General features: G+C 47.7%; 2 protein-coding genes across 2 annotated transcripts; one reads left to right on the top strand and one right to left on the bottom strand.

Annotated features, from left to right (window-relative positions):
* The first annotated feature begins 38,347 nt into the window (after positions 1 to 38,347).
* Positions 38,348 to 43,593, top strand: LOC146685390 (uncharacterized). The gene is made up of 12 exons (XM_085442399.1): positions 38,348 to 38,364; positions 38,465 to 38,687; positions 38,868 to 38,940; positions 39,033 to 39,310; positions 39,612 to 39,691; positions 40,169 to 40,374; positions 40,490 to 40,589; positions 40,665 to 40,827; positions 41,821 to 41,918; positions 42,048 to 42,201; positions 42,404 to 42,530; positions 42,802 to 43,593. The coding sequence occupies exons 1-12, from the start codon at positions 38,357 to 38,359 to the stop codon at positions 43,167 to 43,169; spliced, it is 1,878 nt and encodes a 625-aa protein (XP_085298525.1). The 5' UTR covers positions 38,348 to 38,356; the 3' UTR covers positions 43,170 to 43,593.
* A 231-nt stretch (positions 43,594 to 43,824) lies between these two features.
* Positions 43,825 to 46,785, bottom strand: LOC146685389 (uncharacterized). The gene is made up of 7 exons (XM_085441452.1): positions 46,686 to 46,785; positions 45,608 to 46,284; positions 45,318 to 45,363; positions 44,991 to 45,082; positions 44,802 to 44,912; positions 44,278 to 44,554; positions 43,825 to 44,094 (listed from the first exon to the last, which is right to left on the bottom strand). The coding sequence occupies exons 1-7, from the start codon at positions 46,707 to 46,709 to the stop codon at positions 43,870 to 43,872; spliced, it is 1,452 nt and encodes a 483-aa protein (XP_085297578.1). The 5' UTR covers positions 46,710 to 46,785; the 3' UTR covers positions 43,825 to 43,869.
* Between the last annotated feature and the right edge of the window lie 25,304 nt (positions 46,786 to 72,089).

Here is a 72,089-nt window from a genome sequence, read left to right as displayed (position 1 = left end):
TCGGAATTCCGGAATACACCAAGGTTCGGAATTCCGGAATGTTCAGAGTTCCGGAATGCACCAAGGTTCCGGAATATTCGGAATTCCGGAATGTACCAAGGTTCCGGAATGTTCAGAGTTCCGGAATGCACCAAGGTTCCGGAATGTTCGGAATTCCGGAATGTTCAGAGTTCCGGAATGCACCAAGGTTCCGGAATGTTCGGAATTCCGGAATGCACCAAGGTTCCGGAATGTTCGGAATTCCGGAATGCACCAAGGTTCGGAATTCCGGAATGTTCAGAGTTCCGGAATGCACCAAGGTTCCGGAATGTTCAGAGTTCCGGAATGCACCAAGGTTCCGGAATGTTCGGAATTCCGGAATGTTCAGAGTTCCGGAATGCACCAAGGTTCCGGAATGTTCGGAATTCCGGAATGCACCAAGGTTCCGGAATGTTCGGAATTCCGGAATGTTCAGAGTTCCAGAATGCACCAAGGTTCCGGAATGTTCAGAGTCGTCATCATACACGGGCAAGCGCGGCAAACAGGCGTCATCTTACACAGGCAGGCGCGGGAAACAGTGGTAATCTTACACGGGCAGGCGCAGGAAACAGGCATTATCTTACACGGGCAGGCGCAGGAAACAGGCGTTTTCTTACACGGAAACAGGCGTTATCTTACACGGGCAGGCGCAGCAAACAGGCGTTATCTTACACGGGCAGGCGCGGGAAACAGGCGCTGTCTTGCACGGGCAGGCGCGGGAAACAGGCGTTGTCGTACACGGGCAGGCGCACCAAAAAGGCGTTATCTGACACCGGCAGGAGCGGGAAACAGTCGTTATCTTACACGGAAACAATCGTTATGTTACACGGGCAGGCGCGGGAAACAGGCGTTATCTTACATGGCCAGGCACGGGAAACAGGCGTTAACTTGCACGGAAACAGGCGTTATCTTACACGGAAACAGGCGTTATCTTACACGGGCAGGCACGGGAAACAGGCGTTATCGTACACGGGCAGTCGCAGCAAAAGAGCGTTATCTGAAAAGGGCAGGCGCGGGAAACAGGCGTTATCTTATAAGGGCAGGCGCGGGAAACAGCCGTTATCTTACACGGAAACAGGCGTTATCTTACACGGAAACAGTCGTCATCATACACGGGCAGGCGCGGGAAACAGGCGTTATCTTGCACGGGCAGGCGCGGCAAACAGGCGTTATCTGACACAGGCAGGCGCGGGAAACAGTCGTTATCTTACACGGAAAAAGGCGTCATCTTACACGGGCAGGCGCGGGAAACAGTCGTTAACTTACACGGGCAGGCGCGTCAAACAGGCGTTAACTTACACGGCTAGGCGCGGGAAACAGGCTTTATCTTACACGGGCAGGCGCGGGAAACAGGCGTTATCTTACACGGAAACAGGCGTTATCTTTCACGGGCAGGCGCGGGAAGCAGGCGTTATCTTACAAGGCCAGGCGCCGGAAACAGGCGTTATCTTACACGGAAACAGTTGTTATCTTACACGGGCAGGCGCAGCAAAAAGGCGTTATCCGACAAGGGCAGGCGCGGGAAGCAGGCTTTATCTTACACGGAAACAGGCTTTATCTTACACTGGCAGGCGCGGGAAACAGTAATGTGGATGGCATGAGCCAGCAACGCAGGGCCTGGTGAAATGAGGATGGTATCAGCCAGCAGCACAGGCCCTGTTGTGGTGAATATGGCCTCACAGGGAGCTGAAACTGGAAACCTAAACTGGGTAAACTAATAAGACAAACCAGAAACGAGGATGCAGGGAGGTCCGGGGAAATACATACGGTGAGACGCAGGGAGACCGAGGGCAAACAACACAGACGAACCAGCAACTACCATGACAGAAGACACAACTTAAATACACTCAGAGAACACAGGGAGATTACACACAGGTGGGGAACACAGCTGGGAATGATTACGTGACGAGAGTAGGGAGACAAACTGAAAACACTCACATAAGACGCAGACCTTCACAATAAAACAGGAAAGACATACACGCATTGACACAACACACCAACTTAACACAGACTGGGGGACACAGAACATAGGAACATGAACCATGAAACAGAAGAGTACAAACACCCAAGGTAACCAAAACCACAGAATACTAATAAACTAAACATAAACACGGAGTCGCAGACTCCGGATCATGACAGGACCCCCCCCCCCCCCCCACCTCAAATGCTGGCTCCAGACAGCACAACAAGAAACAAAACAGCAAGAAAAAAACAGAAAACAACCCGACCAGGGCGGGCGGCGGGGGTCCAGGACGGAGGGCTCGAGGCAAAACAAAACAGGAGCACCAGAAGGTCAAAAGACAAAAAGAAAAACAAAACACGAGTCCAAAACCAAAAAAACCAATGAAACGAAACACACCATAGCCCAAGAGTCCAAAACAGAAGAGTTCAGGGGGCCGGCCAGGGGGCCGATAGCACAGGAGTCCAAGACAGAAGAGCTCAACGGCGGCGACGTGGACACAGTTCGGGAGGCCGACCGTGCGGAAGGCAACGGCGACAGCGCTGGTCCGGGGGCTGGCCGTGCGGAAGGCAACGGCGGCTGCTCAGGCGAAGAGGGTCCGGGGGCCGCCCACGACGGCGATGGCGCCCGGCCAGTGGCCTAGCCAGCGGTCTAGAAAACGGCCGTTTAGCTCCAGACCCAAACGAAGCTGGGCCAGGCGAGGCTGAAGGCACGGAGGCTGGGCCAGATTCGGCGGAAGACTCTGCGGCTGGACCAGACTCGGTGGAAGACTCTGCGGCTGGACCAGACTCGGCGGAAGACTCTGCAGCTGGACCAGACAAGGCGGAAGACTCTGCGGCTGGACCAGACGAGGCGGAAGATTCTGCGGCTGGACCAGGCGAGGATGATGAAGCTGCAGCAGGCGAGGAGGATGATGAAGCTGCAGCAGGCGAGGATGATGATGAAGCTGCAGCAGGCGAGGTTGATGAAGCCGCAGCCGGCGGCTGGACGGGCTCCTCGGGCCCCCCAGCTGATGAGGCAGGAAGCTGGACGGACTCCTCGAGCCCTCCAGCTGACGAGGCAGGAAGCAAGGGCCGGAGCGGTCCCTCGGACCCTCCAGCGGAGACAGGAGACGAAGGCCGGAGCGGTCCCTCGGACCCTCCAGCGGAAACAGGAGACGAAGGCCGGAGTGGTCCCTCGGACCCTCCAGCGGAGACAGGAGACGAAGGCCGGAGCGGTCCCTCGGACCCTCCAGCGGAGACTAGAGACGAAGGCCGGAGCGGTCCCTCGGACCCTCCAGCGGAGACTAGAGACGAAGACCGGAGCGGTCCAACGGACCCTCCAGCAGAGGTCATCACTAAGCCAGCAGTCATGGAGGCCACTAGCTGACACAAAGGCGACTGGCGATGCACTGAGCACTGGCTCTGCCCAGGCAACGCTGACATGGTGCAGTTCTCAGGTGGCTGCTTAAACTTCAGGGGTCCAGAATTAGCTGGGGACTGAGACCTAGCCTCTGGGGAAGCCCTGGAGCAGCAAACTTTGCCAATGGTGGCTAAACTATGAAAAGCACCTTGAGTTGAAATTAGACTTTCTCCCTGCATGGAGTGAATGAGTGAAACTGGTAATACTGGAGCCAGAGCTACGGGTAGCGGGGGCACTGGAGCTACTGGGGCCTGAGCTACAGGCGGCACTGGAGCTACGGGGGCCTGAGCTACTGGCGGCACTGGAGCTACGGGGGCCTGCGCTACAGGCGGCACTGGAGCTACTGGAGACTGAACTGAAAGGGACACGGGTGGCTCTGGAGACTGAACTGAAAGGGACACGGGTGGCTCTGGAGACCGAACTGAAAGGGACACGGGTGGCTCTGGAGGCTGAACTGAGGGTGACTCTGGAGGCTGAGCTGAGGATGACTCTGGAGGCTGAGCTGAGGGTGACTCTGGAGGCTGAGCTGAGGGTGACACTGGAAACTGAACTGAGTTTCCAGTGTCACCTTCAGCTCAGGACAGCAAAAAAAAAAAAAAAGAAAAAAAAAAAAAGATGGCGCCGATTATGGCAGCCTCGTCACGAGCTCCCCCAAGCAACAGCTTTTTTCTGTGTTTAATTTTACTTTTCCTTCATTTTTTCGCGAGTAGCACATGTCTCCTTGTGTACGACCGACAAACCTTACTGGACATAAAAGACGGTCTTTCTTATATCTTTCCGGAGTTCAAGTTTTGCAACACAGACGCTCCGTTTGCAGACCCCCCATTCATATCACCTGAGACGCCTTTGTTCTCTGGCCCTGGAGGCCGCAAACGCCGATGCAGAGGGAGAAGATCTGGCGTTCTGGTTCGACTGAGACGGCGCACTAACAGACCACCATTACCCAGTTTATTACTGGCTAATGTGCAGTCTCTGGAGAACAAGCTGTGTGAGCTTCGGGCACGGATCTCATTCCAGCGAGAGATGCGGGACTGCTGCGTGATCTGCCTCACAGAAACCTGGCTATCGGACAAGGTACCAGACTCCGCAATACAACTACCGGGGTTCTCCGTGCATCGCGCGGACAGGTCACAGGATCTTACTGGGAAAAGCAGAGGCGGTGGTGTGTGTTTCATGATCAACAACAGCTGGTGTGATTATGCGAACGTGCACCCGGTCAAATCCTTCTGCTCACCGGACCTGGAGTACCTGATGATTAAGTGCCGGCCATTCTGGCTACCGAGGGAATTTACAGCAGTGATTATTACAGCTGTTTACATTCCCCCACAAGCCGACACTGACCGAGCACTCAGGGAACTGTACAGCGCGATCAGCAGCGAGGAAACCGCACACCCAGAGGCAGCATTTATCACAGCCGGAGACTTTAATAAGGGAAACCTGAAGAAAGTCTCACCCAAACTCCACCAACACATCCATTTTAACACTCGTGGAGATGTCGTCCCATCCAGAACAGTTAAATCCTTCCCAAATCAAAAACCCTGGATTAACAGAGATGTTCGCGCGGCACTGGCGGCACGGAGCACCGCCTTTGCCTCCGCGAACACATTGGACTACAAACACACACATTACCAACTCCGGAAGAGGATCAAAGCAGCCAAACGTGAGTACAGGGACAGGGTGGAGCAACAGTTTGACAACCCTCAGAGTATGTGGCAGGGACTAAACACGATCACAGACTTTAGAGGGAAAACCAGCACACCGCAGACCACGGCCTCTCTGTGTGAGGATCTAAATGTATTCTACGCTAGATTCGACACAGCGAACACCATGAGACCGGACAGTGTGCGCACCGCGGATGACGTCAGTGCGCACACTGTGTCTGAGGAGGATGTGCGGAAGTGCTTCAGGAAGGTGAACGCACGCAAAGCTACAGGTCCGGACGGGATTCCCGGCCGCGTCCTCAAGTCATGCGCGGCTCAGCTGGCTGGAGTGTTCACACACATCTTCAACCTTTCCCTCTCTCTGTCTGTAGTCCCAGCCTGCTTCAAAATGGCCACCGTCGTCCCTGTACCCAAATCCTCCACCATCTCCTCATTGAACGACTGGCGACCTGTAGCCCTGACTCCCATCATTAGCAAATGTTTCGAGAAGCTGGTCAGGGACTTCATCTGCTCTGCACTACCCGACTCACTGGACCCTCTACAGTTCGCATACTGCCACAACAGGTCCACTGATGATGCCAAAGCCCTGACACTACACACTGCCCTGTCACACCTGGAGAAGAGAGACACGTATGTGAGAATGCTGTTTGTAGATTACAGCTCAGCATTCAATACCATCGTTCCCTCGAAGCTGGACAGGAAACTGCAGGATCTAGGACTGAGTAGCTCCCTCTGCAGCTGGATCCTTAGCTTCCTCTCTGACAGATGCCAAGTGGTCAGACTGGGCAGTATCACCTCATCCCCCATCACACTGAACACTGGTGCTCCACAGGGGTGTGTACTGAGCCCTCTCCTATACTCACTCTACACCTACGACTGCACAGCCACTAACAACTCCAACATCATTGTGAAGTTTGCGGACGACACTACAGTGGTGGGTCTTATCACCAATGGTGATGAGACGGCTTACAGGGAGGAGGTCAGCGCCCTGACCCACTGGTGTCAAGACAACCATCTCACCCTCAACGTCGCAAAGACAAAGGAGTTGATAGTGGACTTCCGGAGGTGCAGAGAAGTACACACCCCCATCACCATCAACGGCGCTGCTGTGGAGAGAGTGAGCAGCTTCCGGTTCCTTGGTGTACATCTGGCTGAGGATCTTACGTGGTCAGTACACACAAACAAAGCAGTGAAGAAGGCGCAGCAGCGCCTCTTCTTTCTCAGGAGACTGAAAAGATTCGGCATGAGCCCCCGCATCCTCAGGACCTTCTATCACTGTGCCATTGAGAGCATCCTCACTGGATGCATCACCACCTGGTATGGCAACAGCACCGCCTACAACTGCAAAGCTCTCCAGAGAGTAGTGCGGTGCTCTGAACGGATAATTGGAGGTGAGCTTCCCTCCCTCCAAGACATCTACAGGAAGCGGTGCCTGAGGAAAGCGGGGAGGATCATCAAGGACTCCAGTCACCCCAGCCATAAACTGTTCAGACTACTTCCATCAGGAAGGAGGTTCTGCAGCATCCGGTCCCGTACCAGCAGACTGAGAGATAGCTTCTTCCACCAGGCCATCAGACTGCTGAACACGTCATAGACACCTCACCTTCACTACTGGAACTTTAACATTATGCACTCCATACTGTACAGTAATGCCACTGTTTTGCACATGTCTCAACTCTGTATATTTTTATATATTTTATTTATTGTTTACTCTATTTAATTTGTAAAATATGTGTACACACACACACACACGTAGAAAAATATTTAGTATACACATCCAGAAATGCATATACTATTATATATTATACATATATTTATTAGTTTCAGATGTAGCCATTCTTGTATTTTGCTTGTTTACATTATTGTATTCTACACAACTCTGTTGCTTGTGAAGCTCGCACACAAGAATTTCACTCACATGTGCTGTACCAATGTACCTGAGAGTGGCTGCGGGGGAGCTAACCGAGCTGAGAGTGGCTGCGGGGGAGCTAACCGAGCTGAGAGAACAGAGTGTGTCTGAGGGGCGGGTAACTGGGCTGCCGGTAGCTGCACAGGCGATAAGCAGGTCGCGTTGACATCCGCCACACAAAACACAGCACCTGAATGAACAGTCACAAAGTCTGGAAAAGACACAGAGTCCTCACTCACCACAGCCGTGGAAATTAGAAGTCCGAACATCCGGCTGTGGGGTGGCGCACCGGCGGCGTGATTTGCGTTTCCTCCCCGCAGACAGCTCCGACGGGCCGGGCAAGATCACATCCGGCGAGTCGGGCAGCGAGGCAGGAGCGGCTGAGAGAAGGTGGGGTGTGTGCCGGAGAAAAGCCTGAACGGTCGGAAGAAGAGAAGTTAGAAGCTTTTGCAGGCCGGAAAAGAGCCATTGTAGCCGACTTTCCACGGCGCGGCGAAGCTCCTCTGGAGGGTACTCAAGCCACAGCCCGAGGAGAATCTCCACGTTATATGTAACGTCGTCCCGGAGCTCCTCGGACGGATTTACTGCCGCTGGGTACATGGTGGCTGGTTCGTGAAGTAGGCATCACAGGCCCTGATGTAATGCGGATGGCCTCAGCCAAAAGCACAGTCCCTGGTTTGGTTAAGATGGCCTCACAGGAAGCACTGGCAGTGGTGTAAGCTGGATGGCCTCAGCCAACACCACTGGCCCCGGTGTAATGTGGATGGTTTCGGACAGCAAAACAGGCCCGGGTGTGGTGATTATGGTTTCACAGGGAGCACTAGCCGTGGTGTAATGTGGATGGCATCAGCCAGTAGCACAGGCCTTTGTATATTGTGGATGGGATCAGCCTCCAAGACAGGCACTGGTGAAATGTAGTTGGCCTCAGCCAGTAGAAAAGGCCCTGTTTTAATGTTGATGGCCTCATCTAATAACACTGTCCTTGGTGAAATATGGATGGTATTGGTCAGCATCACACACCCTGGTGTAGTGTGAATGGCCTTTGCCAACACCACTGGCACTGGTGAAATGTGCATGATATCCAGCACCACACGCCCAGGTTTAATGTGGTTGGCATCAACGAGAAGAAGAGGTCCTGGTGGCGTGAAGATTCTCTCAAGGGAAGCACTGTCCCTGGTGTAACTTATCCACATTACACCAGGCTTCTACCGGCCTGTGATACCGGTAGAAGCCGGCATCAAAGGCCCACGTGTAATGTGGATGGCATCAACGAGCAGCAGAGGCCAAGGTTGGGTGAAGATGGCCTCACCGGAAGCACTGTCCCTGGTGTAACTTATCCACATTACACCAGGATACATTACACCAGGCTTCTACCGGCCTGTGATACCGGTAGAAGCCAGCATCAAAGGCCCAGGTGTAATGTGGATTGCATCAACAAGCAGCAGAGGCCCTGGTTGGGTGAAGATGGCCTCACAGGATGCACTGTCCCTGGTGTAATGTGGATGGTAGAAGCCGTCATCACAAGCCCTGGTGTAATGTGTATGGCCTCAGCCCACAGCAAAAGCCCTGGTGTGGTGAAGATGGCCTCACTGTCCCTGGTGAAATGTGGATGTATAAGCCGGCATCACAGGCCCTTGTGTAATGTGGATGTCCTCGGCCAACACAACTATTGAATGGCCCTGGTGAAATGTGGATGGTATCAACAAGTAGAACAGGCACTGGTGTAATGTGGATGGCCTCATCCAGCACCACTGTTGGATGGCCCTGGTGAAATGTGGATGGTATCAACACGTAGCACAGACCCTGGTGTAATGTGGATTGCCTCATCCAGCACCACAGGCCCTGGTGTGTTGATGATGGCCTCAATGGAAGCACTGGCAGTGGTGTAATGTGGATGGCCTTATCCAGCACCACAGGCCCTGGTGTGTTGATGATGGCTTCAATGGAAGCACTGGCAGTGGTGTAATGTGGATGGCCTCATCCAACAACACTGGCCCTGGTGAAATGTGGATGGTTTTGGACAGCACCACTTGCGCTGGTATAATGTGGATGGCATCAACGACTAGCACAGGCCCTGGTGAAATGTAGTTGGCCACAGCCAGTAGCACAGGCCCTGTTGTTATGTGGATGTCATGAGCCAGCAATGCAGGCCCTTGTGAAATGTGGATGGCCTCATCTAACAACACTGTCCCTGGTGAAATATGGATGGTATATGCCAGCACCACTGGACCTGGTGTAATGTGGATGGCATCAGCCAGTAGCACATGATCTGGTGTAATGTGGATGGCATGAGCCAGCAACGCAGGCCCTAGTGAAATGAGGATGGTATCAGCAAGCAGCACAGGCCCTGGTGTTGTGAATATGGCCTCACAGGGAGCAGTGGCCCTGTTGCAATGTGGATGGCATCATCCAGTAGCACAGGCCTTTTTATATTGTGGATGGGATCAGCCATCAACACAGGCCCTGGTGAAATGTAAATGTCCTCACCCAGTAGGACAGGCCCTGGTGTAATGTGGATGGCCTCAGCGAACAGCAAAGAACCTTGTGTGGTAAAGATCGCCTGACAGGAAGACCAAAGGCCCTGGTGTAATGTGCATGGCCTCAGCCAATAGTACAGAAACCTTGTATATTGTGGATTGCATCAGAAGCAACACAAGCCCTGGTGTGGTGATGATGGCCTCACAGGAAGCACTGGCACTGGTGAAATGTGGATGGCGTAAGCCAACAATACTGGCACTGGTGAAATGTGGATGGTATTGGCCAGAACCAAAGGCCCAGATGTAATGTGAATGTCCTCAGCCAAAAGCACAGACCCTGGTGTGGTGAAGATGGCCTCAAAGGAAGCACTGTCCCTGGTGTAAAGTGTATGGCCTAAGCCAACAACAGTGGCCCTGGTGAAATGTGGATGGCATCAGCCAACACCACTGGCCCTGGTGTAGTGTGGATGGCATCAGCCAGTATCACAGCCCCTTTGTTTTTTGTGGATGTCATCAGCCAGCAACACAAGCCCTTGGGAAATGTGGATGGTATTGGCCAGCACCAAAGGCCCTGGTGTGATGTGGATGGCCTCAGCCAACAGTACAGGCCCTGGTGTGGTGAAGATGCCCTCACAGGAAGCACTGTCCCTGATGTAAAGTTTATGGCCTCAGCCAACAACAGTGGCCCTGGTGAAATATCGATGGTATTGGCCAGCACCACAGGTCCTGGTGTAATGTGAATGTCTTCAGCCAGTAGCAGAGGCCCTTGTGAATTGTGGATCGCATCAGCCAGCAACACAAGCCCTGGTGAAATGTGGATGGTAGCAACGAGCAGCACAGGCCCTGATGTGGTGATGATGGCAACACAGGATGCACTGGCAGTGGTGTAAGCTGGATGGCCTCAGCCAACACCACTGGCCCTGGTGAAATGTGGATGGTATTGGCCAGCACGACAGGCCCTGGTGTAATGTGAATGGAATCAACGAGTAGCACAGGCCCTGATGTGGTGATGATGGCAATACAGGAAGCACTGGCAGTGGTGTAAGCTGGATGGCCTCAGCCAACACCACTGGCCCCGGTGTAATGTGGATGGTTTCGGACAGCAAAACAGGCACGGGTGTGGTGATTATGGTCTCACAGGGAGCACTGGCCCAGGTGTAATGTGGATGGCATCAGCCAGTAGCACAGGCCTTTGTATATTGTGGATGGGATCAGCCACCAAGACAGGCACTGGTGAAATGTAGTTGGCCTCAGCCAGTAGAAAAGGCCCTGTTTTAATGTTGATGGCCTCATCTAATAACACTGTCCTTGGTGAAATATGGATGGTATTGGTCAGCATCACACACCCTGGTGTAGGGTGAATGGCCTTTGCCAACACCACTGGCCCTGGTGAAATGTGCATGATATCCAGCACCACACGCCCAGGTTTAATGTGGTTGGCATCAACGAGAAGAAGAGGCCCTGGTGGCGTGAAGACTCTCTCAAAGGAAGCACTGTTCCTGGTGTAACTTATCCACATTACACCAGGCTTCTACCGGCCTGTGATACCGGTAGAAGCCGGCATCAAAGGCCCACGTGTAATGTGGATGGCATCAACGAGCAGCAGAGGCCAAGGTTGGGTGAAGATGGCCTCACCGGAAGCACTGTCCCTGGTGTAACTTATCCACATTACACCAGGATACATTACACCAGGCTTCTACCGGCCTGTGATACCGGTAGAAGCCGGCATCAAAGGCCCAGGTGTAATGTGGATTGCATCAACAAGCAGCAGAGGCCCTGGTTGGGTGAAGATGGCCTCACAGGATGCACTGTCCCTGGTGTAATGTGGATGGTAGAAGCCGTCATCACAAGCCCTGGTGTAATGTGTATGGCCTCAGCCCACAGCAAAGGCCCTGGTGTGGTTAAGATGGCCTCACTGTCCCTGGTGAAATGTGGATGGTATAAGCCGGCATCACAGGCCCTTGTGTAATGTGGATGTCCTCAGCCAACACAACTGTTGGATGGCCCTGGTGAAATGTGGATGGTATCAACAAGTAGCACAGGCCCTGGTGTAATGTGGATGGCCTCATCCAGCACCACTGTTGGATGGCCCTGGTGAAATGTGGATGGTATCAACACGTAGCACAGGCCCTGGTGTAATGTGGATTGCCTCATCCAGCACCACAGGCCCTGGTGTGTTGATGATGGCTTCAATGGAAGCACTGGCAGTGGTGTAATGTGGATGGCCTCATCCAACAACACTGGCCCTGGTGAAATGTGGATGGTTTTGGACAGCACCACTTGCGCTGGTATAATGTGGATGGCATCAACGACTAGCACAGGCCCTGGTGAAATGTAGTTTGCCTCAGCCAGTAGCACAGGCCCTGTTGTTATGTGGATGGCATGAGCCAGCAATGCAGGCCCTTGTGAAATGTGGATGGCATCATCTAACAACACTGTCCCTGGTGAAATATGGATGGTATATGCCAGCACCACTGGACCTGGTGTAATATGAATGGAATCAACGAGTAGCACAGGCACTGGTGTAATGTGGATGGCCTCATCCAACAACACTGGCCCTGGTGAAATGTAGTTGGCCTCACCCAGTAGCACAGTCCCTGGTGTAATGTGGATGGCATGACCAAGCAACGCAGGCCCTGGTGAAATGAGGATGGCCTCAGCCAGCAACAAAGACCCTGGTGTGGTGAAGATGGCCTCACAGGGAGAACTGGCCCTGGTGTAATGTGGATGGCATCAGGCAGTAGCACAGGCCTTTGTATATTGTGGATGGGATCAGACACCAAGACAGGCACTGGTGAAATGTAGTTGGCCTCAGCCAGTAGAAAAAGCCCTGGTGTAATGTTGATGGTCTCATCTAATAACACTGTCCTTGGTGAAATATGGATGTATTGGTCAGCATCACACACCCTGGTGTAGTGTGAATGGCCTTTGCCAACACCACTGGCCCTGGTGAAATGTGCATGATATCCAGCACCACACGCCCAGGTTTAATGTGGTTGGCATCAACGAGAAGGAGAGGCCCTGGTGGCATGAAGATTGCCTCAAGGGAAGCACTGTGCCTGGTGTAACTTATCCACATTACACCAGGCTTCTACCGGCCTGTGATACCGGTAGAAGCCGGCATCAAACTCCCAGGTGTAATGTGAATGGCATCAACGAGCAGCAGAGGCCAAGGTTGGGTGAAGATGGCCTCTCAGGAAGTACTGTCCCTGGTGTAACTTATCCACATTACACCAGGATACATTACACCAGGCTTCTACCTGTCACGGGCCACCGGGGCAGACCGTGTGGAGTGAGTGGAGGACCCAAGAGCAAACAGAGGTGAGGACACAAAAACCGGACTTAACAGAAGGCGAGCCTTTATTTAGGGCCGAAAACTTAAGGAACAAGGCAGCAAAGCAACTGAGGGAAAACCTGAACATAGACTGGGAAAACTATGGCTAAACAAAGTACAAACTAGGACTAGTTAAGGCTGGGAAACTATGACAAGGGGTAGGGGAGATAACACAGACGACGCGACACAGACTGTAAGAAACACAGAGACTAAATACACATGAGGGATGATCAGGGGAAGTGGCCACACATGGGAACGCAGCTGACACACATGAACTTAACGACAGGACAGGAGGAGTGAGCTGAATACACAGACAGTGAATGCAGGCCTTCAAAGTAAAACAGGAAACATGAGACATGAACCGGGGAGACGTAGTACAGGGGGAGGTGACATAACTGACAGCATGAACTTGACAGTACAAGACACAGACATAAACACACGAAGGGCAAGGGAGACGTAATGCAAGGGTGACATAATTACAAAAAGGGCTGGACTACCTTAAAGAACCTAAGCAAACAATAAACATCAAAATAGGTTAAGCATAACACACTGGGTCACACGACCCAGGACCATGACACCCCCCCCCCCCACCAAGGGCTGGCTCCAGACAGCCCAAACCAAAAGAAACAGACCACCGAGCCCGGGCGGGCGGCGGGGGACCAGGACGGAGGGACCAGAACAAGAGAAAAAAAAAAAGCCAACAGAAAACACTGGAGCACGTGACAACAGGCCAGACATAGTTCAGGGGGTCGGCCCGGAGGGCGGCAACACACCAGCCCACAGTTTACGAGTTCAGCGGCCGACCCGGGGGTTGGCAACCCAACAGGCCACGCCATCCCCCATCAGGAGGCCGTCCATGTGAGAGGCAGTGGTGGTGCGGTTCGGGAGGCCGACCCGGAGCCCGCGGGCACAAGAGTTCGAGGGTCATACGGTCGGGGGGCCGACCAGGTGGGCGCCACAGGTGACAGAGCTGGTCAGGAGGCCAGCCGTGTGGGTGGCAACGGCGGCGGCGAAGGGGACGGCGGAGCAGCTCAGGGGGCCGACCGCGCGGAAGGCAGCGGTGGCTCTCCAGTGTCAGGCGCACTGGCCGAGGCCCGGTGGGCACAGGACCAGTCAAGGCAGGACCAGACGACGGCGAAGCAGGAGCTGACGCAGAGGTTGGACCAGGCGACGGCGAAGCAGGAGCTGAAGCTGGACCAGGCGAAGCAGGAGCAGAAGCCAGATCAGGCGAAGCAGAAGCAGAAGATGGCTGGATGGGCGGCTCGGGCCCCCCAGCAGACATGGCATGGTGCTGGACGGGCTCCTCGGGCCCTCCATCTGACGAGGCACGAGGCCGGTGCGGTTCTCCTGAACCCGCAGCTGACAAGGAAGGTTGCTGGACGGGCTCCTCGGGCCCTCCAGCTGACGTGGCTTGAGGCCGGATGGGCTCCTCGGGCCCCCCAGCAGACGTGGCATGGCGCTGGACGGGCTCCTCGGGCCCTCCAGCCGACGTGGCTTGAGGCCGGATGGGCTCCTCGGGCCCCCCAGCTGACGTGGCATGGTGCTGGACGGGCTCCTCGGGCCCTCCAGCCGACGTGGCTTGAGGCCGGATGGGCTCCTCGGGCCCTCCAGCTGACGTGGCTTGAGGCCGGATGGGCTCCTCGGGCCCTCCAGCCGGAAGAGCCGGCTGAAGCAGAAAGCAGTCTGAGGCGGAGAGAAAGCTCACGCCATTCCTAGCAGGCTGCTTCCCAGCCTGTACAGCTGACGTGGAAGGAAGCTGAACGGGCTCCTCGGGCCCTCCAGCTGACACGGCGTGAGGCCGAATGGGCTCCTCGGGCCCCCCAGCAGACGTGGCATGGTGCTGGACGGGCTCCTCGGGCCCTCCAGCCGACGTGGCTTGAGGCCGGATGGGCTCCTCGGGCCCTCCAGCTGACGTGGCTTGAGGCCGGATGGGCTCCTCGGGCCCTCCAGCCGGAAGAGACGGCTGAAGCAGAAGGCAGTCTGAGGCGGAGAGAAAGCTCACGCCATTCCTAGCAGGCTGCTTCTCAGCCTGTACAGCAGACGTGGAAGGAAGCTGAACGGGCTCCTCGGGCCCTCCAGCTGGCGAGGCACGAAGCAGTGGGGGTGCTGCGAGGTGCCGAGGTGGCACACCCAGGCATCCAGCCACAGGTGCAGGTCGGGCTGCGAACTGGGCAGGGAGCTGAGCCGCTGACTGGGCAGGGAGCTGAGCCGCTAACTGGGCAGGGAGCTGAGCCGCTAACCGGGCAGGGAGCTGAAGTGGACATGGAGGTGTTTGTGTCAGGGCCTGCACAAGTGGCTGAGCAAACATCAGAGCGGGATGCCGACCTGGAAGCTGAGCAGGTAGCCGGGCTGAAGCCTGTGGCGAAACAGACCGCTGGGACATAACTCCACGCTCTGAGAGGGCAGGTGAAGAACTGTCCTTAGCACCCGCAATCTTCAAACAGGGGTCAAGAAAGTGAACGCTTTTAATGTTCACAGTACCGGCGTTAGACTCTGAGAACACGATGTCTCCTGAGTCAACAGTCTTAGAATCTTTAAACTCAGAGTTCATTGTCTCCGGCTTGATGTGAGAAAACTTGGTCACATGGACGACATTCACATGGCTGCTAGTGGAAATATTGCCTAGGGGTACGTTTCCAGTGTCAAGATCAGTAACACATACAATGTTATTCGTCATGTCACAGAAAACCAAAGTAGACTGCACTTCAATCTCAGCTTTGGGAACATTAGCTTCATGGGGTGTGGCTGAGGGAGCAACACCTGAAACAGAACCTTGTCCTTTTAAGCCATTAACGTGGCTTCTGCTGCCCTTGGCTGCCCTCGCTGTGGAGCTAAACACAGTTTCTTCTGACTCATAACATGACTTCGACAGAGTGTCGCTCAGGGAAAAAGTCAGGTCAGCTAACACAGTTTGCTCATCTCCCACAGCATCCAGAACACAGTCCAGGTTATCCATAGACCCTCTAGCATGAGTCATGACTGTCTCAGGCCGAGCATGTTCAGACACACAATACACCTTCTTGGCTAACGTGCCCATGTACTCACTGTTTATCAGTTCGCCACCTGGTCTCAGGTCCTGGACTGAATTATTCCTGGCAGAGGTGGAAACAGGTGCCCTGCCCTCACGGAATGGAGGAGGGTTAATTACTGGGTCTAAGTTCCCATGCCTAGAATTCACAGTGGCGTCCTCACCAACTGGAGTGGGTTCATGGTCACAATTCTCAGACGCATTCAACTGGGAGTCAAAAGGCTCAGTTATATAAGCCACACAGGAAACAGTCTCTGGTTTCTCTAAATCATTAACATGGTATCGAATTTCCTTATCTGCTCCCTCAGAACAGGTAGACACAGCCCTGCCATCCTCGCTACATGACACTGGCAGGGTTTCTGTTGGCGCTTGTACGGCCACATGAAGAGCTTCTACATCAAAATTCCTGGAAACCCCACTTAATGGTTCACGCTCAGTGTTGCTCACATTTCCAGCAACAAGAATGCCCCCAGACTCATCATCAGTGATTGAGTGGTGGTTAACACAGGTCACACATGGAAACGCTAAACATTCATGTTGAGACACTCTACAACCCTTGGGGGGCCTCTCTAGCTGTTTAATTTCAGTCTTGCTGCTCGTAGTGTTACTATCAGCTGGTCCATTTACAGTCTCTTTAGTCTTGGCCGGTAAAACAGATATTTGCACGGACTCTGGCTCTTTGATACGATCGCCTCTCTTATGGCTGAGCCCGCAAGGCAGCAGTTCAGTAGTGGGCATAATCTCGCCCATGGAAAAGACACGTGGAGCAAAAGCACAGTCACTCACCTCCATGTTGGAAGGGGCACGAGATGAAACGAGACCCTCCCCAACCTCCAGCTGCCGAGCGGCGCCACGGTGACGTCGCCGTCGCCTCTTCCCTGAAGGCGAAGCGGTGACGGAAGCTCCGGTTGCAGGGGAAGTGAAAGGGGGCAGGCCCTGGCAGCTCCACGGGCCCCCAAGAGCCAGGCGCGTTCCCCGAAAGACTTGCTCATAGTCGGGGGTCAGCCACGGCTTCCACCGGAGCATCTCCTCCAGCTCCGCGAGAACCACCTGCTCCCGTTCAGCAACGTCCTGGGCAGTGATTTGTGGGGACATCTCCTCAGAGCCGAAAATCACTGCTGACGCGGACTCGGAGGCGACTTCGGCCAGCGGTTCCAGCCCAGGCGACTGCTCTGACGACACCCCGGACTCTGGCTGCGCTGATGTGCGGCGGCGACGAGGGCGCCGCTTCCTCCTAGCAGCGGCTGTTGACACAACATTGATAGCCGTGACGGCTGGCTCCTCGTCCTCCGACCACATCCGTGCCAGAAAGGAGGCTGGAGAAGCGAAGTCCGAACGAAACGGCGAGGGTGAGCGGCTCGTGTACGAAGGAATGGATGGTAGCGACCCCAGGTTGCGCCCGAGTCTCAGTGAGCCAACCTTAATCACCCCAGAGCCGCAAGATGGTGGAGGCGGTGATGGGGAAGTTGCGTGACAGCGGAACGGTGGTGACGCAGCCCGTGCGCTGGGCGCCTGCTCCTGAGGATGGGGTTGGAGGATGGTGCGGAGGTAATCAGAAATCAGGGGGGGTAGCGCCTCCCATAGCCAGGGGAACACGGTTACGCTCACCCGCAATGGGTGAAGCAACTCCTCCGTATCCTCCTCCCCGGAACGCTGCATCCACTGACAGCATAGCGCTTCCACTGCCTGAACGACCTCCCTTCTCTGTGTCGCTGGGTCCATACTGGTCACGTCGTACTGTCACGGGCCACCGGGGCAGACCGTGTGGAGTGAGTGGAGGACCCAAGAGCAAACAGAGGTGAGGACACAAAAACCGGACTTAACAGAAGGCGAGCCTTTATTTAGGGCCGAAAACTTAAGGAACAAGGCAGCAAAGCAACTGAGGGAAAACCTGAACATAGACTGGGAAAACTATGGCTAAACAAAGTACAAACTAGGACTAGTTAAGGCTGGGAAACTATGACAAGGGGTAGGGGAGATAACACAGACGACGCGACACAGACTGTAAGAAACACAGAGACTAAATACACATGAGGAAACATGAGACATGAACCGGGGAGACGTAGTACAGGGGGAGGTGACATAACTGACAGCATGAACTTGACAGTACAAGACACACAGACATAAACACACGAAGGGCAAGGGAGACGTAATGCAAGGCTGACATAATTACAAAAAGGGCTGGACTACCTTAAAGAACCTAAGCAAACAATAAACATCAAAATAGGTTAAGCATAACACACTGGGTCACACGACCCAGGACCATGACACTACCGGCCTGTGATACCGGTAGAAGCCGGCATCAAAGGCCCAGGTGTAATGTGGATTGCATCAACAAGCAGCAGAGGCCCTGGTTGGGTGAAGATGGCCTCACAGGATGCACTGTCCCTGGTGTAATGTGGATGGTAGAAGCCGTCATCACAAGCCCTGGTGTAATGTGTATGGCCTCAGCCCACAGCAAAGGCCCTGGTGTGGTGAAGATGGCCTCACTGTCCCTGGTGAAATGTGGATGGTATAAGCCGGCATCACAGGCCCTTGTGTAATTTGGATGTCCTCGGCCAACACCACTGTTGGATGGACCTGGTGAAATGTGGATGGTATCAACAAGTAGCACAGGCCCTGGTGTAATGTGGATTACCTCATCCATCACCACAGGCCCTGGTGTGTTGATGATGGCCTCAATGGAAGCACAGGCCCTGGTGTAATGTGGATGGGCTTATCCAGCACCACAGGCCCTGGTGTGTTAATGATGGCTCCAATGGAAGCACTGGCAGTGGTGTAATGTGGATGGCCTCATCCAACAACACTGGCCCTGGTGAAATGTGGATGGTTTTGGACAGCACCACTTACGCTGGTATAATGTGGATGGCATCAACGACTAACACAGGCCCTGTGAAATGTAGTTGGCCTCAGCCAGTAGCACAGGCCCTGTTGTTATGTGGATGGCATGAGCCAGCAACGCAGGCCCTGTTGCAATGTGGATGGCATAATCCAGTAGCACAGGCCTTTTTATATTGTCGATGGGATCAGCCACCAACACAGGCCCTGGTGAAATGTAAATGTCCTCACCCAGTAGGACAGGCCCTGGTGTAATGTGGATGACCTCAGCGAACAGCAAAGAACCTTGTGTGGTGAAGATCGCCTGACAGGAAGCACCACTGGCCCTGGTGTAATGTGGATGGCCTCAGCCAATAGTACAGAAACCTTGTATATTGTGGATTGCATCAGAAGCAACACAAGCCCTGGTGTGGTGATGATGGCCTCACAGGAAGCACTGGCAGTGGTGTAATGTGGATGGCGTAAGCCAACAACACTGGCACTGGTGAAATGTGGATGGTATTGGCCAGAACCAAAGGCCCAGGTGTAATGTGAATGTCCTCAGTCAAAAGCACAGACCCTGGTGTGGTGATGATGGCCTCACAGGAAGCACTGTCCCTGGGGTAAAGTGTATGGCCTAAGCCAACAACAGTGGCCCTGGTGAAATGTGGATGGCATCAGCCAACACCACTGGCCCTGGTGTAATGTGGATGGCATCAGCCAGTATCACAGTCCCTTTGTTTTTTGTGGATGTCATCAGCCAGCAACACAAGCCCTTGGGAAATGTGGATGGTATTGGCCAGCACCAAAGGCTCTGGTGTGATGTGGATGGCCTCAGCCAACAGTACAGGCCCTGGTGGGGTGAAGATGCCCTCACAGGAAGCACTGTCCCTGATGTAAAGTTTATGGCCTCAGCCAACAACAGTGGCCCTGGTGAAATATCGATGGTATTGGCCAGCACCACAGGTCCTGGTGTAATGTGAATGTCTTCAGCCAGTAGCAGAGGCCCTTGTGAATTGTGGAACGCATCAGCCAGCAACACAAGCCCTGGTGAAATGTGGATGGTAGCAATGAGTATCACAGGCCCTGATGTGGTGATGATGGCAACACAGGAAGCACTGGCAGTGGTGTAAGCTGGATGGCATCAGCCAACAACACTGGCCCTGTTGAAATGTGGATGGTATTGGCCAGCACGACAGGCCCTGGTGTAATGTGAATGGAATCAACGAGTAGCACAGGCACTGCTGTAATGTGGATGGCCTCATCCAACGACACTGGCCCTGGTGAAATGTGGATGGCATCAGCCAGTAGCACAGGCCTTTGTATATTGTCGATGGGATCAGGCACCAATACAGGCCCTGGTGATATGTAGTTGGCCTCAGCCATGACCACACCCTGGTGTAATGTAAATGTCCTAAGCCAGTAGCAAAGGCCCTGGTGTAATGTGAATGACCTTAGCCAACACCACTGGCCCTGGTGAAATGTGCATGATATCGGTCAGCACCACAGGCCCAGGCGTAATGTGGATGGCATCAACGAGCAGCAGAGGCCCTGGTGGGGTGAAGATGGCCTCAAAGCAAGCACTGTCCCTGGTGTAATGTGGATGATAGAAGTCGGCATCACAGGCCCTGATGTAATGCAGATGGCCTCAGCCAAAAGCACAGTCCCTGGTTTGGTTAAGATGGCCTCACAGGAAGCACTGTCTCTGGTGTAATGTGAATGGCCTTAGCCAACACCACTGGCCCTGGGAAATGTGCATGATATCGGTCAGCACCACAGGCCCAGGTGTAATGTGTATGGCCTCATCCAACAACACTGGCCGTGGTGAAATGTGGATGGTTTTGGACAGCACCACTTGCGCTGGTATAATGTGGATGGCATCAACGACTAGCACAGGCCCTGGTGAAATGTAGTTGGCCTCAGACAGTAGCACAGGCCCTGTTGTTATGTGGATGTCATGAGCCAGCAATGCAGGCCCTTGTGAAATGTGGATGGCCTCATCTAACAACACTGTCCCTGGTGAAATATGGATGTTATTGGTCAGCACCACTGGCCCTGGTGTAATGTTAATGGCCTTAGCCAACACCACTGCCCCTGGTGTAATGTGGATGGCATCAGCCAGTATCACATGCCCTTGTGTATTGTGGATGTCGTCAGCCAGCAACACAAGCACTGGTGAAATGTAGTTGGCCTCACCCAGTAGCACAGTCACTGGTGTAATGTGGATGGCATGACCAAGCAACGCAAGCCCTGGTGAAATGCGGATGGCCTCAGCCACCAACAAAGGCCCTGTTTTTTTGAAGATGGCCTCACAGGGAGCACTGGCCCTGGTTTAATGTGGATGGCATCACCCAGTAGCACAGGCCTTTGTATATTGTCGATGGGATCAGGCACCAATACAGGCCCTGGTGATATGTAGTTGGCCTCAGCCATGACCACACCCTGGTGTAATGTAAATGTCCTAAGCCAGTAGCAAAGGCCCTGGTGTAATGTGAATGACCTTAGCCAACACCACTGGCCCTGGTGAAATGTGCATGATATCGGTCAGCACCACAGGCCCAGGCGTAATGTGGATGGCCTGACCAAGCAACGCAGGCCCTGGTGAAATGAGGATGGCCTCAGCCAGCAACAAAGGCCCTGGTGTTGTGAAGATGGCCTCACAGGGAGCACTGGCCCTGGTGTAATGTGAATGGCCTTAGCCAACACCACTGGCCCTGGGAAATGTGCATGATATGGGTCAGCACCACAGGCCCAGGTGTAATGTGGATGGCCTCATCCAACAACACTGGCCGTGGTGTAATGTGGATGGCATCAGCCAGTATCACATGCCCTTGTGTATTGTGGATGTCGTCAGCCAGCAACACAAGCACTGGTGAAATGTAGTTGGCCTCACCCAGTAGCACAGTCCCTGGTGTAATGTGGATGGCATGACCAAAAAACGCAGGCCCTGGTGAAATGAGGATGGCCTCAGCCAGCAACAAAGGCCCTGGTTTTGTGAAGATGGCCTCACAGGGAGCACTGGCCCTGGTTTAATGTGGATGGGATCAGGCACATATACAGGCCCTGGTGATATGTAGTTGGCCTCAGCCATGACCACACCCTGGTGTAATGTAAATGTCCTAAGCCAGTAGCAAAGGCCCTGGTGTAATGTGAATGACCTTAGCCAACACCACTGGCCCTGGTGAAATGTGCATGATATCGGTCAGCACCACAGTTCCAGGCGTAATGTGGATGGCATCAACGAGCAGCAGAGGCCCTGGTGGGGTGAAGATGGCCTCAAAGGAAGCACTGTCCCTGGTGTAATGTGGATGGTGGAAGTCGGCATCACAGGCCCTGATGTAATGCGGATGGCCTCAGCCAAAAGCACAGTCCCTGGTTTGGTTAAGATGGCCTCACAGGAAGCACTGTCTCTGGTGTAATGTGAATGGCCGTAGCCAACACCACTGGCCCTGGGAAATGTGCATGATATCGGTCAGCACCACAGGCCCAGTGGTGTAATGTGGATGGCCTAATCCAACAACACTGGCCGTGGTGAAATATGGATTGTTTTGGACAGCACCACTTGCGCTGGTATAATGTGGATGGCATCAACGACTAGCACAGGCCCTGGTGAAATGTAGTTGGCCTCAGACAGTAGCACAGGCCCTGTTGTTATGTGGATGGCATGAGCCAGCAATGCAGGCCCTTGTGAAATGTGGATGGCCTCATCTAACAACACTGTCCCTGGTGAAATATGGATGGTATTGGTCAGCACCACTGGCCCTGGTGTAATGTGAATGGCCTTAGCCAACACCACTGCCCCTGGTGTAATGTGGATAGCATCAGCCAGTATCACATGCCCTTGTGTATTGTGGATGGCATGACCCAGCAACACAAGCACTGGTGAAATGTAGTTGGCCTCACCCAGTAGCACAGTCCCTGGTGTAATGTGGATGGCATGACAAAGACACGCAGGCCCTGGTGAAATGAGGATGGCCTCAGCCAGCAAAAAAGGCCCTGGTGTGGTGAAGATGGCCTCACAGGGAGCACTGGCCCTGGTTTAATGTGGATGGCATCAGGCAGTAGCACAGGCCTTTGTATATTGTGGATGGGATCAGGCACCAATACAGGCCCTGGTGATATGTAGTTGGCCTCAGCCATGACCACACCCTGGTGTAATGTAAATGTCCTAAGCCAGTAGCAAAGGCCCTGGTGTAATGTGAATGACCTTAGCCAACACCACTGGCCCTGGTGAAATGTGCATGATATCGGTCAGCACCACAGGCCCAGGCGTAATGTGGATGGCATCAACGAGCAGCAGAGGCCCTGGTGGGGTGAAGATGGCCTCAAAGCAAGCACTGTCCCTGGTGTAATGTGGATGATAGAAGTCGGCATCACAGGCCCTGATGTAATGCAGATGGCCTCAGCCAAAAGCACAGTCCCTGGTTTGGTTAAGATGGCCTCACAGGAAGCACTGTCTCTGGTGTAATGTGAATGGCCTTAGCCAACACCACTGGCCCTGGGAAATGTGCATGATATCGGTCAGCACCACAGGCCCAGGTGTAATGTGTATGGCCTCATCCAACAACACTGGCCGTGGTGAAATGTGGATGGTTTTGGACAGCACCACTTGCGCTGGTATAATGTGGATGGCATCAACGACTAGCACAGGCCCTGGTGAAATGTAGTTGGCCTCAGCCAGTAGCACAGGCCCTGTTGTTATGTGGATGTCATGAGCCAGCAATGCAGGCCCTTGTGAAATGTGGATGGCCTCATCTAACAACACTGTCCCTGGTGAAATATGGATGTTATTGGTCAGCACCACTGGCCCTGGTGTAATGTTAATGGCCTTAGCCAACACCACTGCCCCTGGTGTAATGTGGATGGCATCAGCCAGTATCACATGCCCTTGTGTATTGTGGATGTCGTCAGCCAGCAACACAAGCACTGGTGAAATGTAGTTGGCCTCACCCAGTAGCACAGTCACTGGTGTAATGTGGATGGCATGACCAAGCAACGCAAGCCCTGGTGAAATGCGGATGGCCTCAGCCACCAACAAAGGCCCTGTTTTTTTGAAGATGGCCTCACAGGGAGCACTGGCCCTGGTTTAATGTGGATGGCATCACCCAGTAGCACAGGCCTTTGTATATTGTCGATGGGATCAGGCACCAATACAGGCCCTGGTGATATGTAGTTGGCCTCAGCCATGACCACACCCTGGTGTAATGTAAATGTCCTAAGCCAGTAGCAAAGGCCCTGGTGTAATGTGAATGACCTTAGCCAACACCACTGGCCCTGGTGAAATGTGCATGATATCGGTCAGCACCACAGGCCCAGGCGTAATGTGGATGGTCTGACCAAGCAACGCAGGCCCAGGTGAAATGAGGATGGCCTCAGCCAGCAACAAAGGCCCTGGTGTTGTGAAGATGGCCTCACAGGGAGCACTGGCCCTGGTGTAATGTGAATGGCCTTAGCCAACACCACTGGCCCTGGGAAATGTGCATGATATGGGTCAGCACCACAGGCCCAGGTGTAATGTGGATGGCCTCATCCAACAACACTGGCCGTGGTGTAATGTGGATGGCATCAGCCAGTATCACATGCCCTTGTGTATTGTGGATGTCGTCAGCCAGCAACACAAGCACTGGTGAAATGTAGTTGGCCTCACCCAGTAGCACAGTCCCTGGTGTAATGTGGATGGCATGACCAAGCAACGCAGGCCCTGGTGAAATGAGGATGGCCTCAGCCAGCAACAAAGGCCCTGGTTTTGTGAAGATGGCCTCACAGGGAGCACTGGCCCTGGTTTAATGTGGATGGGATCAGGCACATATACAGGCCCTGGTGATATGTAGTTGGCCTCAGCCATGACCACACCCTGGTGTAATGTAAATGTCCTAAGCCAGTAGCAAAGGCCCTGGTGTAATGTGAATGACCTTAGCCAACACCACTGGCCCTGGTGAAATGTGCATGATATCGGTCAGCACCACAGTTCCAGGCGTAATGTGGATGGCATCAACGAGCAGCAGAGGCCCTGGTGGGGTGAAGATGGCCTCAAAGGAAGCACTGTCCCTGGTGTAATGTGGATGGTGGAAGTCGGCATCACAGGCCCTGATGTAATGCGGATGGCCTCAGCCAAAAGCACAGTCCCTGGTTTGGTTAAGATGGCCTCACAGGAAGCACTGTCTCTGGTGTAATGTGAATGGCCTTAGCCAACACCACTGGCCCTGGGAAATGTGCATGATATCGGTCAGCACCACAGGCCCAGTGGTGTAATGTGGATGGCCTAATCCAACAACACTGGCCGTGGTGAAATATGGATGGTTTTGGACAGCACCACTTGCGCTGGTATAATGTGGATGGCATCAACGACTAGCACAGGCCCTGGTGAAATGTAGTTGGCCTCAGACAGTAGCACAGGCCCTGTTGTTATGTGGATGGCATGAGCCAGCAATGCAGGCCCTTGTGAAATGTGGATGGCCTCATCTAACAACACTGTCCCTGGTGAAATATGGATGGTATTGGTCAGCACCACTGGCCCTGGTGTAATGTGAATGGCCTTAGCCAACACCACTGCCCCTGGTGTAATGTGGATAGCATCAGCCAGTATCACATGCCCTTGTGTATTGTGGATGGCATGACCCAGCAACACAAGCACTGGTGAAATGTAGTTGGCCTCACCCAGTAGCACAGTCCCTGGTGTAATGTGGATGGCATGACAAAGACACGCAGGCCCTGGTGAAATGAGGATGGCCTCAGCCAGCAAAAAAGGCCCTGGTGTGGTGAAGATGGCCTCACAGGGAGCACTGGCCCTGGTTTAATGTGGATGGCATCAGGCAGTAGCACAGGCCTTTGTATATTGTGGATGGGATCAGGCACCAATACAGGCCCTGGTGATATGTAGTTGGCCTCAGCCATGACCACACCCTGGTGTAATGTAAATGTCCTAAGCCAGTAGCAAAGGCCCTGGTGTAATGTGAATGACCTTAGCCAACACCACTGGCCCTGGTGAAATGTGCATGGTATCGGTCAGCACCACAGGCCCAGGCATAATGTGGATTGCCTCATCCAGCACCACAGGCCCTGGTGTGTTGATGATGGCCTCAAAGCAAGCACTGTCCCTGGTGTAATGTGGATGGTAGAAGTCGGCATCACAGGCCCTGATGTAATGCGGATGGCCTCAGCCAAAAGCACAGTCCCTGGTTTGGTTAAGATGGCCTCACAGGAAGCACTGTCTCTGGTGTAATGTGAATGGCCTTAGCCAACACCACTGGCCCTGGGAAATGTGCATGATATGGGTCAGCACCACAGGCCCAGGTGTAATGTGGATGGCATGACCAAGCAACACAGGCCCTGGTGAAATGAGGATGGCCTCAGTCAGCAACAAAGGCCGTGGTGTTTGGCAAGATGGCCTCACAAGGAGCACTGGCCCTGTGTTAATGTGGATGGCATAAGGCAGTAGCACAGGCCTTTGTATATTGTCGATGGGAACAGGCACCAATACAGGCCCTGGTGATATGTAGTTGGCCTCAGCCATGACCACACCCTGGTGTAATGTAAATGTCCTAAGCCAGTAGAAAAGGCCCTGGTGTAATGTGAATGACCTTAGCCAACACCACTGGCCCTGGTGAAATGTGCATGATATCGGTCAGCACCAAAGGCCCAGTGGTGTAATGTGGATGGCCTCATCCAACAACACTGGCCGTGGTGAAATATGGATGGTTTTGGACAGCACCACTTGCGCTGGTATAATGTGGATGGCATCAACGACTAGCACAGGCCCTGGTGAAATGTAGTTGGCCTCAGCCAGTAGCACAGGCCCTGTTGTTATGTGGATGGCATGAGCCAGCAATGCAGGCCCTTGTGAAATGTGGATGGCCTCATCTAACAACACTGTCCCTGGTGAAATATGGATGGTATTGGTCAGCACCACTGGCCCTGGTGTAATGTGAATGGCCTTAGCCAACACCACTGCCCCTGGTGTAATGTGGATTGCATCAGCCAGTATCACATGCCCTTGTGTATTGTGGATGTCGTCAGCCAGCAACACAAGCACTGGTGAAATGTAGTTGGCCTCACCCAGTAGCACAGTCCCTGATGTAATGTGGATGGCATGACCAAGCAACGCAGGCCCTGGTGAAATGAGGATGGCCTCATCCAACAACACTGGCCGTGGTGAAATGTGGATGGTTTTGGACAGCACCACTTGCGCTGGTATAATGTGGATGGCATCAACGACTAGCACAGGCCCTGGTGAAATGTAGTTGTCCTCAGCCAGTAGCACAGGCCCTGGTTTTGTTAAGATGGCCTCACAGGAAGCACCTTCTCACGTGTAATGTGAATAGACTTAGCCAACACCACTGGCCCTGCGAAATGTGCATGATATCGGTCACCACCACAGGCCCAGGTGTAATGTGGATGGCCTCATCCAACAACACTGGCCGTGGTGAAATGTGGATGGTATTGGTCAGCACCACTGTCTCTGGTGTAATGTGAATGGCCTTAGCCAACACCACTGGCCCTGGGAAATGTGCATGATATCGGTCAGCACCACAGGCCCAGGTGTAATGTGGATGGCATGACCAAGCAACGCAGGCCCTGGTGAAATGAGGATGGCTTCAGCCAGCAACAAAGGCCCTGGTGTTGTGAAGATGGCCTCACAGGGAGCACTGGCCCTGGTTTAATGTGGATGGCATCAGGCAGTAGCACAGGCCTTTGTATATTGTCGATGGCATCAGGCACCAATACAGGCCCTGGTGATATGTAGTTGGCCTAAGCCATGACCACACCCTGGTGTAATGTAAATGTCCTAAGCCAGTAGCAAAGGCCCTGGTGTAATGTGAATGACCTTAGCCAACACCACTGGCCCCACACCCTGGTGTAATGTAAATGTCCTAAGCCAGTAGCAAAGGCCCTGGTGTAATGTGAATGACCTTAGCCAACACCACTGGCCCTTGGAAATGTGCATGATATCGGTCAGCACCACAGGCCCAGGTGTAATGTGGATGGCCTCATCCAACAACACTGGCCGTGGTGAAATGTGGATGGTTTTGGACAGCACCACTTGCACTGGTATAATGTGGATGGCATCAACGACTAGCACAGGCCCTGGTGAAATGTAGTTGGCCTCAGCCAGTAGCACAGGCCCTGTTGTTATGTGGATGGCATGAGCCAGCAATGCAGGCCCTTGTGAAATGTGGATGGCCTCATCTAACAACACTCTCCCTGGTGAAATATGGATGGTATTGGTCAGCACCACTGCCCCTGGTGTAATGTGGATGGCATCAGCCAGTATCACATGCCCTTGTGTATTGTGGATGTCGTCAGCCAGCAACACAAGCACTGGTGAAATGTAGTTGGCCTCACCCAGTAGCACAGTCACTGGTGTAATGTGGATGGCATGACCAAGCAACGCAGGCCCTGGTGAAATGAGGATGGCCTCAGCCAGCAACAAAGGCCCTGGTTTTGTGAAGATGGCCTCACAGGGAGCATTGGACCTGGTTTAATGTGGATGGCATCAGCCAGTAGCACAGGCCTTTGTATATTGTGGATGGGATCAGGCACCAATACAGGCCCTGGTGATATGTAGTTGGCCTCAGCCATGACCACACCCTGGTGTAATGTAAATGTCCTAAGCCAGTAGCAAAGGCCCTGGTGTAATGTGAATGACCTTAGCCAACACCACTGGCCCTGGTGAAATGTGCATGATATCGGCCAGCACCACAGGCCCAGGCGTAATGTGAATGGCATCAACGAGCAGCAGAGGCCCTGGTGCGGTGAAGATGGCCTCAAAGCAAGCACTGTCCCTGGTGTAATGTGGATGGTAGAAGTTGGCATCAAAGGCCCTGATGTAATGCGGATGGCCTCAGCCAAAAGCACAGTCCCTGGTTTGGTTAAGATGGCCTCACAGGAAGCACTGTCTCTGGTGTAATGTGAATGGCCTTAGCCAACACCACTGGCCCTGGGAAATGTGCATGATATCGATCAGCACCACAGGCCCAGGTGTAATGTGGATGGCCTCATCCAACAACACTGGCCGTGGTGAAATGTGGATGGTTTTGGACAGCACCACTTGCGCTGGTATAATGTGGATGGCATCAACGACTAGCACAGGCCTTGGTGAAATGTAGTTGGCCTCAGCCAGTAGCACAGGCCCTGTTGTTATGTGGATGGCATGAGCCAGCAATGCAGGCCCTTGTTTTTTGAAGATGGCCTCACAGGGAGCACTGGCCCTGGTTTAATGTGGATGGCATCAGGCAGTAGCACAGGCCTTTGTATATTGTGGATGGGATCAGGCACCAATACAGGCCCTGGTGATATGTAGTTGGCCTAAGCCATGACCACACCCTGGTGTAATCTAAATGTCCTAAGCCAGTAGCAAAGGCCCTGGTGTAATGTGAATGACCTTAGCCAACACCACTGGCCCCACACCCTGGTGTAATGTAAATGTCCTAAGCCAGTAGCAAAGGCCCTGGTGTAATGTGAATGACCTTAGCCAACACCACTGGCCCTGGTGAAATGTGCATGATATCGGTCAGCACCACAGGCCCAGGTGTAATGTGGATGGCATCAACGAGCAGCAGAGGCCCTGGTGGGGTGAAGATGGCCTCAAAGCAAGCACTGTCCCTGGTGTAATGTGGATGGTAGAAAGGAAGGAAAGGAAGGAAAGGAAGGAAGGAAAGGAAAGGGGGTTTATTGCCAAATGTTGAGCAGGTTTACAACATTAGGAAATTGCTGCGGTGCTTCAGTGCAAACATAGTGTCATAAATTGCGCTTAAATAGACATGAAAAAATAAAAGTAAAAAATAAAAGTAAGAATAAGAATTAAAAGTGCTACGTAGAAAGATATGTGCATGAGATATACATGAGATATATACATGAGATATATACATGAGAATAAGAATTAAGAGTGCTGCGTAGAAAGATATATACATGAGAATAAGAATTAAAAGTGCTGCGTAGAAAGATATATACATGAGTGCAGGTGGTGATCAGTGCCAAACATGGAATGATGCAGTGACACAGCGTAGGGTCATGTGTTAGTGGCGGGAACAGTCATATGGTTATTGTTCATGTGTCCAACAGCAGAGGGGAAGAAGCTGTTCTTATGGCGAGAGGTTCTGGTGCGAATGGACCGGAGCCTCCTGCCTGAGGGGAGCAGGTCAAACAGACTGTGTCCAGGGTGAGAAGGGTCAGCTGAGATACGAGCTGCACGCCGCAATGTCCTGGAGGTGTGCAGGTCCTGCAGAGATGGGAGTCTGCAGCCAATCACCTTCTCAGCAGAGCGCACAACACGCTGCAGTCTCTGTTTGTCCCTGATAGTGGCTCCAGCATACCACACTGTGATGGAGGAGGTGAGGATGGACTCGATGATTGCAGTGTAGAACTGCATCATCGTCCGTGTTGGCAGGTTGAATTTCTTCAGCTGCCTCAGGAAGTACATCCTCTGCTGGGCTTTCTTGATGACGGAGGTGATGGTGGGCTCCCACTTCAGGTCCTGGGTGATGGTGGTACCCAGGAAGCGGAATGAGTCCACAGAGGTGATGGGGGTGTCAGTCAGGATGATGGGGGGGAGTGGGGCTGTGTTCTTCCTGAAGTCCACAATGATCTCCACTGTCTTCTGGGCATTCAGCACCAGGTTGTTGTGGCTGCACCAGGACACCAGACGTTCAACCTCCCTCCTGTAGGCAGACTCATCCCCGTCCGAGATGAGCCCAATAACGGTGGTGTCATCTGCAAACTTGATTAGCTTGACAGACTGGTGGGTGGAGGTGCAGCAGTTGGTGTACAGGGAGAAGAGCAGAGGAGAAAGAACACAGCCCTGAGGGAAGCCGGTGCTGATGGTCCGGGAGTCCGAGACATTCTTTCCCAGCCTCACATGCTGCTTCCTGTCCGTCAGGAAGTCAGTGATCCACCGGCAGGTGGGATCAGGCACATTCATCTGGGAAAGCTTGCCTCGGAGATGGTCTGGAAGGATGGTGTTGAAGGCAGAGCTGAAGTCCACAAACAGGATCCTGGCGTAGGTTCCTGGGGAGTCCAGATGCTGCAGGATGAAGTGTAGGGCCATGTTGATGGCGTCGTCTACAGACCTGTTGGCTCTATATGCAAACTGCAGGGGGTCCAGGAGGGGGGCCGTGAGGGTCTTGAGATGGGAGAGAACTAGGCGCTCAAATGACTTCATGACCACAGATGTCAGAGCCACGGGTCTGTAGTCATTTAGTCCAGTGATCCTAGGTTTCTTGGGGACAGGGATTATGGTAGAGGACTTGAAGCAGGCAGGCACATGACATGCCTGCAGTGAGGAGTTGAAAATGCCAGAAAACACTGGGGCCAGCTCGTTTGCACAGTGTCTGAGGGTGGCAGGAGACACACCGTCTGGGCCGGGAGCTTTCCGAGCATTCAGATTCTTAAACTGCTTCCTCACATCTGCTTCATGAATATGAAGAGTTGTGGTGGGAGGAGGTGGTGTGAAATCCTCTTTTGTGTGGGGTGAGGAGGGGGGTGTTGTAGGTGAACAGTTTGAAGGTGGTGATGGCTCTATGGAGGGGGGAGAGGTGGGGGGATGAGTGTCCAAAGTGTCTCTATTGTTGGGGCCGTTGGAGGTGTGAAGGCTGCCTGATGGCTCGTCAAAACGGCAGTAAAAGTCGTTGAGGGTGTTGGCCAAGAGCAAGTCGTCAGTGGAGTGGGGGGTTTTAGGCTTGTAGTTTGTGATATTCCTAAAACCTTTCCACACAAAGGCCGAGTCATTCTCTGAGATCTGCTACTGCATCTTCTCAGAGTGCTGATGTTTAGCAATGTCCACTTCTCTAGTGGCATCAAAGGCCCTGATGTAATGCGGATGGCCTCAGCCAAAAGCACAGTCCCTGGTTTGGTTAAGATGGCCTCACAGGAAGCACTGTCTCTGGTGTAATGTGAATGGCCTTAGCCAACACCACTGGCCCTGGGAAATGTGCATGATATCGGTCAGCACCACAGGCCCAGTGTTGTAATGTGGATGGCCTCATCCAACAACACTGGCCGTGGTGAAATATGGATGGTTTTGGACAGCACCACTTGCGCTGGTATAATGTGGATGGCATCAACGACTAGCACAGGCCCTGGTGAAATGTAGTTGGCCTCAGCCAGTAGCACAGGCCCTTTTGTTATGTGGATGGCATGAGCCAGCAATGCAGGCCCTTGTTAAATGTGGATTGCCTCATCTAACAACACTGTCCCTGGTGAAATATGGATGGTATTGGTCAGCACCACTGGCCCTGGTGTAATGTGAATGGCCTTAGCCAACACCACTGCCCCTGGTGTAATGTGGATGGCATCAGCCAGTATCACATGCCCTTGTGTAGTGTGGATGTCGTCAGCCAGCAACACAAGCACTGGTGAAATGTAGTTGGCCTCACCCAGTAGCAGAGTCCCGGGTGTAATGTGGATGGCATGACCAAGCAACGCAGGCCCTGGTGAAATGAGGATGGCCTCAGCCAGCAACAAAGGCCCTGGTGTGGTGAAGATGGCCTCACAGGGAGCACTGGCCCTGGTTTAATGTGGATGGCATCAGCCAGTAGCACAGGCCTTTGTATATTGTGGATGGGATCAGGCACCAATACAGGCCCTGGTGATATGTAGTTGGCCTCAGCCATGACCACACCCTGGTGTAATGTAAATGTCCTAAGCCAGTAGCAAAGGCCCTGGTGTACTGTGAATGACCTTAGCCAACACCACTGGCCCTGGTGAAATGTGCATGATATCGGTCAGCACCACAGGCCCAGGCGTAATGTGGATGGCATCAACGAGCAGCAGAGGCCCTGGTGGGGTGAAGATGGCCTCAAAGGAAGCACTGTCCCTGGTGTAATGTGGATGGTAGAAGTCGGCATCAAAGGCCCTGATGTAATGCGGATGGCCTCAGCCAAAAGCGCAGTCCCTGGTTTGGTTAAGATGGCCTCACAGGAAGCACTGTCTCTGGTGTAATGTGAATGGCCTTAGCCAACATCACTGGCCCTGGGAAATGTGCATGATATCGGTTAGCACCACAGGCCCAGGTGTAATGTGGATGGCATGACCAAGCAACGCAGGCCCTGGTGAAATGAGGATGGCCTCAGCCAGCAACAAAGGCCCTGATGTTGTGAAGATGGCCTCACAAGGAGCACTGGCCCTGGTTTAATGTGGATGGCATCAGGCAGTAGCACAGGCCTTTGTATATTGTGGATGGGATCAGGCACCAATACAGGCCCTGGTGATATGTAGTTGGCCTCAGCCATGACCACACCCTGGTGTAATGTAAATGTCCTAAGCCAGTAGCAAAGGCCCTGGTGTAATGTGAATGACCTTAGCCAACACCACTGGCCCTGGTGAAATGTGCATGATATCGGTCAGCACCACAGGCCCAGGCGTAATGTGGATGGCATCAACGAGCAGCAGAGGCCCTGGTGGGGTGAAGATGGCCTCAAAGCAAGCACTGTCCCTGGTGTAATGTGGATGGTAGAAGTCGGCATCACAGGCCCTGATGTAATGCGGATGGCCTCAGCCAAAAGCACAGTCCCTGGTTTGGTTAAGATGGCCTCACAGGAAGCACTGTCTCTGGTGTAATGTGAATGGCCTTAGCCAACACCACTGGCCCTGGGAAATGTGCATGATATCGGTCAGCACCACAGGCCCAGTGGTGTAATGTGGATGGCCTCATCCAACAACACTGGCCGTGGTGAAATGTGAATGGTTTTGGACAGCACCACTTGCGCTGGTATAATGTGGATGGCATCAACGACTAGCACAGGCCCTGGTGAAATGTAGTTGGCCTCAGCCAGTAGCACAGGCCCTGTTGTTATGTGGATGGCACCAGCCAGCAATGCAGGCCCTTGTGAAATGTGGATGGCCTCATCTAACAACACTGTCCCTGGTGAAATATGGATGGTATTGGTCAGCACCACTGGCCCTGGTGTAATGTGAATGGCCTTAGCCAACACCACTGCCCCTGGTGTAATGTGGATGGCATCAGCCAGTATCACATGCCCTTGTGTATTGTGGATGTCGTCAGCCAGCAACACAAGCACTGGTGAAATGTAGTTGGACTCACCCAGTAGAACAGTCCCTGGTGTAATGTGGATGGCATGACGAAGCAACGCAAGCCCTGGTTTAATGTGGATGGCATCAGCCAGTAGCACAGGCCTTTGTATATTGTGGATGGGATCAGGCACCAATACAGGCCCTGGTGATATGTAGTTGGCCTCAGCCATGACCACACCCTGGTGTAATGTAAATGTCCTAAGCCAGTAGCAAAGGCCCTGGTGTAATGTGAATGACCTTAGCCAACACCACTGGCCCTGGTGAAATGTGCATGATATCGGTCAGCACCACAGGCCCAGGCATAATGTGGATGGCATCAACGAGCAGCAGAGGCCCTGGTGGGGTGAAGATGGCCTCAAAGGAAGCACTGTCCCTGGTGTAATGTGGATTTTAGAAGTCGGCATCACAGGCCCTGATGTAATGCGGATGGCCTCAGCCAAAAGCACAGTCCCTGGTTTGGTTAAGATGGCCTCACAGGAAGCACTGTCTCTGGTGTAATGTGAATGGCCTTAGCCAACACCACTGGCCCTGGGAAATGTGCATGATATCGGTCAGCACCACAGGCCTAGGTGTAATGTGGATGGCATGACCAAGCAACGCAGGCCCTGGTGAAATGAGGATGGCCTCAGCCAGCAACAAAGGCCCTGGTGTTGTGAAAATGGCCTGACAGGGAGCACAGGCCCTGGTGAAATGTGGATGGCATCAGGCAATAGCACAGGCCTTTGTATATTGTCGATGGGATCAGGCACCAATACAGGCCCTGGTGATATGTAGTTGGCCTCAGCCATGACCACACCCTGGTGTAATGTAAATGTCCTAAGCCAGTAGCAAAGGCCCTGGTGTAATGTGAATGACCTTAGCCAACACCACTGCCCCTGGTGTAATGTGGATGGTAGAAGTCGGCATCACAGGCCCTGATGTAATGCGGATGGCCTCAGCCAAAAGCACAGTCCCTGGTTTGGTTAAGATGGCCTCACAGGAAGCACTGTCTCTGGTGTAATGTGAATGGCCTTAGCCAACACCACTGGCCCTGGGAAATGTGCATGATATCGGTCAGCACCACAGGCCCAGGTGTAATGTGGATTGCCTCATCCAACAACACTGGCCGTGGTGAAATGTGGATGGTTTTGGACAGCACCACTTGCGCTGGTATAATGTGGATGGCATCAACGACTAGCACAGGCCCTGGTGAAATGTAGTTGGCCTCAGCCAGTAGCACAGGCCCTGTTGTTATGTGGATGGCACCAGCCAGCAATGCAGGCCCTTGTGAAATGTGGATGGCCTCATCTAACAACACTGTCCCTGGTGAAATATGGATGGTATTGGTCAGCACCACTGGCCCTGGTGTAATGTGAATGGCCTTAGCCAACACCACTGCCCCTGGTGTAATGTGGATGGCATCAGCCAGTATCACATGCCCTTGTGTATTGTGGATGTCGTCAGCCAGCAACACAAGCACTGGTGAAATGTAGTTGGACTCACCCAGTAGAACAGTCCCTGGTGTAATGTGGATGGCATGACGAAGCAACGCAAGCCCTGGTTTAATGTGGATGGCATCAGCCAGTAGCACAGGCCTTTGTATATTGTGGATGGGATCAGGCACCAATACAGGCCCTGGTGATATGTAGTTGGCCTCAGCCATGACCACACCCTGGTGTAATGTAAATGTCCTAAGCCAGTAGCAAAGGCCCTGGTGTAATGTGAATGACCTTAGCCAACACCACTGGCCCTGGTGAAATGTGCATGATATCGGTCAGCACCACAGGCCCAGGCATAATGTGGATGGCATCAACGAGCAGCAGAGGCCCTGGTGGGGTGAAGATGGCCTCAAAGGAAGCACTGTACCTGGTGTAATGTGGATTTTAGAAGTCGGCATCACAGGCCCTGATGTAATGCGGATGGCCTCAGCCAAAAGCACAGTCCCTGGTTTGGTTAAGATGGCCTCACAGGAAGCACTGTCTCTGGTGTAATGTGAATGGCCTTAGCCAACACCACTGGCCCTGGGAAATGTGCATGATATCGGTCAGCACCACAGGCCTAGGTGTAATGTGGATGGCATGACCAAGCAACGCAGGCCCTGGTGAAATGAGGATGGCCTCAGCCAGCAACAAAGGCCCTGGTGTTGTGAAAATGGCCTGACAGGGAGCACAGGCCCTGGTGAAATGTGGATGGCATCAGGCAATAGCACAGGCCTTTGTATATTGTCGATGGGATCAGGCACCAATACAGGCCCTGGTGATATGTAGTTGGCCTCAGCCATGACCACACCCTGGTGTAATGTAAATGTCCTAAGCCAGTAGCAAAGGCCCTGGTGTAATGTGAATGACCTTAGCCAACACCACTGGCCCTGGTGTAATGTGGATGGTAGAAGTCGGCATCACAGGCCCTGATGTAATGCGGATGGCCTCAGCCAAAAGCACAGTCCCTGGTTTGGTTAAGATGGCCTCACAGGAAGCACTGTCTCTGGTGTAATGTGAATGGCCTTAGCCAACACCACTGGCCCTGGGAAATGTGCATGATATCGGTCAGCACCACAGGCCCAGGTGTAATGTGGATGGCCTCATCCAACAACACTGGCCGTGGTGAAATGTGGATGGTTTTGGACAGCACCACTTGCGCTGGTATAATGTGGATGACATCAACGACTAGCACAGGCCCTGGTGAAATGTAGTTGGCCTCAGCCAGTAGCACAGGCCCTGTTTTAATGTGGATGGCATGAGCCAGCAATGCAGGCTCTTGTGAAATGTGGATGGCCTCATCTAACAACACTGTCCCTGGTGAAATATGGATGGTATTGGTCATCACCACTGGCCCTGGTGTAATGTGAATGGCCTTAGCCAACACCACTGCCCCTGGTGTAATGTGGATGGCATCAGCCAGTATCACATGCCCTTGTGTATTGTGGATGTCGTCAGCCAGCAACACAAGCACTGGTGAAATGTAGTTGGCCTCACCCAGTAGCACAGTCCCTGGTGTAATGTGGATGGCATGACCAAGCAACGCAGGCCCTGGTGAAATGAGGATGGCCTCAGCCAAAAGCACAGTCCCTGGTTTGGTTAAGATGGCCTCACAGGAAGCACTGTCTCTGGTGTAATGTGAATGGCCTCAGCCAACACCACTTGCCCTGGGAAATGTGCATGATATCGGTCAGCACCACAGGCCCAGGTGTAATGTGGATGGCATGACCAAGCAACGCAGTCCCTGGTGAAATGAGGATGGCCTCAGCCAGCATTAAAGGCCCTGGTGTTGTGAAGATGGCCTCACAAGGAGCACTGGCCCTGGTTTAATGTGGATGGCATCAGCCAGTAGCACAGGCCATTGTATATTGTGGATGGGATCAGGCACCAATACAGGCCCTGGTGATATGTAGTTGGCCTCAGCCATGACCACACCCTGGTGTAATGTAAATGTCCTAAGCCAGTAGCAAAGGCCCTGGTGTAATGTGAATGACCTTAGCCAACACCACTGGCCCTGGTGAAATGTGTATGATATCGGTCAGCACCACAGGCCCAGGCGTAATGTGGATGGCATCAACGAGCAGCAGAGGCCCTGGTGGGGTGAAGATGGCCTCAAAGCAATCACTGTCCCTGGTGTAATGTGGATGGTAGAAGTCGGCATCAAAGGCCCTGATGTAATGCGGATGGCCTCAGCCAAAAGCACAGTCCCTGGTTTGGTTAAGATGGCCTCACAGGAAGCACTGTCTCTGGTTTAATGTGAATGGCCTTAGCCAACACCACTGGTCCTGGGAAATGTGCATGATATCGGTCAGCACCACAGGCCCAGGTGTAATGTGGATGGCATGACCAAGCAACGCAGGCCCTGGTGAAATGAGGATGGCCTCAGCCAGCAACAAAGGCCCTGGTGTTGTGAAGATGGCCTCACAGGGAGCACTGGCCCTGGTTTAATGTGGATGGCATCAGGCAGTAGCACAGGCCTTTGTATATTGTCGATGGGATCAGGCACTATGGAATCAGAACGATGCCACCTTGAAACGAAGCCGAAAAATGGATTGAAACCAAAAAAAAATATTGTAACTGAAATAAACGTACTGAAAAATCTTGTATTGAAACCGAAAAAAAAAATGGATAGTGAAAAACAATTAATTAAAACTGTAATTTTTTTGTTTTCGCTTACAATTTTTTTTTTTTCGGTTTCAATCCATTTTTCGGTTTCAAACCAGTTTTCGGTTTCAAACCATTTTTCAGTTTCAATCTGCTGGCACTGTTTTGGCATCCAGAGGCGCGCTTGAGGGGGCGGGGATTCCGACCCGCATGAATTTGCATACATTATAGAGTCCGTTGCTCGTGCTGACCAAGCTGCCATTTTTCTCTTTTTGCCTCTTTCAATAATGGCTGCATCAAGTTCAAGTGGACCCTCTAAACCACAGGTAAGTAATCATTTTCCGTCGTCTTTCTTTGCTATTTCACTCGACTGGACATAGGTGTAGTTTTTATTAGCTAAATCTGGTGAAGTTGTGGTAAAATGCCAACATTAGCCTATTCGTTGTAGCAAGCTAGCTGGCAGCTAAAATTTGCTAAATTCAGTGATGCCCCTGTCACTTTCAGGAGTTAGAGGCCCGTGTTATAACGGCGGCACAAGATATAATCAACAGGTTAGCTCAAAGTCTTCAGCAACCTAATACCACATGTATACCAAATGCTGAGCACTCTCACGAGCACTCAGTTGGACAAGCCGAGACCCCAAAAGATACAGTGCAGGCGGAGATGGCAAGGTTAGAAATTGTATTGAACCATTATACTTTTAATCATTTGGATTAGTAAAAAAAAAAAAATCCCTGCATTTTGAAAATTATTTCTGCTTCTCACATATAGGTCATTTCCAGGATTTTTTACCAAAAAAAGGGGGAAAAATCGCTTTTCCCCACTCCAAAGTAGCACGCCGAGGCCTAAATCCAGCAAGCCATTCAGTGTATATATATATCTAGTGAATAAAGGCTGCACCAACACTCCTTCTGCTAGTGAGGAGCTGCAGCTGAGCCAAGCAGGGCTGGGAAAGAGATCCCTCATCTTGACTGATGATATGAGCCATACAATGGTAATGTAGTTAAACTTATATAAGAGAAATGCATTTACATAAAAAAATAAACATGTTCTATATCAAATCATAATGATAGACATGCAAATGATAGTTGGTTTGGGTCATATATTAGCACTGATAAAAATATTTCTGAATTATGTAGTTTTACCAATTGTGTCCCCTTATGTACTGTTTTAGATTAATAAACTGATAACTGAAGAATATCCCAAAATGGATGGAGTGCAAGGATGGTTGTTGCACAAGTCATCAGGTGCATAATTTTCCTCTTTGAAATTATTTTTTTTAGATGCTAGTGAAAGTTGAAAATGGTACAATGTTTTTTCTATTAATCTGTGTATTTAGGTGGTCAAGGTAGGAGGAAACTTTTAGCAATTCCTCCTGATGTAAATGGCTACACAGGAAGACTGATCCGCAACGTTTCCAGTGCAGGAAAGACCCTCTTGTATGTTGTTCCGCTACAGCAGGACCTTGATCTTACTCCTCTTCCATCAGATGCAGCTGAATTTCAAACCATGCCAAAGGCTTCTTGTCAGGTGTGCAAGGAAAGTATGCCTCTGCATATCCTAGCACTCCATGTCAACAATTGTGTGAAGTCTCAGTCAACAGAAGAGGAAGATGAGGTGAATTTATGTTATATTGTGGAATATTGCCTTATTAACAGTCTATAAATATTTGGGATATTTGTGCACGTAATTATAGAAGGCTTTTTTTTGTGTGTGTGACTATTCTGTTTTTGTTAATGTACAATACATTGTAGTAATTACAATTGTACTTCATAGACTGATGTCCAGCTTCTGTCTGTCATGAATTCACCAAGTTTTTGTAGAGAGCCTCTTGACATGAAGCAGGTGATAATGTTCAATCCACATATTTACAAATCATTGTTTCTTTTATGTTTTAACAGTATTTTTTTTTCTCTAGGACATGAAAGAATGCCCAATCTGTGTTTGCTGCTTTCCAGTGAATGAGATTGCCCAGCATGCAAGCCTGTGTGGTGAAAGGTTCGTTCAAATTTATACATATTAAACACATTTTCCTATGTTTACATCGGATTCCTTTTTAAAATTTTTAAGCCATTACAGTTTTGAGCTCAGTATGTAGTTACAGTAAATACTTACTTGGTCCACATTTTAATGCTTACAGTATATTTGAAACACACAATGTAATCACCGTACCTATTAAGCTCAGGACCCAATTTAAATGGCAGTAAAATCAGTTAAAAGACATCATAAGTTACATCACATATATTTTTGCTATTGTTCATAATTTTTAGACCTGAGGACAGTTCCACTCACATGACAGACGTTTATGTCAGTACTGACTCTGAGTGCAGTGTGCCAAGCAACAGAACAGATCCTTTAACTGATTTAGTCAGGTATGATTTATATTATTTGCCCTTTCAGATTATCTGGTTTTGTTTATAATACATTTGCTTTCATTTTAAGAAACAAAAAAATATATATATTTTTTTTTCTCAGTGAAGCAGATGTGCTACAGTGGCTTTCAAGTCAGGTGGATACCAGCAAAAACTTTAGGATTTGCATCACTCGCAATGATCTTGTTCAAAGAGGCTTCATTCAGTGGCAACGACAGAAGAAGGCTTCCCCTGTGAACAAACTCCACGTGACTTTTATCGGAGAAGCAGGAATTGATACTGGTGCATTAAGCAAAGAATTTTTGACTGGTATAGCTATGTACATTGTACTTACAGTTCAGATATTGAATATGGCCAAATCAAATTAAGATAAAGTATAAGGTTAACCCTTTAAATTATTTTGTCTTTCTGTATCTCTATGTAGAAATGATGCATGGTATTGAGACTCGACTGTTTGAAGGCAGTGGCAAGAAGGGAAAGAGTCCTGTCTACTCTATCAGTGATTTAGAAAGTAGTTTCTACAGGTTTGTCTGTTTTTATACATTTCCGAGGATTATGTAGCATATGAAGCATGTTAAATATTTCTTTGTATCTTGCAGAACTGCAGGAGAAGTGTTTTCAGTGAGCCTTGCACAGGGAGGTCCACCACCATGCTTCCTGAGAAGCTGGTGTTATCATTTTCTTGCAACAGGAAACTTCGATATTCTTCAGCTGACCAAAGATGATGTGGATGACACAGAATATAGGTCTCTAATCGAAAAGGTGAGCTGTGTTTGTACAGACTAGTGGAAAAGTGCTGATTGTTTGTGTGTGTATACAGTGTTGGGGAGTAACGTAAGACATGTACCGGCGTTACGTATTTAAAATACAAAATATGAGTAACTGTATTCCGTTACAGTTACCGTTTAAAAAGGTGGTATTTAGAATACAGTTACTTTGTTGAAATATATGAATTACACAGCGGCAGCGTTACGGTTGCCATGGTTACAGGGTGACGCGTGCTCTCTCTGCGACTGTGTGTTTCCTGGATGAGAGAGAGCCTTTTGGTTGTTGTTGTTGTGCTAAGCTAATAGGCAGCGTTACAGTCATAGCCCTAAAGAATGTAGCCTCATGGACAGTCTAGTCCGTGCTGCAGGGAGAATGGACTGCCATACTCGTTATGTGTCTGTGAGCGAGGAGGGAGAAAAAAGAAGAGTGGACAAGTACGAGTTGTCATCAAGCAGAAACGGGAGCTGGAAGCATGTAAATATAATAATAACCACTTCAGCCAAGAAGAGAGCCTGACGAGCCCAGTTGTAAGTAAGCTATTAAGACTCGACTGTACACCGTGTTCGTGTTTTCCTCCGAAACAATAAGTTCCTTTGCAGCAGCCTTTCAACGCCTCTCTCTGTCTCTCACTAGCAAATTTGACCCAGACAACAAAGTAAAGCTAGTATTTGGCTTCGAGCCCGACACGAACCTGACATATTAGCCAGAGGTCCCTTTACTATGGTTCGGAGCCGCGGACCTTCAATAAGAGTAATAAATCACATTTATGTAGTTGTAAATAGCATGATAATATATTAAGTAATCCAAAGTATTCAGAATACGTTACTCTCATTTAGTAACGTAACGGAATACGTTAAAAAATACAGTTTGGGGCCTGTAATCTGTAGTGGAATACATTTTAAAAGTAACCTTCACAATACTGTGTGTATAGTTGCATAATTTCAAAAACTTGAAATCATTTATTGTTTTGTTTTTGTATGTTTTCAGGTGGAAGTGGCAGACAACCTGACAGACCTCACTGAAGACATTGTGAGCTGTGGTTACACAGGACTTGTGAAGTTGGACAAACGGGACAGTATAATAAGGTAGTATATTTTAATAGACAATATACCAACCAGACACATTTGAAAGTAATATTTTGTAAGTTAAAACCCTGGTTTAGACCACCATACCCCATCAGTTTCACTAATGACTGTGTTTGCTTTTCTAAATAGATCAATTGTTGTGTATGCTACGGTGCGTCTGACTCCAATGCTACAGCAAATCAGAAATGGCATGAAGATCTACAACCTTCTGGAGGTGATTGGAAGGCACGAAAGTCTCTGTTCAAACCTGTTTGTTCCCAGCGATGAGAATGATGATACAGCGGTAAATATGTCTTTATTTATTTCAGGTGTTTTGTTTTTAGAACAGATTCTAAAAATACATGTGATGCAGTAATAGCCCTGTGAGGACTTTTTTGTTTCAGCCTTTATTTAGGTTGCTCAGATTAATGACTATTGAAGAATATATATATTTGTTATTGTTTATTTGAAATCACAACACGTGACACCCCCCAAAATCTCTTTAGCCGGATGCTGATTACATAATGAGCATCCTTGAGCCTGAGCTGAGTGAGAGGGGAAGTCCAAGGCATGCCAAAGAAAATGCCATCATCAACTTCTTCCAAGACTTCCTGGAGAACCTTGAAACCTCAGGTTTGTGCCGTCGGCCAGTTACTGATATTATCATCAAACCAACATTAACACAACAGCTGTTACAAATATAGTGTTGTAACATTTCTTTCAAACGTACTGTACTCTGCAAAATTGTCATCACGGAACTGAAATCTCTGTAAAGATTTGTTTATATGTTTTGATGTTTTATACAATCTACCACATGTCTAAATGACAAAATTGGTTTTGCATATTAATAAATTTTGTGGCATGACAGTTAAAGATTTAAAGTAAGTCAAATCTGCTTCTTCAGATCAGGATAAAGACAAAAAGAGCTGTGAGTATGGGATACAAGTCCTACAGGACCAGGAACAGGACCAGGAAGAATACTGGATTTCCAAACACCAACCACCGAGAATGTCTGTCCCAGCGATTATGCAGTGGTTAACTGGACAAAGACACAAACCATGCCTTCCTTCAGAAAGGGCAAGTTTTAAAATACATGTAAGATTTGAGCATCAATGCAAAGATACGATGCCTGGACACTACATATGTTACCCACTTGTAAGTGCCTGCACAAACACAATCATCTTTCCTGTGGCACACATGAACTCATACACCGAGTTCACAGAATTTATGACAACAGCTGTCACAATGGGGAGAGATTTCAGCCGTGTGTAGTTGACACTCAAATAGCATGCCATCACAAGTTATGCAGTATTGCACTGTATTTCTACTATTTGTGTAACCCTTTAGACCTATTTCAGTTCTTGGAACAGCGTAAGAAAGGAAAAAAGATTTACAGTTAGATTATTTTTCCATGTTGTTTCACTTACTTTTTGTTCTTATAATGTTAAAAACTATGTTCACAAAACGGAGGAGCCCATTCAGAAGACTGCATTCATAAAAACTTGAGTCTAAGATTCAACTTGTTCGCAAATTAAATTCTGTAAGTCTGAAGAAGTTTAAGTGAATTTTGTTTAAATATATTTTCTGTATATAAAGCATGTAGTTTTATTTTGTTACAGAAAAGTTTTCCACTGTGAAATTGTAAATTTATTGATATCGCAACTGTTTTGCTGAAAATAAATATTCTTACACTTGATGAATTGTTTTTTTCAGTCATTAAAATGATATCATTTAATTGTTTAGAGTATTTATTGGCATGACATGTTAAACAAATTTAATCAATCCAGTTACAAAAACATCAGACATGAGATGCTTAACTGACTGTGGCTACTTTAAACATGAAGTTATAAAAGGTGAAAACAGTATTTGATGCAATTAAAAAAGATATAATCTGAAAATACATCTTAAGATTGATTGATTTGCTATTTTGTCATTACAATACAAATAATGTGGTCAAATCCTATGAGAAAGGCTAACTGAGTGGGTTCTGTTGTGTTACTGAATGAACTATGATGTAGTTCAGCACTCTCTCATAAAGGTCTCTTCCGTTGTCAAAGGAGGGACTAAGAGGATGAATGGCTGCCCTCAGTCCTGCCATCTCCTCAGGCCCCAAAGGACACTGTATTGGTGGAAGAACTACACCACCACTCTCTGGTCTCGAACAGTCAAGGTCCAAAGAGAAATGTTCTTGAATGTCCTGAAAATCCACTTGCTTTTGTTATGAACAGTATAACTATAGTATGCAGCAATTAAAAAAGTATGTTAAAGTCTTTAAAAACAAAGACAGGTGCACATGTTAAATATATGCATGTCATGAATTTCAAGGTACAAAAACATAAGCGTTATAAAACATCTGTAATAGCACATTTTATAGTCATACCTCAGTGTTTTCTGGTGGAGCGACAGGATTTTGAAGAAGTCCAATAGTCCAAAGTTGATTAGGCGTAAGATTTTGTTCTGTTCGCAGTGCATGATTATCCCACCCGTTCTTGAAAGTGTCAAGGTCCTTCTGCAGACGTTCCACAAAGATGTACTGAGCACAGAACAGGTGGAGGCTGTTGGAGGGGTCGAGCAGGCTGTCTTCCTCAAGGTTGTGAAGTAGCTCATAATAAACACTGGTTACAGCCATCCAGACATCACGCCACAAGCGCTCAACTCTACAACATAAAAAATATCAAAAGAACAGTAGTTTACAAATCCAGGCTTGTACCTGTTTTTGATTTACTAATGATAAAAGACCCATGTATTTAAAAATAAATGAATAAATATTGAATAAGACGCTGGTGAATGTGATGATTGATTTGGGTTTACAAGAAAGAGATGATATATATATATATATATATATATATATATATATATATATATATATATATATATATATGCTAAGTCCTGTATATAACTTACCTTTGATTGTGAACACTTTTTCTTGAAATGTAGCTTGCTCTGCCACAACCACGAACAGTAAAAATGCAATGAGCAATGCCAACATTTTCGACACCCTGGTCTCCTCTAACTCTGCATGACGAAATAGAATACAAACAAGTGTTCAGAAGGTTGAATAATAATATAGCATGTATCAAGGTTGTACATTACCTTAAAGGAAAGCCAAACTGTTCAACAGAGCTCACAAAGAAGCCTAATGCAGTTGATGCCTTGTTATTATTTCCAGCACCAAGGTACATTATCTGGAAAATAATTTATGAATAACTGATTTTGTTTTGAAGAAACAAACACAATATCTAACCAACTAAGAACACCTGACAGTTATATACTTTCTTAAAGTAAAATAAAGACAACTCAACACTAATGAACGTAAATTTCTTGTCAAAGGAGTGGAAGAAGAATACGCCACTTTCTCTCTATAGGGTAGTTAATTAATTTTGAGAAAAGAAATTGTGATTGCAATGGAATATTGTTTACCTTTCGCGAATAGCCATCAATCCCAGCAAATATAACTATGCCATATCTAAAAAAGAAAAATGTGAAACACACACACACGTCCAAGTATAACATTTGTCCACAAGTCAGAATTTATCAACTTGTTTTTTTCTTTGCTTACTAAACAGGAATTTTTTTTTTACTTTGTAGAAATAGAAATTTACCTGAATCCTCTAACCGTTAACGTAAAATGCCTTATGCTCAAATCATAAATGAAAATAGTTACAGTGTATCCAGAGTACTGAACATACAAACACGTACTGTACACAAACCTGATGAGTTTGTGGTTTGTATCTACATGGACCAATGAGAGGGGACCTTTTACAGAGTACACTCTTCTTGCAACACAGCCGACAGATGCCATCCTTTCTAGGATTCCTGCAGCATCTACCCTATGCATCGATGCAGACACTTGCTCCCATTTGACACGGTATCCCATGGCCTGCAGTTCCCCCATCATCATTCGATAGCCGATGTGTGGCAGTCTCCTTTTAACTGATCTAACAAGGCTGTCCAGCTCATCATCTGTGACACTGCTATATGATGCATGCACTGAAAGTCCATACTCTTGCATCCGACGAAATAATGTCCTTTTGCTGACACCCAGAAGCCGAGCTATACTTGGAATGGAAAATTTCATGTTGATGAGGCTTTGCAAACATTCTTCTGATATACTAAGTTTACGTTGTCCTCCCGCTGTGTATACAACATCAACAAGAGAAGAATGTGGGTGTCTCTCTCCGTCTTGAAAATTTATCAGTCTCAAAAGATTGGATAAGGCATTAAGAATATCTTGTGGTACTGCTAAAATATTACCAAATGACCGTATAAGTCTCAATTCATGACTGATGACATAATGCAAATAGTCCATATCTACAGGTCTGCGTTGTACAGCTCCATGAAGCTTTGTTAGCAATCTTTCATAGAACTGCCTCCTTATTAATGGTACCTGGAACAGAAATTGATACATTTGCTAATTGTGCACTAATGACATATCAATCTATGCATACGTACATGAACACAACAGGAAGATAAAGAAATTAAATCATTTACATCAACAACTACATCCATTTCATAGGACTTTTAATGAATTTTAGTTTAAAATACATTTGTGATTTAAAAATACTTAAAAATGCAAAATATGTGAAAACTTTTTGTCCAGATTGGAGCAGAATATTCATATTTAAAATTAATTTAGTTACAAATGGCTTGGTACAGCACCCTTTTTACACTGACAGACAGGCAACTATTTTGTTTTAAAGAGTACGGCAAGCAAAGATGTATAAAAAAAAACAGGTGACCTGCAACACTGCCATAAAGACATTACTTGCAACCCTACACTTGTCTTACCGTTATGTGCCTGGAATCTGCCATTGCTTAATATGTTATCATCACCACTGGCCATCAGGAGTAAGGCTCTGGCACCCTTGTAGATACCTTTGCAGTTTGAACCTCAAATCCCTGTACTGCAGAATCCATTTCAAAGTTAAAGTGTTTGTTTATTCACAAAAGAGACAGGGGCATCACTGAATTTAGCAAATTTTAGCTGCCAGCTAGCTTGCTACAACGAATAGGCTAATGTTGGCATTTTACCACAACTTCACCAGATTTAGCTAATAAAAACTACACCTATGTCCAGTCGAGTGAAATAGCAAAGAAAGACGACGGAAAATGATTACTTACCTGTGGTTTAGAGGGTCCACTTGAACTTGATGCAGCCATTATTGAAAGAGGCAAAAAGAGAAAAATGGCAGCTTGGTCAGCACGAGCAATGGACTCTATAATGTCTGCAAATTCATGCGGGTCGGAGTCCCCGCCCCCTCAAGCGCGCCTCCGGATGCCAAAACAGTGCCAGCAGATTGAAACTGAAAAATGGTTTGAAACCGAAAAATGGATTGAAACCGAAAACTGGTTTGAAACCGAAAAATGGATTGAAACCGAAAAAAAAAAAAAATTGTAAGCGAAAACAAAAAAATTACAGTTTTAATTAATTGTTTTTCACTATCCATTTTTTTTCGGTTTCAATACAAGATTTTTCAGTACGTTTATTTCAGTTACAATATTTTTTTTCGGTTTCAATCCATTTTTCGGTTTCGTTTCAAGGTGGCATCGTTCTGATTCCATAAGGCACCAATACAGGCCCTGGTGATATGTAGTTGGCCTCAGCCATGACCACAACCTGGTGTAATGTAAATGTCCTAAGCCAGTAGCAAAGGCCCTGGTGTAATGTGAATGACCTTAGCCAACACCACTGGCCCTGGTGAAATGTGCATGATATCAGTCAGCACCACAGGCCCAGGCGTAATGTGGATGGCATCAACGAGCAGCAGAGGCCCTGGTGGGGTGAAGATGGCCTCAAAGGAAGCACTGTCCCTGGTGTAATGTGGATGGTAGAAGTCGGCATCACAGGCCCTGATGTAATGCGGATGGCCTCAGCCAAAAGCACAGTCCCTGGTTTGGTTAAGATGGCCTCACAGGAAGCACTGTCTCTGGTGTAATGTGAATGGCCTTAGCCAACACGACTGGCCCTGGAAAATGTGCATGATATCGGTCAGCACCACAGGCCTAGGTGTAATGTGGATGGCCTCATCCAACAACACTGGCCGTGGTGAAATGTGGATGGTTTTGGACAGCACCACTTGCGCTGGTATAATGTGGATGGCATCAACGACTAGCACAGGCCCTGGTGAAATGTAGTTGGCCTCACCCAGTAGCACAGTCCCTGGTGTAATGTGGATGGCATGACCAAAAAACGCAGGCCCTGGTGAAATGAGGATGGCCTCAGCCAGCAACAAAGGCCCTGGTGTTGTGAAGATGGCCTCAACGGGAGCACTGGCCCTGGTTTAATGTGGATGGCATCAGGCAGTAGCACAGGCCTTTGTATATTGTCGATGGGATCAGGCACCAATACAGAACCTGGTGATATGTAGTTGGCCTCACCCATTACCACACCCTAGTGTAATGTAAATGTCCTAAGCCAGTAGCAAAGGCCCTGGTGTAATGTGAATGACCTTAGCCAACACCACTGGCCCTGGTGAAATGTGCATGATATCGGTCAGCACCACAGGCCCAGGTGTAATGTGGATGGCATGACCAAGCAACGCAGGCCCTGGTGAAATGAGGATGGCCTCAGCCAGAAACAAAGGCCCTGGTGTTGTGAAGATGGCCTCACTGTCCCTGGTGAAATGTGGATGGTATAAGCCGGCATCACAGGCCCTTGTGTAATGTGGATGTCCTCGGCCAACACAACTGTTGAATGGCCCTGGTGAAATGTGGATGGTATAAACAAGTAGAACAGGCCCTGGTGTAATGTGGATGGCCTCATCCAGCACCACTGTTGGATGGCCCTGGTGAAATGTGGATGGTATCAACACGTAGCACAGACCCTGGTGTAATGTGGATTGCCTCATCCAGCACCATAGGCCCTGGTGTGTTGATGATGGCCTCAATGGAAGCACTGGCAGTGGTGTAATGTGGATGGCCTCATCCAACAACACTGGCCCTGGTGAAATGTGGATGGTTTTGGACAGCACCACTTGCGCTGGTATAATGTGGATGGCATCAACGACTAGCACAGGCCCTGGTGAAATGTAGTTGGCCTCAGCCAGTAGCACAGGCCCTGTTGTTATGTGGATGGCATGAGCCAGCAATGCAGGCCCTTGTGAAATGTGGATGGCATCATCTAACAACACTGTCCCTGGTGAAATATGGATGGTATATGCCAGCACCACTGGACCTGGTGTAATGTGAATGGAATCAACGAGTAGCACAGGCACTGGTGTAATGTGGATGGCCTCATCCAACAACACTGGCCCTGGTGAAATGTAGTTGGCCTCACCCAGTAGCACAGTCCCTGGTGTAATGTGGATGGCATGACCAAGCAACGCAGGCCCTGGTGAAATGAGGATGGCCTCAGCCAGCAACAAAGACCCTGGTGTGGTGAAGATGGCCTCACAGGGAGAACTGGCCCTGGTGTAATGTGGATGGCATCAGGCAGTAGCACAGGCCTTTGTATATTGTGGATGGGATCAGACACCAAGACAGGCACTGGTGAAATGTAGTTGGCCTCAGCCAGTAGAAAAAGCCCTGGTGTAATGTTGATGGTCTCATCTAATAACACTGTCCTTGGTGAAATATGGATGTATTGGTCAGCATCACACACCCTGGTGTAGTGTGAATGGCCTTTGCCAACACCACTGGCCCTGGTGAAATGTGCATGATATCCAGCACCACACGCCCAGGTTTAATGTGGTTGGCATCAACGAGAAGGAGAGGCCCTGGTGGCGTGAAGATTGCCTCAAGGGAAGCACTGTGCCTGGTGTAACTTATCCACATTACACCAGGCTTCTACCGGCCTGTGATACCGGTAGAAGCCAGCATCAAACTCCCAGGTGTAATGTGAATGGCATCAACGAGCAGCAGAGGCCAAGGTTGGGTGAAGATGGCCTCTCAGGAAGCACTGTCCCTGGTGTAACTTATCCACATTACACCAGGATACATTACACCAGGCTTCTACCTGTCTCGGGCCACCGGGACAGACTGTGTGGAGTGAGTGGAGGACCCAAGAGCAAACAGAGGTGAGGACACAAAAACCGGACTTAACAGAAGGCGAGCCTTTATTTAGGGCCGAAAACTTAAGGAACAAGGCAGCAAAGCAACTGAGGGAAAACCTGAACATAGACTGGGAAAACTATGGCTAAACAAAGTACAAACTAGGACTAGTTAAGGCTGGGAAACTATGACAAGGGGTAGGGGAGATAACACAGACGACGCGACACAGACTGTAAGAAACACAGAGACTAAATACACATGAGGGATGATCAGGGGAAGTGGCCACACATGGGAACACAGCTGACACACATGAACTTAACGACAGGACAGGAGGAGTGAGCTGAATACACAGACAGTGAATGCAGGCCTTCAAAGTAAAACAGGAAACATGAGACATGAACCGGGGAGACGTAGTACAGGGGGAGGTGACATAACTGACAGCATGAACTTGACAGTACAAGACACACAGACATAAACACACGAAGGGCAAGGGAGACGTAATGCAAGGGTGACATAATTACAAAAAGGGCTGGACTACCTTAAAGAACCTAAGCAAACAATAAACATCAAAATAGGTTAAGCATAACACACTGGGTCACACGACCCAGGACCATGACACTACCGGCCTGTGATACTGGTAGAAGCCGGCATCAAAGGCCCAGGTGTAATGTGGATTGCATCAACAAGCAGCAGAGGCCCTGGTTGGGTGAAGATGGCCTCACAGGATGCACTGTACCTGGTGTAATGTGGATGGTAGAAGCCGTCATCACAAGCCCTGGTGTAATGTGTATGGCCTCAGCCCACAGCAAAGGCCCTGGTGTGGTGAAGATGGCCTCACTGTCCCTGGTGAAATGTGGATGGTATAAGCCGGCATCACAGGCCCTTGTGTAATTTGGATGTCCTCGGCCAACACCACTGTTGGATGGCCCTGGTGAAATGTGGATGGTATCAACAAGTAGCACAGGCCCTGGTGTAATGTGGATTGCCTCATCCATCACCACAGGCCCTGGTGTGTTGATGATGGCCTCAATGGAAGCACAGGCCCTGGTGTAATGTGGATGGGCTTATCCAGCACCACAGGCCCTGGTGTGTTGATGATGGCTTCAATGGAAGCACTGGCAGTGGTGTAATGTGGATGGCTTCATCCAACAACACTGGCCCTGGTGAAATGTGGATGGTTTTGGACAGCACCACTTGCGCTGGTATAATGTGGATGGCATCAACGACTAGCACAGGCCCTGTGAAATGTAGTTGGCCTCAGCCAGTAGCACAGGCCCTGTTGTTATGTGGATGGCATGAGCCAGCAACGCAGGCCCTTGTGAAATGAGGTTGGTATCCGCAAGCAGCACAGGCCCTGGTGTTGTGAATATGGCCTCACAGGGAGCAGTGGCCCTGTTGCAATGTGGATGGCATCATCCAGTAGCACAGGCCTTTTTATATTGTGGATGGGATCAGCCACCAACACAGGCCCTGGTGAAATGTAAATGTCCTCACCCAGTAGGACAGGCCCTGGTGTAATGTGGATGGCCTCAGCGAACAGCAAAGAACCTTGTGTGGTGAAGATTGCCTGACAGGAAGCACCACTGGCCCTGGTGTAATGTGGATGGCCTCAGCCAGTAGTACAGAAACCTTGTATATTGTGGATTGCATCAGAAGCAACACAAGCCCTGGTGTGGTGATGATGGCCTCACAGGAAGCACTGGCAGTGGTGTAATGTGGATGGCGTAAGCCAACAACACTGGCACTGGTGAAATGTGGATGGTATTGGCCAGAACCAAAGGCCCAGGTGTAATGTGAATGTCCTCAGTCAAAAGCACAGACCCTGGTGTGGTGATGATGGCCTCACAGGAAGCACTGTCCCTGGGGTAAAGTGTATGGCCTAAGCCAACAACAGTGGCCCTGGTGAAATGTGGATGGCATCAGCCAACACCACTGGCCCTGGTGTAATGTGGATGGCATCAGCCAGTATCACAGTCCCTTTGTTTTTTGTGGATGTCATCAGCCAGCAACACAATCCCTTGGGAAATGTGGATGGTATTGGCCAGCACCAAAGGCTCTGGTGTGATGTGGATGGCCTCTGCCAACAGTACAGACCCTGGTGTGGTGAAGATGCCCTCACAGGAAGCACTGTCCCTGATGTAAAGTTTATGGCCTCAGCCAACAACAGTGGCCCTGGTGAAATATCGATGGTATTGGCCAGCACCACAGGTCCTGGTGTAATGTGAATGTCTTCAGCCAGTAGCAGAGGCCCTTGTGAATTGTGGATCGCATCAGCCAGCAACACAAGCCCTGGTGAAATGTGGATGGTAGCAATGAGTATCACAGGCCCTGATGTGGTGATGATGGCAACACAGGAAGCACTGGCAGTGGTGTAAGCTGGATGGCATCAGCCAACAACACTGGCCCTGTTGAAATGTGGATGGTATTGGCCAGCACGACAGGCCCTGGTGTAATGTGAATGGAATCAACGAGTAGCACAGGCACTGCTGTAATGTGGATGGCCTCATCCAACGACACTGGCCCTGGTGAAATGTGGATGGCATCAGCCAGTAGCACAGGCCTTTGTATATTGTGGATGGGATAAGGCACCAATACAGGCCCTGGTGATATGTAGTTGGCCTCAGCCATGACCACACCCTGGTGTAATGTAAATGTCCTAAGCCAGTAGCAAAGGCCCTGGTGTAATGTGAATGACCTTAGCCAACACCACTGGCCCTGGTGAAATGTGCAAGATATTGGTCAGCACCACAGGCCCAGGCGTAATGTGGATGGCATCAACGAGCAGCAGAGGCCCTGGTGCGGTGAAGATGGCCTCAAAGCAAGCACTGTCCCTGGTGTAATGTGGATGGTAGAAGTCGGCATCACAGGCCCTGATGTAATGCGGATGGCCTCAGCCAAAAGCACAGTCCCTGGTTTGGTTAAGATGGCCTCACAGGAAGCACTGTCCCTGGTGTAATGTGAATGGCCTTAGCCAACACCACTGGCCATGGGAAATGTGCATGATATCGATCAGCACCACAGGCCCAGGTGTAATGTGGATGGCCTCATCCAACAACACTGGCCGTGGTGAAATGTGGATGGTTTTGGACAGCACCACTTGCGCTGGTATAATGTGGATGGCATCAACGACTAGCACAGGCCCTGGTGAAATGTATTTGGCCTCAGCCAGTAGCACAGGCCCTGTTGTTATGTGGATGGCATGAGCCAGCAATGCAGGCCCTTGTGAAATGTGGATGGCCTCATCTAACAACACTGTCCCTGGTGAAATATGGATGGTATTGGTCAGCACCACTGGCCCTGGTGTAATGTGGATGGCATCAGCCAGTATCACATGCCCTTGTGTATTGTGGATGTCGTCAGCCAGCAACACAAGCCCTGGTGAAATGTAGTTGGCCTCACCCAGTAGCACAGGCCCTGGTGTAATGTGGATGGCCTCATCTAACAACACTGTCCCTGGTGAAATATGGATGGTATTGGTCAGCACCACTGGCCCTGGTGAAATGTGAATGGCCTTAGCCAACACCACTGGCCCTGGGAAATGTGCATGATATCGGTCAGCACCACAGGCCCAGGCGTAATGTGGATGGCATCAACGAGCAGCAGAGGCCCTGGTGGGGTGAAGATGGCCTCAAAGGAAGCACTGTCCCTGGTGTAATGTGGATGGTAGAAGTCGGCATCACAGGCCCTGATGTAATGCGGATGGCCTCAGCCAAAAGCACAGTCCCTGGTTTGGTTAAGATGGCCTCACAGGAAGCGCTGTCTCTGGTGTAATGTGAATGGCCTTAGCCAACATCACTGGCCCGGGGAAATGTGCATGATATCGGTCAGCACCACAGGCCCAGGTGTAATGTGGATGGCATGACCAAGCAACGCAGGCCCTGGTGAAATGAGGATGGCCTCAGCCAGCAACAAAGGCCCTGGTGTTATGAAGATGGCCTGACAGGGAGCACTGGCCCTGGTTTAATGTGGATGGCATCAGGCAGTAGCACAGGCCTTGTATATTGTCGATGGGATCAGGCACCAATACAGGCCCTGGTGATATGTAGTCGGCCTCAGCAATAACCACACCCTGGTGTAATGTAAATGTCCTAAGCCAGTAGCAATGGCCCTGGTGTAATGTGAATGACCTTAGCCAACACCACTGGCCCTGGTGAAATGTGCATGATATCGGTCAGCACCACAGGCCCAGGCGTAATGTGGATGGCATCAATGAGCAGCAGAGGCCCTGGTGGGGTGAAGATGGCCTCAAAGGAAGCACTGTCCCTGGTGTAATGTGGATGGTAGAAGTCGGCATCAAAGGCCCTGATGTAATGCGGATGGCCTCAGCCAAAAGCACAGTCCCTGGTTTGGTTAAGATGGCCTCACAGGAAGCACTGTCTCTGGTGTAATGTGAATGGCCTTAGCCAACACAACTGGCCCTGGGAAATGTGCATGATATCGATCAGCACCACAGGCCCAGGTGTAATGTGGATGGCCTCATCCAACAACACTGACCGTGGTGAAACGTGGATGGTTTTGGACAGCACCACTTGCGCTGGTATAATGTGGATGGCATCAACGACTAGCACAGGCCCTGGTGAAATGTAGTTGGCCTCAGCCAGTAGCACAGGCCCTGTTGTTATGTGGATGGCATGAGCCAGCAATGCAGGCCCTTGTGAAATGTGGATGGCCTCATCTAACAACACTGTCCCTGGTGAAATATGGATGGTATTGGTCAGCACCACTGGCCCTGGTGTAATGTGAATGGCCTTAGCCAACACCACTGCCCCTGGTGTAATGTGGATGGCATCAGCCAGTATCACATGCCCTTGTGTATTGTGGATATCGTCAGCCAGCAAAACAAGCACTGGTGAAATGTAGTTGGCCTCAACCAGTAGCACAGTCCCTGGTGTAATGTGGATGGCATGACCAAGCAACGCAGGCCCTGGTGAAATGAGGATGGCCTCAGCCAGCAACAAAGGCCCTGGTGTGGTGAAGATGGCCTCACAGGGAGCACTGGCCCTGGTTTAATGTGGATGGCATCAGCCAGTAGCACAGGCCTTTGTATATTGTCGATGGGATCAGGCACCAATACAGGCCCTGGTGATATGTAGTTGGCCTCAGCCATGACCACACCCTGGTGTAATGTAAATGTCCTAAGCCAGTAGCAAAGGCCCTGGTGTAATGTGAATGACCTTAGCCAACACCACTGGCCCTGGTGAAATGTGCATGATATCGGTCAGCACCACAGGCCCAGGCGTAATGTGGATGGCATCAACGAGCAGCAGAGGCCCTGGTGGTTTGAAGATGGCCTCAAAGCAAGCACTGTCCCTGGTGTAATGTGGATGGTAGAAGTCGGCATCACAGGCCCTGATGTAATGCGGATGGCCTCAGCCAAAAGCACAGTCCCTGGTTTGGTTAAGATGGCCTCACAGGAAGCACTGTCTCTGGTGTAATGTGAATGGCCTTAGCCAACACCACTGGCCATGGGAAATATGCATGATATCGATCAGCACCACAGGCCCAGGTGTAATGTGGATGGCCTCATCCAACAACACTGACCGTGGTGAAACGTGGATGGTTTTGGACAGCACCACTTGCGCTGGTATAATGTGGATGGCATCAACGACTAGCACAGGCCCTGGTGAAATGTAGTTGGCCTCAGCCAGTAGCACAGGCCCTGTTGTTATGTGGATGGCATGAGCCAGCAATGCAGGCCCTTGTGAAATGTGGATGGCCTCATCTAACAACACTGTCCCTGGTGAAATATGGATGGTATTGGTCAGCACCACTGGCCCTGGTGTAATGTGAATGGCCTTAGCCAACACCACTGCCCCTGGTGTAATGTGGATGGCATCAGCCAGTATCACATGCCCTTGTGTATTGTGGATATCGTCAGCCAGCAACACAAGCACTGGTGAAATGTAGTTGGCCTCAACCAGTAGCACAGTCCCTGGTGTAATGTGGATGGCATGACCAAGCAACGCAGGCCCTGGTGAAATGAGGATGGCCTCAGCCATCAACAAAGGCCCTGGTGTGGTGAAGATGGCCTCACAGGGAGCACTGGCCCTGGTTTAATGTGGATGGCATCAGCCAGTAGCACAGGCCTTGGTTTGGTTAAGATGGCCTCACAGGAAGCACTGTCTCTGGTGTAATGTGAACGGCCTTAGCCAACACCACTGGCACTGGGAAATGTGCATGATATCGGTCAGCACCACAGGCCCAGGTGTAATGTGGATGGCCTCATCCAACAACACTGGCCGTGGTGAAATGTGGATGGTTTTGGACAGCACCACTTGCGCTGGTATAATGTGGATGGCATCAACGACTAGCACAGGCCCTGGTGAAATGTAGTTGGCCTCAGCCAGTAGCACAGGCCCTGTTGTTATGTGGATGGCATGAGCCAGCAATGCAGGCCCTTGTGAAATGTGGATGGCCTCATCTAACAACACTCTCCCTGGTGAAATATGGATTGGTCAGCACCACGGACCCTGGTGTAATGTGAATGGCCTTAGGCAACACCACTGCCCCTGGTGTAATGTTGATGGCATCAGCCAGTATCACATGCCCTTGTGTATTGTGGATGTCGTCAGCCAGCAACACAAGCACTGGTGAAATGTAGTTGGCCTCACCCAGTAGCACAGTCCCTGGTGTAATGTGGATGGCATGACCAAGCAACGCAGGCCCTGGTGAAATGAGGATGGCCTCAGCCAGCAACAAAGGCCCTGGTGTGGTTAAGATGGCCTCACAGGAAGCACTGTCTCTGGTGTAATGTGAATGGCCTTAGCCAACACCACTGGCCCTGGGAAATGTGCATGATATTGGTCAGCACCACAGGCCGACGTGTAATGTGGATGGCATGACCAAGCAACGCAGGCCCTGGTGAAATGAGGATGGCCTCAGCCAGCAACAAAGGCCCTGGTGTTGTGAAGATGGCCTGACAGGGAGCACTGGCCCTGGTTTAATGTGGATGGCATCAGGCAGTAGAACAGGCCCTGTTGTTAGGTGGATGGCATGAGCCAGCAATGCAGGCCCTTGTGAAATGTGGATGGCCTCATCTAACAACACTGTCCCTGGTGAAATATGGATGGTATTGATCAGCACCACTGGCCATGTTGTAATGTGGATGGCATCAGCCAGTATCACATGCCCTTGTGTATTGTGGATGTCGTCAGCCAGCAACACAAGCCCTGGTGAAATGTAGTTGGCCTCACCCAGTAGCACAGGCCCTGGTGTAATGTGGATGGCCTCATCTAACAACCCTGTCCCTGGTGAAATATGGATGGTATTGGTCAGCACCACTGGCCCTGGTGAAATGTGAATGGCCTTAGCCAACACCACTGGCCCTGGGAAATGTGCATGATATCGGTCAGCACCACAGGCCCAGGTGTAATGTGGATGGCATGACCAAGCAACGCAGGCCCTGGTGAAATGAGGATTGCCTCAGCCAGCAACAAAGGCCCTGGTTTTGTGAAGATGGCTTGGAAAACAGGTTTTGCAGCTGTTTGAGCTAAGATTTCCAAGTTATTCACATAATGAAAACTTATACTTTGTTTCGGTCGAGTTCCCCATTCAAATGCATGTAACAGTGAGAAACGCACTGTCTTGGCGAAAGAAAGCGTTTTTGTACAACTTCATATAAATAGCTGTAACTTTTGATAGAAGACTCAGACAAACATGTTTATGGCTTTATCTTATAGAACTCAAGGTCTCTGTGCTGGGAAAACAGGTTTTGCAGCTGTTTGAGCTAAGATTTCCAAGTTATTCACATAATGAAAACCTATACTTTGTTTCGGTCGAGTTTCCAATGTAACAGTGAGAAACGCACTGTCTTGGCGAAAGAAAGCGTTTTTGTACAACTTCATATAAATAGCTGTAACTTTTGATAGAAGACTCAGACAAACATGTTTATGGCTTTATCTTATAGAACTCAAGGTCTCCGTGCTGGGAAAACAGGTTTTGCAGCTGTTTGAGCTAAGATTTCCAAGTTATTCACATAATGAAAACCTATACTTTGTTTCGGTCGAGTTCCCCATTCAAATGCATGTAACAGTGAGAAACGCACTGTCTTGGCGAAAGAAAGCTATTTTGTACAACTTCATATAAATAGCTGTAACTTTTGATAGAAGACTCAGACAAACATGTTTATGGCTTTATCTTATAGAACTCAAGGTCTCCGTGCTGGGAAAACAGGTTTTGCAGCTGTTTGAGCTAAGATTTCCAAGTTATTCACATAATGAAAACCTATACTTTGTTTTGGTGGAGTTCCCCATTCAAATGCATGTAACAGTGAGAAACGCACTGTCTTGGCGAAAGAAAGCGTTTTTGTACAACTTCATATGAATAGCTGTAACTTTTGATAGAAGACTCGGATACACATGTTTATGGCTTTATCTTATAGAGCTCAAGGTTCCCGTGCTGGGAAAACAGGTTTTGCAGCTGTTTGAGCTAAGATTTCCAAGTTATTCACATAATGAAAACCTATACTTTGTTTCGGTCGAGTTCCCCATTCAAATGCATGTAACAGTGAGAAACGCACTGTCTTGGCGAAAGAAAACGTTTTTGTACAACTTCATATAAATAGCTGTAACTTTTGATAGAAGACTCAGACAAACATGTTTATGGCTTTATCTTATAGAACTCAAGGTCTCCGTGCTGGGCAAACAGGTTTTGCAGCTGTTTGAGCTAAGATTTCCAAGTTATTCACATAATGAAAACCTATACTTTGTTTCGGTGGAGTTCCCCATTCAAATGAATGTAACAGTGAGAAACGCACTGTCTTGGCGAAAGAAAGCGTTTTTGTACAACTTCATATAAATAGCTGTAACTTTTGATAGAAGACTCAGACAAACATGTTTATGGCTTTATCTTATAGAACTCAAGGTCTCCGTGCTGGGAAAACAGGTTTTGCAGCTGTTTGAGCTAAGATTTCCAAGTTATTCACATAATGAAAACCTATACTTTGTTTCGGTGGAGTTCCCCATTCAAATGCATGTAACAGTGAGAAACGCACTGTCTTGGCGAAAGAAAGCGTTTTTGTACAACTTCATTTAAATAGCTGTAACTTTTGATAGAAGACTCGGATACACATGTTTATGGCTTTATCTTATAGAACTCAAGGTTCCCGTGCTGGGAAAACAGGTTTTGCAGCTGTTTGAGCTAAGATTTCCAAGTTATTCACATAATGAAAACCTATACTTTGTTTCGGTGGAGTTCCCCATTCAAATGCATGTAACAGTGAGAAACGCACTGTCTTGGCGAAAGAAAGCGTTTTTGTACAACTTCATTTAAATAGCTGTAACTTTTGATAGAAGACTCGGATACACATGTTTATGGCTTTATCTTATAGAACTCAAGGTCTCCGTGCTGGGCAAACAGGTTTTGCAGCTGTTTGAGCTAAGATTTCCAAGTTATTCACATAATGAAAACCTATACTTTGTTTCGGTGGAGTTCCCCATTCAAATGCATGTAACAGTGAGAAACGCACTGTCTTGGCGAAAGAAAGCGTTTTTGTACAACTTCATATAAATAGCTGTAACTTTTGATAGAAGACTCAGACAAACATGTTTATGGCTTTATCTTATAGAACTCAAGGTCTCCGTGCTGGGAAAACAGGTTTTGCAGCTGTTTGAGCTAAGATTTCCAAGTTATTCACATAATGAAAACCTATACTTTGTTTCGGTCGAGTTCCCCATTCAAATGCATGTAACAGTGAGAAACGCACTGTCTTGGCGAAAGAAAGCGTTTTTGTACAACTTCATATAAATAGCTGTAACTTTTGATAGAAGACTCGGATACACATGTTTATGGCTTTATCTTATAGAGTTCAAGGTTCCCGTGCTGGGAAAACAGGTTTTGCAGCTGTTTGAGCTAAGATTTCCAAGTTATTCACATAATGAAAACCTATACTTTGTTTCGGTCGAGTTCCCCATTCAAATGCATGTAACAGTGAGAAACGCACTGTCTTGGCGAAAGAAAGCTATTTTGTACAACTTCATATAAATAGCTGTAACTTTTGATAGAAGACTCAGACAAACATGTTTATGGCTTTATCTTATAGAACTCAAGGTTCCCGTGCTGGGAAAACAGGTTTTGCAGCTGTTTGAGCTAAGATTTCCAAGTTATTCACATAATGAAAACCTATACTTTGTTTCGGTCGAGTTCCCCATTCAAATGCATGTAACAGTGAGAAACGCACTGTCTTGGCGAAAGAAAGCGTTTTTGTACAACTTCATATAAATAGCTGTAACTTTTGATAGAAGACTCGGATACACATGTTTATGGCTTTATCTTATAGAACTCAAGGTTCCCGTGCTGGGAAAACAGGTTTTGCAGCTGTTTGAGCTAAGATTTCCAAGTTATTCACATAATGAAAACCTATACTTTGTTTCGGTGGAGTTCCCCATTCAAATGCATGTAACAGTGAGAAACGCACTGTCTTGGCGAAAGAAAGCGTTTTTGTACAACTTCATATGAATAGCTGTAACTTTTGATAGAAGACTCAGACAAACATGTTTATGGCTTTATCTTATAGAACTCAAGGTTCCCGTGCTGGGAAAACAGGTTTTGCAGCTGTTTGAGCTAAGATTTCCAATTTATTCACATAGTGAAAACCTATACTTTGTTTCGGTCGAGTTCCCCATTCAAATGCATGTAACAGTGAGAAACGCACTGTCTTGGCGAAAGAAAGCGTTTTTGTACAACTTCATATGAATAGCTGTAACTTTTGATAGAAGACTCAGACAAACATGTTTATGGCTTTATCTTATAGAACTCAAGGTCTCCGTGCTGGGAAAACAGGTTTTGCAGCTGTTTGAGCTAAGATTTCCAAGTTATTCACATAATGAAAACCTATACTTTGTTTCGGTCGAGTTCCCCATTCAAATGCATGTAACAGTGAGAAACGCACTGTCTTGGCGAAAGAAAGCGTTTTTGTACAACTTCATATGAATAGCTGTAACTTTTGATAGAAGACTCGGATAAACATGTTTATGGCTTTATCTTATAGAGCTCAAGGTTCCCGTGCTGGGAAAACAGGTTTTGCAGCTGTTTGAGCTAAGATTTCCAAGTTATTCACATAATGAAAACCTATACTTTGTTTCGGTCGAGTTCCCCATTCAAATGCATGTAACAGTGAGAAACGCACTGTCTTGGCGAAAGAAAGCGTTTTTGTACAACTTCATTTAAATAGCTGTAACTTTTGATAGAAGACTCGGATACACATGTTTATGGCTTTATCTTATAGAACTCAAGGTCTCCGTGCTGGGCAAACAGGTTTTGCAGCTGTTTGAGCTAAGATTTCCAAGTTATTCACATAATGAAAACCTATACTTTGTTTCGGTGGAGTTCCCCATTCAAATGCATGTAACAGTGAGAAACGCACTGTCTTGGTGAAAGAAAGCTATTTTGTACAACTTCATATAAATAGCTGTAACTTTTGATAGAAGACTCGGATACACATGTTTATGGCTTTATCTTATAGAACTCAAGGTCTCCGTGCTGGGAAAACAGGTTTTGCAGCTGTTTGAGCTAAGATTTCCAAGTTATTCACATAATGAAAACCTATACTTTGTTTCGGTGGAGTTCCCCATTCAAATGCATGTAACAGTGAGAAACGCACTGTCTTGGCGAAAGAAAGCGTTTTTGTACAACTTCATATAAATAGCTGTAACTTTTGATAGAAGACTCGGATACACATGTTTATGGCTTTATCTTATAGAACTCAAGGTTCCCGTGCTGGGAAAACAGGTTTTGCAGCTGTTTGAGCTAAGATTTCCAAGTTATTCACATAATGAAAACCTATACTTTGTTTCGGTGGAGTTCCCCATTCAAATGCATGTAACAGTGAGAAACGCACTGTCTTGGCGAAAGAAAGCTATTTTGTACAACTTCATATAAATAGCTGTAACTTTTGATAGAAGACTCGGATACGCATGTTTATGGCTTTATCTTATAGAACTCAAGGTTCCCGTGCTGGGAAAACAGGTTTTGCAGCTGTTTGAGCTAAGATTTCCAATTTATTCACATAGTGAAAACCTATACTTTGTTTCGGTCGAGTTCCCCATTCAAATGCATGTAACAGTGAGAAACGCACTGTCTTGGCGAAAGAAAGCGTTTTTGTACAACTTCATTTAAATAGCTGTAACTTTTGATAGAAGACTCGGATACACATGTTTATGGCTTTATCTTATAGAACTCAAGGTTCCCGTGCTGGGAAAACAGGTTTTGCAGCTGTTTGAGCTAAGATTTCCAAGTTATTCACATAATGAAAACCTATACTTTGTTTCGGTGGAGTTCCCCATTCAAATGCATGTAACAGTGAGAAACGCACTGTCTTGGCGAAAGAAAGCTATTTTGTACAACTTCATATAAATAGCTGTAACTTTTGATAGAAGACTCGGATACGCATGTTTATGGCTTTATCTTATAGAACTCAAGGTTCCCGTGCTGGGAAAACAGGTTTTGCAGCTGTTTGAGCTAAGATTTCCAATTTATTCACATAGTGAAAACCTATACTTTGTTTCGGTCGAGTTCCCCATTCAAATGCATGTAACAGTGAGAAACGCACTGTCTTGGCGAAAGAAAGCGTTTTTGTACAACTTCATATGAATAGCTGTAACTTTTGATAGAAGACTCAGACAAACATGTTCATGGCTTTATCTTATAGAACTCAAGGTCTCCGTGCTGGGAAAACAGGTTTTGCAGCTGTTTGAGCTAAGATTTCCAAGTTATTCACATAATGAAAACCTATACTTTGTTTCGGTGGAGTTCCCCATTCAAATGCATGTAACAGTGAGAAACGCACTGTCTTGGCGAAAGAAAGCGTTTTTGTACAACTTCATATGAATAGCTGTAACTTTTGATAGAAGACTCGGATAAACATGTTTATGGCTTTATCTTATAGAGCTCAAGGTTCCCGTGCTGGGAAAACAGGTTTTGCAGCTGTTTGAGCTAAGATTTCCAAGTTATTCACATAATGAAAACCTATACTTTGTTTCGGTGGAGTTCCCCATTCAAATGCATGTAACAGTGAGAAACGCACTGTCTTGGCGAAAGAAAGCGTTTTTGTACAACTTCATTTAAATAGCTGTAACTTTTGATAGAAGACTCGGATACACATGTTTATGGCTTTATCTTATAGAACTCAAGGTCTCCGTGCTGGGCAAACAGGTTTTGCAGCTGTTTGAGCTAAGATTTCCAAGTTATTCACATAATGAAAACCTATACTTTGTTTCGGTGGAGTTCCCCATTCAAATGCATGTAACAGTGAGAAACGCACTGTCTTGGTGAAAGAAAGCTATTTTGTACAACTTCATATAAATAGCTGTAACTTTTGATAGAAGACTCGGATACACATGTTTATGGCTTTATCTTATAGAACTCAAGGTCTCCGTGCTGGGAAAACAGGTTTTGCAGCTGTTTGAGCTAAGATTTCCAAGTTATTCACATAATGAAAACCTATACTTTGTTTCGGTCGAGTTCCCCATTCAAATGCATGTAACAGTGAGAAACGCACTGTCTTGGCGAAAGAAAGCGTTTTTGTACAACTTCATATAAATAGCTGTAACTTTTGATAGAAGACTCGGATACACATGTTTATGGCTTTATCTTATAGAACTCAAGGTTCCCGTGCTGGGAAAACAGGTTTTGCAGCTGTTTGAGCTAAGATTTCCAAGTTATTCACATAATGAAAACCTATACTTTGTTTCGGTGGAGTTCCCCATTCAAATGCATGTAACAGTGAGAAACGCACTGTCTTGGCGAAAGAAAGCTATTTTGTACAACTTCATATAAATAGCTGTAACTTTTGATAGAAGACTCGGATACGCATGTTTATGGCTTTATCTTATAGAACTCAAGGTTCCCGTGCTGGGAAAACAGGTTTTGCAGCTGTTTGAGCTAAGATTTCCAATTTATTCACATAGTGAAAACCTATACTTTGTTTCGGTCGAGTACCCCATTCAAATGCATGTAACAGTGAGAAACGCACTGTCTTGGCGAAAGAAAGCGTTTTTGTACAACTTCATTTAAATAGCTGTAACTTTTGATAGAAGACTCGGATACACATGTTTATGGCTTTATCTTATAGAACTCAAGGTCTCCGTGCTGGGCAAACAGGTTTTGCAGCTGTTTGAGCTAAGATTTCCAAGTTATTCACATAATGAAAACCTATACTTTGTTTCGGTGGAGTTCCCCATTCAAATGCATGTAACAGTGAGAAACGCACTGTCTTGGCGAAAGAAAGCTATTTTGTACAACTTCATATAAATAGCTGTAACTTTTGATAGAAGACTCGGATACACATGTTTATGGCTTTATCTTATAGAACTCAAGGTTCCTGTGCTGGGAAAACAGGTTTTGCAGCTGTTTGAGCTAAGATTTCCAAGTTATTCACATAATGAAAACCTATACTTTGTTTCGGTGGAGTTCCCCATTCAAATGCATGTAACAGTGAGAAACGCACTGTCTTGGCGAAAGAAAGCTATTTTGTACAACTTCATATAAATAGCTGTAACTTTTGATAGAAGACTCGGATACGCATGTTTATGGCTTTATCTTATAGAACTCAAGGTTCCCGTGCTGGGAAAACAGGTTTTGCAGCTGTTTGAGCTAAGATTTCCAATTTATTCACATAGTGAAAACCTATACTTTGTTTCGGTCGAGTTCCCCATTCAAATGCATGTAACAGTGAGAAACGCACTGTCTTGGCGAAAGAAAGCGTTTTTGTACAACTTCATATGAATAGCTGTAACTTTTGATAGAAGACTCAGACAAACATGTTTATGGCTTTATCTTATAGAACTCAAGGTCTCCGTGCTGGGAAAACAGGTTTTGCAGCTGTTTGAGCTAAGATTTCCAAGTTATTCACATAATGAAAACCTATACTTTGTTTCGGTCGAGTTCCCCATTCAAATGCATGTAACAGTGAGAAACGCACTGTCTTGGCGAAAGAAAGCGTTTTTGTACAACTTCATATGAATAGCTGTAACTTTTGATAGAAGACTCGGATAAACATGTTTATGGCTTTATCTTATAGAGCTCAAGGTTCCCGTGCTGGGAAAACAGGTTTTGCAGCTGTTTGAGCTAAGATTTCCAAGTTATTCACATAATGAAAACCTATACTTTGTTTCGGTCGAGTTCCCCATTCAAATGCATGTAACAGTGAGAAACGCACTGTCTTGGCGAAAGAAAGCGTTTTTGTACAACTTCATTTAAATAGCTGTAACTTTTGATAGAAGACTCGGATACACATGTTTATGGCTTTATCTTATAGAACTCAAGGTCTCCGTGCTGGGCAAACAGGTTTTGCAGCTGTTTGAGCTAAGATTTCCAAGTTATTCACATAATGAAAACCTATACTTTGTTTCGGTGGAGTTCCCCATTCAAATGCATGTAACAGTGAGAAACGCACTGTCTTGGCGAAAGAAAGCTATTTTGTACAACTTCATATAAATAGCTGTAACTTTTGATAGAAGACTCGGATACACATGTTTATGGCTTTATCTTATAGAACTCAAGGTCTCCGTGCTGGGAAAACAGGTTTTGCAGCTGTTTGAGCTAAGATTTCCAAGTTATTCACATAATGAAAACCTATACTTTGTTTCGGTGGAGTTCCCCATTCAAATGCATGTAACAGTGAGAAACGCACTGTCTTGGCGAAAGAAAGCGTTTTTGTACAACTTCATATAAATAGCTGTAACTTTTGATAGAAGACTCGGATACACATGTTTATGGCTTTATCTTATAGAACTCAAGGTTCCCGTGCTGGGAAAACAGGTTTTGCAGCTGTTTGAGCTAAGATTTCCAAGTTATTCACATAATGAAAACCTATACTTTGTTTCGGTGGAGTTCCCCATTCAAATGCATGTAACAGTGAGAAACGCACTGTCTTGGCGAAAGAAAGCTATTTTGTACAACTTCATATAAATAGCTGTAACTTTTGATAGAAGACTCGGATACGCATGTTTATGGCTTTATCTTATAGAACTCAAGGTTCCCGTGCTGGGAAAACAGGTTTTGCAGCTGTTTGAGCTAAGATTTCCAATTTATTCACATAGTGAAAACCTATACTTTGTTTCGGTCGAGTTCCCCATTCAAATGCATGTAACAGTGAGAAACGCACTGTCTTGGCGAAAGAAAGCGTTTTTGTACAACTTCATTTAAATAGCTGTAACTTTTGATAGAAGACTCGGATACACATGTTTATGGCTTTATCTTATAGAACTCAAGGTTCCCGTGCTGGGAAAACAGGTTTTGCAGCTGTTTGAGCTAAGATTTCCAAGTTATTCACATAATGAAAACCTATACTTTGTTTCGGTGGAGTTCCCCATTCAAATGCATGTAACAGTGAGAAACGCACTGTCTTGGCGAAAGAAAGCTATTTTGTACAACTTCATATAAATAGCTGTAACTTTTGATAGAAGACTCGGATACGCATGTTTATGGCTTTATCTTATAGAACTCAAGGTTCCCGTGCTGGGAAAACAGGTTTTGCAGCTGTTTGAGCTAAGATTTCCAATTTATTCACATAGTGAAAACCTATACTTTGTTTCGGTCGAGTTCCCCATTCAAATGCATGTAACAGTGAGAAACGCACTGTCTTGGCGAAAGAAAGCGTTTTTGTACAACTTCATATGAATAGCTGTAACTTTTGATAGAAGACTCAGACAAACATGTTCATGGCTTTATCTTATAGAACTCAAGGTCTCCGTGCTGGGAAAACAGGTTTTGCAGCTGTTTGAGCTAAGATTTCCAAGTTATTCACATAATGAAAACCTATACTTTGTTTCGGTGGAGTTCCCCATTCAAATGCATGTAACAGTGAGAAACGCACTGTCTTGGCGAAAGAAAGCGTTTTTGTACAACTTCATATGAATAGCTGTAACTTTTGATAGAAGACTCGGATAAACATGTTTATGGCTTTATCTTATAGAGCTCAAGGTTCCCGTGCTGGGAAAACAGGTTTTGCAGCTGTTTGAGCTAAGATTTCCAAGTTATTCACATAATGAAAACCTATACTTTGTTTCGGTGGAGTTCCCCATTCAAATGCATGTAACAGTGAGAAACGCACTGTCTTGGCGAAAGAAAGCGTTTTTGTACAACTTCATTTAAATAGCTGTAACTTTTGATAGAAGACTCGGATACACATGTTTATGGCTTTATCTTATAGAACTCAAGGTCTCCGTGCTGGGCAAACAGGTTTTGCAGCTGTTTGAGCTAAGATTTCCAAGTTATTCACATAATGAAAACCTATACTTTGTTTCGGTGGAGTTCCCCATTCAAATGCATGTAACAGTGAGAAACGCACTGTCTTGGTGAAAGAAAGCTATTTTGTACAACTTCATATAAATAGCTGTAACTTTTGATAGAAGACTCGGATACACATGTTTATGGCTTTATCTTATAGAACTCAAGGTCTCCGTGCTGGGAAAACAGGTTTTGCAGCTGTTTGAGCTAAGATTTCCAAGTTATTCACATAATGAAAACCTATACTTTGTTTCGGTCGAGTTCCCCATTCAAATGCATGTAACAGTGAGAAACGCACTGTCTTGGCGAAAGAAAGCGTTTTTGTACAACTTCATATAAATAGCTGTAACTTTTGATAGAAGACTCGGATACACATGTTTATGGCTTTATCTTATAGAACTCAAGGTTCCCGTGCTGGGAAAACAGGTTTTGCAGCTGTTTGAGCTAAGATTTCCAAGTTATTCACATAATGAAAACCTATACTTTGTTTCGGTGGAGTTCCCCATTCAAATGCATGTAACAGTGAGAAACGCACTGTCTTGGCGAAAGAAAGCTATTTTGTACAACTTCATATAAATAGCTGTAACTTTTGATAGAAGACTCGGATACGCATGTTTATGGCTTTATCTTATAGAACTCAAGGTTCCCGTGCTGGGAAAACAGGTTTTGCAGCTGTTTGAGCTAAGATTTCCAATTTATTCACATAGTGAAAACCTATACTTTGTTTCGGTCGAGTACCCCATTCAAATGCATGTAACAGTGAGAAACGCACTGTCTTGGCGAAAGAAAGCGTTTTTGTACAACTTCATTTAAATAGCTGTAACTTTTGATAGAAGACTCGGATACACATGTTTATGGCTTTATCTTATAGAACTCAAGGTCTCCGTGCTGGGCAAACAGGTTTTGCAGCTGTTTGAGCTAAGATTTCCAAGTTATTCACATAATGAAAACCTATACTTTGTTTCGGTGGAGTTCCCCATTCAAATGCATGTAACAGTGAGAAACGCACTGTCTTGGCGAAAGAAAGCTATTTTGTACAACTTCATATAAATAGCTGTAACTTTTGATAGAAGACTCGGATACACATGTTTATGGCTTTATCTTATAGAACTCAAGGTTCCTGTGCTGGGAAAACAGGTTTTGCAGCTGTTTGAGCTAAGATTTCCAAGTTATTCACATAATGAAAACCTATACTTTGTTTCGGTGGAGTTCCCCATTCAAATGCATGTAACAGTGAGAAACGCACTGTCTTGGCGAAAGAAAGCTATTTTGTACAACTTCATATAAATAGCTGTAACTTTTGATAGAAGACTCGGATACACATGTTTATGGCTTTATCTTATAGAACTCAAGGTCTCCGTGCTGGGAAAACAGGTTTTGCAGCTGTTTGAGCTAAGATTTCCAAGTTATTCACATAATGAAAACCTATACTTTGTTTCGGTCGAGTTCCCCATTCAAATGCATGTAACAGTGAGAAACGCACTGTCTTGGCGAAAGAAAGCGTTTTTGTACAACTTCATATAAATAGCTGTAACTTTTGATAGAAGACTCGGATACACATGTTTATGGCTTTATCTTATAGAACTCAAGGTTCCCGTGCTGGGAAAACAGGTTTTGCAGCTGTTTGAGCTAAGATTTCCAAGTTATTCACATAATGAAAACCTATACTTTGTTTCGGTGGAGTTCCCCATTCAAATGCATGTAACAGTGAGAAACGCACTGTCTTGGCGAAAGAAAGCTATTTTGTACAACTTCATATAAATAGCTGTAACTTTTGATAGAAGACTCGGATACGCATGTTTATGGCTTTATCTTATAGAACTCAAGGTTCCCGTGCTGGGAAAACAGGTTTTGCAGCTGTTTGAGCTAAGATTTCCAATTTATTCACATAGTGAAAACCTATACTTTGTTTCGGTCGAGTACCCCATTCAAATGCATGTAACAGTGAGAAACGCACTGTCTTGGCGAAAGAAAGCGTTTTTGTACAACTTCATTTAAATAGCTGTAACTTTTGATAGAAGACTCGGATACACATGTTTATGGCTTTATCTTATAGAACTCAAGGTCTCCGTGCTGGGCAAACAGGTTTTGCAGCTGTTTGAGCTAAGATTTCCAAGTTATTCACATAATGAAAACCTATACTTTGTTTCGGTGGAGTTCCCCATTCAAATGCATGTAACAGTGAGAAACGCACTGTCTTGGCGAAAGAAAGCTATTTTGTACAACTTCATATAAATAGCTGTAACTTTTGATAGAAGACTCGGATACACATGTTTATGGCTTTATCTTATAGAACTCAAGGTTCCTGTGCTGGGAAAACAGGTTTTGCAGCTGTTTGAGCTAAGATTTCCAAGTTATTCACATAATGAAAACCTATACTTTGTTTCGGTGGAGTTCCCCATTCAAATGCATGTAACAGTGAGAAACGCACTGTCTTGGCGAAAGAAAGCTATTTTGTACAACTTCATATAAATAGCTGTAACTTTTGATAGAAGACTCGGATACGCATGTTTATGGCTTTATCTTATAGAACTCAAGGTTCCCGTGCTGGGAAAACAGGTTTTGCAGCTGTTTGAGCTAAGATTTCCAATTTATTCACATAGTGAAAACCTATACTTTGTTTCGGTCGAGTTCCCCATTCAAATGCATGTAACAGTGAGAAACGCACTGTCTTGGCGAAAGAAAGCGTTTTTGTACAACTTCATATGAATAGCTGTAACTTTTGATAGAAGACTCAGACAAACATGTTTATGGCTTTATCTTATAGAACTCAAGGTCTCCGTGCTGGGAAAACAGGTTTTGCAGCTGTTTGAGCTAAGATTTCCAAGTTATTCACATAATGAAAACCTATACTTTGTTTCGGTCGAGTTCCCCATTCAAATGCATGTAACAGTGAGAAACGCACTGTCTTGGCGAAAGAAAGCGTTTTTGTACAACTTCATATGAATAGCTGTAACTTTTGATAGAAGACTCGGATAAACATGTTTATGGCTTTATCTTATAGAGCTCAAGGTTCCCGTGCTGGGAAAACAGGTTTTGCAGCTGTTTGAGCTAAGATTTCCAAGTTATTCACATAATGAAAACCTATACTTTGTTTCGGTCGAGTTCCCCATTCAAATGCATGTAACAGTGAGAAACGCACTGTCTTGGCGAAAGAAAGCGTTTTTGTACAACTTCATTTAAATAGCTGTAACTTTTGATAGAAGACTCGGATACACATGTTTATGGCTTTATCTTATAGAACTCAAGGTCTCCGTGCTGGGCAAACAGGTTTTGCAGCTGTTTGAGCTAAGATTTCCAAGTTATTCACATAATGAAAACCTATACTTTGTTTCGGTGGAGTTCCCCATTCAAATGCATGTAACAGTGAGAAACGCACTGTCTTGGCGAAAGAAAGCTATTTTGTACAACTTCATATAAATAGCTGTAACTTTTGATAGAAGACTCGGATACACATGTTTATGGCTTTATCTTATAGAACTCAAGGTCTCCGTGCTGGGAAAACAGGTTTTGCAGCTGTTTGAGCTAAGATTTCCAAGTTATTCACATAATGAAAACCTATACTTTGTTTCGGTGGAGTTCCCCATTCAAATGCATGTAACAGTGAGAAACGCACTGTCTTGGCGAAAGAAAGCGTTTTTGTACAACTTCATATAAATAGCTGTAACTTTTGATAGAAGACTCGGATACACATGTTTATGGATTTATCTTATAGAACTCAAGGTTCCCGTGCTGGGAAAACAGGTTTTGCAGCTGTTTGAGCTAAGATTTCCAAGTTATTCACATAATGAAAACCTATACTTTGTTTCGGTGGAGTTCCCCATTCAAATGCATGTAACAGTGAGAAACGCACTGTCTTGGCGAAAGAAAGCGTTTTTGTACAACTTCATATAAATAGCTGTAACTTTTGATAGAAGACTCGGATACACATGTTTATGGCTTTATCTTATAGAACTCAAGGTTCCCGTGCTGGGAAAACAGGTTTTGCAGCTGTTTGAGCTAAGATTTCCAAGTTATTCACATAATGAAAACCTATACTTTGTTTCGGTGGAGTTCCCCATTCAAATGCATGTAACAGTGAGAAACGCACTGTCTTGGCGAAAGAAAGCGTTTTTGTACAACTTCATATGAATAGCTGTAACTTTTGATAGAAGACTCAGACAAACATGTTTATGGCTTTATCTTATAGAACTCAAGGTTCCCGTGCTGGGAAAACAGGTTTTGCAGCTGTTTGAGCTAAGATTTCCAATTTATTCACATAGTGAAAACCTATACTTTGTTTCGGTCGAGTTCCCCATTCAAATGCATGTAACAGTGAGAAACGCACTGTCTTGGCGAAAGAAAGCGTTTTTGTACAACTTCATATGAATAGCTGTAACTTTTGATAGAAGACTCAGACAAACATGTTTATGGCTTTATCTTATAGAACTCAAGGTCTCCGTGCTGGGAAAACAGGTTTTGCAGCTGTTTGAGCTAAGATTTCCAAGTTATTCACATAATGAAAACCTATACTTTGTTTCGGTCGAGTTCCCCATTCAAATGCATGTAACAGTGAGAAACGCACTGTCTTGGCGAAAGAAAGCGTTTTTGTACAACTTCATATGAATAGCTGTAACTTTTGATAGAAGACTCGGATAAACATGTTTATGGCTTTATCTTATAGAGCTCAAGGTTCCCGTGCTGGGAAAACAGGTTTTGCAGCTGTTTGAGCTAAGATTTCCAAGTTATTCACATAATGAAAACCTATACTTTGTTTCGGTCGAGTTCCCCATTCAAATGCATGTAACAGTGAGAAACGCACTGTCTTGGCGAAAGAAAGCGTTTTTGTACAACTTCATTTAAATAGCTGTAACTTTTGATAGAAGACTCGGATACACATGTTTATGGCTTTATCTTATAGAACTCAAGGTCTCCGTGCTGGGCAAACAGGTTTTGCAGCTGTTTGAGCTAAGATTTCCAAGTTATTCACATAATGAA

This window comes from Copadichromis virginalis, linkage group LG19, assembly GCF_057382275.1.
Source record: "Copadichromis virginalis isolate Kocher_CV1m ecotype Utaka linkage group LG19, C_Virginalis_male_GT1.1, whole genome shotgun sequence".
Taxonomy (NCBI): Eukaryota; Metazoa; Chordata; class Actinopteri; order Cichliformes; family Cichlidae; genus Copadichromis; species Copadichromis virginalis.
The sequence above is the reverse complement of the archived record's forward strand: the minus strand, read 5'-3'. Positions and strand labels throughout refer to the sequence as shown.

Bases quoted from the DNA above. Each gene is read 5' to 3' on its own strand.
- LOC146685390 (XM_085442399.1), top strand. The intron at 39,692-40,168 runs GTTCGTTCAAAT...TTTTTTTCTCAG, and splicing joins GCAAGCCTGTGTGGTGAAAG to TGAAGCAGATGTGCTACAGT. The intron at 41,919-42,047 runs GTAGTATATTTT...TTTTCTAAATAG, and splicing joins AAACGGGACAGTATAATAAG to ATCAATTGTTGTGTATGCTA.
- LOC146685389 (XM_085441452.1), bottom strand. From the start codon at position 46,709: ATGGCAGATTCCAGGCACATAACG. The intron at 45,364-45,607 runs GTTTGTGTACAG...TTTCTTTTTTAG, and splicing joins ACAAACCACAAACTCATCAG to ATATGGCATAGTTATATTTG. The intron at 44,095-44,277 runs GTATGACTATAA...GTGGATTTTCAG, and splicing joins CTCCACCAGAAAACACTGAG to GACATTCAAGAACATTTCTC.